At 34.4% G+C, this 55,350-nt stretch overlaps 4 protein-coding genes, 1 long non-coding RNA gene and 1 pseudogene across 7 annotated transcripts; 3 read left to right on the forward strand and 3 right to left on the reverse strand.

Moving 5' to 3' along the window:
- Nucleotides 1-13,057: 13,057 nt before the first annotated feature.
- LOC133868827 (cysteine-rich receptor-like protein kinase 10) lies at nt 13,058-18,926 on the reverse strand (annotated as a pseudogene).
- Nucleotides 18,927-26,828: 7,902 nt separating this feature from the next.
- On the forward strand, nt 26,829-32,462 carry LOC133869398 (cysteine-rich receptor-like protein kinase 5). 2 transcript variants are annotated; one of them, XM_062306386.1, is made up of 7 exons: nt 26,829-27,754; nt 29,608-29,739; nt 30,382-30,503; nt 30,644-30,851; nt 31,129-31,366; nt 31,452-31,605; nt 31,727-32,462. In XM_062306386.1, the coding sequence occupies exons 1-7, from the start codon at nt 26,911-26,913 to the stop codon at nt 32,057-32,059; spliced, it is 2,031 nt and encodes a 676-aa protein (XP_062162370.1). In that variant the 5' UTR covers nt 26,829-26,910; the 3' UTR covers nt 32,060-32,462. The 2 variants fall into 2 exon arrangements, with proteins under 2 accessions (XP_062162370.1, XP_062162371.1); XM_062306387.1 differs by lacking the exon at nt 26,829-27,754 and adding an exon at nt 27,778-28,993.
- A 1,128-nt stretch (nt 32,463-33,590) lies between these two features.
- LOC133869408 (uncharacterized) lies at nt 33,591-37,663 on the reverse strand. 2 transcript variants are annotated; one of them, XR_009900434.1, is made up of 4 exons: nt 37,346-37,663; nt 36,737-36,869; nt 33,930-35,066; nt 33,591-33,804 (listed from the first exon to the last, which is right to left on the reverse strand). It is a non-coding gene; the product is annotated as an uncharacterized LOC133869408 (long non-coding RNA). The 2 variants fall into 2 exon arrangements; XR_009900433.1 differs by having other exon boundaries at nt 33,591-35,066.
- LOC133869399 (cysteine-rich receptor-like protein kinase 25) lies at nt 33,913-41,384 on the forward strand. The gene is made up of 7 exons (XM_062306388.1): nt 33,913-34,756; nt 35,371-35,502; nt 37,966-38,084; nt 39,093-39,315; nt 39,484-39,721; nt 39,957-40,107; nt 41,016-41,384. Exons 1-7 carry the CDS (start codon nt 33,913-33,915, stop codon nt 41,259-41,261), a joined length of 1,953 nt encoding a protein of 650 aa, XP_062162372.1. The 3' UTR covers nt 41,262-41,384.
- A 3,228-nt stretch (nt 41,385-44,612) lies between these two features.
- On the forward strand, nt 44,613-46,872 carry LOC133869402 (putative cysteine-rich receptor-like protein kinase 9). Its single transcript, XM_062306395.1, has 4 exons — nt 44,613-45,458; nt 46,151-46,288; nt 46,408-46,511; nt 46,672-46,872. The coding sequence occupies exons 1-3, from the start codon at nt 44,642-44,644 to the stop codon at nt 46,476-46,478; spliced, it is 1,026 nt and encodes a 341-aa protein (XP_062162379.1). The 5' UTR covers nt 44,613-44,641; the 3' UTR covers nt 46,479-46,511; nt 46,672-46,872.
- Nucleotides 46,873-47,102: 230 nt separating this feature from the next.
- Nucleotides 47,103-47,995, reverse strand: LOC133868828 (uncharacterized). The gene is made up of 2 exons (XM_062305847.1): nt 47,826-47,995; nt 47,103-47,592 (listed from the first exon to the last, which is right to left on the reverse strand). Exons 1-2 carry the CDS (start codon nt 47,993-47,995, stop codon nt 47,103-47,105), a joined length of 660 nt encoding a protein of 219 aa, XP_062161831.1.
- Between the last annotated feature and the right edge of the window lie 7,355 nt (nt 47,996-55,350).

Raw genomic sequence — 55,350 nt, forward strand, 5'->3', positions numbered from 1 at the left:
ACATTGACATTCGGTTTCACTTTATCAGAGATTATTGGCAATGGTGAGATTTCTTTGCAGAAAGTTGACACCAAAGATAATCCGGCTGATATGTTAATAAAGATTGTTCCAGCAGTCAAGTTCAATCATTGTTTGGACTTGATCAATATTCTACATGTTTAAGCGAGGCGTAAAGGAGAAGACATGACAGATGATTTGTTTTTTTCCGACAAGGTGGAGATACGTTATTAGACTTGATGGTTTTCAAGTCAAGGTGGAGAATTGTTGGGTATGACTTGTCACCCATCAATTAGTCTTGCTATCTAATGGTTGAAGAGTTTGACATCTTAATTGCACATGGGTAGTTGGGAGACTCATGGTTGAGAGTTGGACATCTTAATTGCATATGGGTAGTTGAGAGGCTCATGAGCATTTAAGATGGGTTGGTGGAGCTTACCTATATAAAGGAATGAGAGCTCATTTGTTAATCATCCAGCTACAAGAGAGCTAGAGAATAGTGAGAGAAAGAATATCCAAAGCTCAAGTGAGCCATTTGAGAGAGTGAGAGAATTCTCTTTGTAGAAACACTATTAAGTGTTGTTTTGGGTGTACTTGGGTCTTTGGGTATGAGCCACTATTTGTATCTCCCTTATTTTCATAGTAACAAATCTTGATCTGTCTTCTCCAGTGGACGTAGGCCAAGTTGGTGCCGAACTACTTAAATCCTTGTGTCTATTTTTGGTAGTTTTGTTTCTTGACCTTTACTTCTCAATTTATTTGGTGCCTCTATTATAACAAAATGAACAATACAACCCCCTTCTTGACCAGAACCTTGATCAAGGGTATCATTAGCAAATACACCTTGATCTACAGAGATTTTCGGTACTAGACTATTTACAGGAATACTCTTACTAATTACTGCAGTCAAATTACCTCTCCCCCGCCCTCTACCCTTGGTTGATTTTCTAGTCATTTCCTCAAGCCCCTATAAATCTCACCACCAGAAGTAAAAATAAACCAACCAAATCAAGAAGGATTGGAAAGGTGTAATGGCCCGCTTTTGCAAAAAGCGTAAGTGAAAATTTTTCGATTTCTACGTGACATTACTAACTCATCAAAGTTATAAATTAGCAGTGAAATATAATTTTTCTTTAACAATGACACGTCAGAGCTGACTGAATAACCTTAATATAAAAATAATAACATTTTGTTCTAATATAATAATTACATTCCAAAATAATACAATATGTGCCACATGCGGCACTTAATAAATATATAACTACTGTTTTCTCCAAATAATGATTATATGCTAAAAGTCTCATCCCGAAGCTGCTTCCTTTATTCCTGCAAAAACTCGCATGTGATTGTGGTTAACACCACAATCTCATGCTGTGGTCGAGTGAGTTAACGGTCATCAACCACAGTGATACATTGATTTATTAAACCATATACAATGCAATCAAATGATGACAGTTATATCCACATACATTTAATCTTATTCATTTTTCTACTTTAACTCTTTATTTACTTAAGTCATATACTTGCATTTATTCTTGCTAAAGCCTTATACTTAGCTAAGGGGTTCTCTATGAGCCTTGTGGTCCTTAAACTGTAAAGCTTGTTGGTTCTTAGGGCCTTGTGCCTCAACTGTGAGCCTTGTGCTTGCCAGTCTACCACGGGGCCTTGTGCTCCCACTGTGTGCCTTGTGCCAGCCAGCTTATTATCATTATTCCTTCAACCTTTGGTTTATCCGTCGGTCTTATCAGTGTATTGATGCCTTGATACCTAAACTTTCGGTTTACCCGTTGGTCTAGTCAATTGCTTGACGCCTTGGTATGTAAATCTCAGTTCATCCATTGGTCTCCTCAATTCACTGACGTCTTGGTATCTAAACCTCCAGTCTTTTTATTAACCTATTCATAACTCATAATATGATCATGCAAACAACATCATATACATAATTTCAACCAGAGCATGTTAAACATATCAAATGCCAAATCATATGCAAACAATTAAATAAAATAGTAATCACTAGTCATTAAAGACTAAACCACACATATCATCCTCAGTGAGTAAGAAATACTTACAGTAATTCTTTTGGCTTCAGGAAAGCGTTCACAGATATAATCACTACAATATATACATACATAATACAAGCAAATAGTGAATTAGTATAATTCACTAAAAATACATTTTAATCCTAACTTCATTTTTGACTTTTAAACCTTAATATAATCTCCTAATTATCTCCACATTTACAATTTGTCCAATTACATTTTATTACTAATCTTTTATGCATAATTTATTACGGCATTGATAAAAATCCTTAAGCATAATATTTCTTTTTCCATTTTTGATCTTTAATCAATATAATGTTATTTGAACATTATAACGTCATATAAAATTGTTTAATTATAAATAATAACCAAAATACTTATTTTATAAAAATAGATAAAATAGTTAAAACTCATGATTTTTACAATAGAGTATTGCAACCCAAAATAACTTAACCTTAAATCAAATAATATCAAGGCAAGTATTGTTTCAGTTATTTTAACTGAAACAGTGAGATGCCAAAATATATTTAAGTCTATATTTGACTTATTTTTATATCAAATAAACTTAATAAATACGTTAATATAATTAACGAGTTTTATACTTTAAACACAAGTGTAATAAAATAACTTCGTGCTTATTTCTTATTTTAACCTTATAAAAATTGAGCAAAGTAATGGCATTAATATAATAAATGCTTAGAATACCTAAAAGTATTTGGGCAGCATAATGGCGCATTTTATAAAATAATGTATTTTAACTTGGGCATCATAACTGCATATTTTTATATTTCAATACTCCGCTTGAAATACCCTGTTTAAAGCGCATCATAAAAACGTTAGATTACTTAACAAATAACTCATAAAATCACAATATTAACACAAAACTTTAATTAAAAACCAAATATCCTTTTTCTTTTTCTTTTCTTCTTTTTCTTTTATTTTTCTTCTTCTTCCTCTTCTTCTGCAGGTAGAGCCGAGAGAGAGATAGAGAAATAGAGAGGGAGAGAAAGAGAGAAAAAAAAATCAGTGAGAGATTACCTTCTAATCTTCTTTCCTTTCTTTTGTTCTGTGCTAGACCCAAACCAAGAGAGAGACGATCAAAGATTTAGAGAGAGAGAACTGAATTTGAGAGAGATTGGGTGAGAAATTGAGAGAGTTGAGATGTGTGATCAAAGGAGGGGTTGAGTTCCTTATATAGTGAAATAGACGGCCCAGATCACTCCAAAATGATCGTATCCAACGGCTAGGACGAAAATTCAGGTAGATTTGGTATTAAAAATCGAATCTCAGGTGATTCGATGCATGAATCCGTTTTCTGCAGAAAGTCGATCGATCGATTTCTAAGTCGATCGATCTACTTTTTATACTATAAAATAATCAATCGATCTATTATACTTACCCAAATTTTCATCCGTTTCAGCACCTATATAACTAAATCGCTCAATCGATTATTTAATCGATCGATCGATTTCGGCTTCTAATAAGGGTTCGATTCCTTAATAGTACGATCGATTTTAAGACATTAAACAATCACTCAATCGATTTAGACTTAGTTTAATTCTAATCCATTTTAACTCTTATACATATATTTCTAATAAATATTTAATCTCTTAAATATTTATACCACAAATATTCATATGTATGTTATTCTTATTATTATGCCTTAAATCATATTTTAAGATATTTTATTCGATATCTTAAAATAAGGGGTATTACAAAAGGAAAAGAAACTTGCTTTGATGATTTCTCCGATCTCCAGCCATCAACGCGCTGTCACATGCCGTCCAAGCTTTGAATTTTCTTTTTCCCGCTCAAATCACAAAAGGGGAGCTGACGTGGTGAGAGCTCTCTTAGCACTTAAACCCGAAAACTCCTGATGGATGACCAATAACCCAAAGAAATGAAAAATTCGGATACATTTCTCACAAAATCTCCTCTTTAATTATACTTGTTATCATAATCACTATACAAAAATCTAACAATCTACCTAGGAACAGGGGCAAAATTAGGGGGGCCGGTAGGGGCCATCCCCCCCCCCCCCCCCCCCCCCCCCCCCCCCCAATTCCAAAAAAAGAAAAAAAAAAATTAGCCTACTAGCCTCTAATAACAAATTTTTTTAGCCTTTGACCTCTGCCCATTAAAGCTTCTGGCTCCATCCCTACTTAAGTACCTATCTTCTATTTTCTTCCCGTCTCTATTTTACTACTCAAGATTCTTTTATATATCTCTTGGAATGATACTATTATAAGGAAAAGTAACAAATTAGTTCTTAGGTTTCCGAAAAGAAAAATCACATCATCAGTTGTTATCATTTTAAAAACACTAATTCCATTAGTTTTTCCGTCAATTTGTTGACAAAGTATTTACCACGTCAATCATTTGCTAAGTCATTGCAGCCACGTAATAATGTGGGCATATCAAATGCACAATCTATGTAAAATTTCAAATTATATATCATCGAAAAAAAAAAGAGAGGTGGATTGGGTCTCTTCTCATTCGCATAAGTAGAGGGAGGAGGCAGAGACAGAGGGAGGGAGGGCCGGTATGGGCCTTGGCTCTATCCATTCTCTTACAAAATTTCTTTACGTGCCATAAATCCAACGCTAAATGGGAGCCATGCACACCACACCACTTTATTTTACATTTTTTTTTTAATCTAAAAAATTGTTGAGATGTTTCATAATAAGATTCTAATTTGGCTTTTTTATATTCTCCTCCCTCTAACAGTCTAACATGTGGACAAGTAAACAACCAGCAATTTAAAAATAAAATATTAATATGAATAACTAATAAAACGCACATGACATAATTATCATCGACCAATCTCTTTATTGTTAGATCAGGGATTGGAATTGAAACATCCAGATCACATCCACAATGTTATCATATTGGAAAATGTTAGATTTACAACACCAATACAACAATTGCACAACAACCCCTCACATGAGGGTGAGGGCCAGTGTGCGGGACCCACCTTCATCTGAGGGGTTGTTGTGCAGTTGTTGTAATGGTGTAGTGTAAGAATCAAATCCCTATCATATTTGAGTTCAGATTAATAAAGATGAAATTTAAAAGTTAGAAATATCATAGTTAGTAAATCATCATCTGGATCGGAGTTGTCTCACTTTAATCAAATATGAGGTTACGGCTTCGAGTTTCAATTTTTAGGTCTATCAAAAGATAACATGTGAAAAAAGAAGAAGAAACGTTTTAATAAATGACTGAATTGAAAATTGTAATCTATTAAGGAAAAAATTATTTTATATCTTTCATTTCATTTATATTTTGTTAAGATTATATGTATACTAATTTTTTTTTTATATATTAATTAATTTAATCTTCAATCTTAATCTATTTTTCAATCCTCTTTGAGCCTCTTCCATAAAAATTCATGGTTCTATCCTTGGGTAGAGGCCCCACAATCTACCGAACTCACAAAAAGAGTGAAGAGCTTCCTGGCAGAAGAGGCAGGTGGAGACCAGTAGACCGCAACATGCACCAACCTTTGCACATGGGCGGAGGTCCACCCCGCATTCTTTTAATTAGATATAATTAAAATTTGGAAAATAAAAGAAGTCCACAAAGCCTTCTCAAATTACTACCCAATTAACTATGTTTCATCTAAACTTTTGATTGCAACAATGTCTCCTCAAACTATAAAAAATTGTCAATGCCCCCCTTACCTCATATGACAAAAATACTCTTAATAAAATAAAAGTTAAATTTTTTTTTGTTTGAGAAAATTACACTATTGGTCCATGTAGTTGGCCTAATCACTCCCTATAGTATAAAAATTAATTAATTCAGAGGTCCATATGGTAGGCTATAATAAAAATTTACTCCCTGAAGTCAATTTCCGTACACTAAGTTGACAAAAATTGTTACACTGCCATGTCAGCCCAATAAAAATGCAACCCGTGTCACTCTTTAACAAAAAAAATATAAATATATATACTAAAAATAATAATTTTTTTTTAAAAAAAAAAAAGAAAAAGAAAAAGAGGAAGGGGTGGCTGTTGGCCACCCCATGGGTTGGGGGTAGCTCGTAGGCTATCCACAAAGGGGCGGCCGACTAGGCAGCCACCCCTTCCTCTTTTTCTTTTTTTAAAATAATTTTTTTTAGTCTTATATATTTATATTTTTATTAAAGTGACACGTGTCGCATTTTTATTGGCCTAACGTAGCAGCATTACAGTTTTTGTTAAGTTTATGGAGGGAAATTGACTTCAGAGAGTAAATTGTTATTATTGCATACACACGGACCTCTGAGTTAATTTTTATACCACAGGGACCAATGATGCAATTTTCTTTTTTAAAAAAAAAAAAAAATGCAAATTAATTATTAATTATTAATTTTTTAAAAAAGTTAAAATCCATTGCGGGAACATGGGGTGCCTGAATCAGGAATTAGTTTAACCACCCCCTTTGGCTACCCACAATGGCTATGGAGGTGGTTTAGCCACCCCCAGATATGGCCAGAGAGGGTGGCCGCCTCAATGGCCTTAGGTGTAATACGATCACTCATATTTGGCCTCGGTCATTTTTCATTTGGTAAAGAAAATGGCTCGATCATTATTATTTTTTTTTTAAGTGAAACTTAATACATAAAATATTTAATTTAAAGATAATTTTTTTTATATTTTTATAAGAAAAGAAGTTTTTATATTTACATTACATCGTAACTAAAAAATAAAAAACATCTTCTAGAAAGTTTTATCTAATGAGCCCAATCATGGAAGAAAAAAGAAAGTACAAGAGAAAGCGATGAAAGAAAAGGTCAAAAAGAAAATGATGGATATGAAATGATGAAAAGCATTAAGACAAAAGCATCTGGAAGAAAAAGTAAGAGAAAAACGATGGGTTAAGGTATGCAATAATAAATTACTATTTGTCCAAAAATTTTAAACTTATAAGAATAAATAAATTTAGCCATTTAACTAATATTTCAACACAAACAAATCATAAAAGAAAAAGTAAGAAAAAACATGGAAGGAAAAGTATAATAGAAAGTGATACATATGAAATGGTGAAAAGCAATTCGTTTGGTAAATCTTTTTAGGACAATTATTTTATTTTTTAATTAAAAAAAAAAGGAAAAAAATTTCACATTTATGTTACGTCACTGTAAAAAAAAAAGAAAAAAAGAATCTTCTAAATTTTTTTAACCAAATGTGCCTAATCATAGAAGAAAACGTAAGATAGAAAATGATGAGAGAAAAAGAAGTAAAAAAGAAAAGAGAAAAGTATACATACTCGATTATACTATCTAGGGATGTAAACGAAGCAAAGCTACCCGTGAGCTCGCTCGGGCTCGGCTCAATAAGGCTCGGCTCGTGCGCGACTCAGTTATTAAATGAGCTACTCGTGGACATGAAAATATACTCGATTATTAAATGATACATACCCGTATAAAACCCGGCTCGCTCGGTTAAAGTTCGCGAACATACTCTTAAAAAGGCTCGGCTCGCTTATTAGCTCGACTCGTATATATTTATTAATATACATATTTATTAATAAATATATATCACTTATTAATTAACAATAATTAATTATTGTTATACAATATATAATTATTAGTTATATTTATAAGTATCTATATAATATATAATTTAATTATAAAAAAATAATTAAATTGATTATATCTTATATGATCTAAGAGACTAAGACTCCAAGTCTAATAATTAAATATCTGTTGATTTTTGAATTAACAATAAATTGTTAATCATATAATTTAATGAAAATCTTGATACTTAATCTATTATTCAAATAATCATATCTTAGACAATGACAATGTAATTGGTATAACCCCATATCAATTGATTAGCATTAAAATCAACAATGTGTTTCTTATAATCACAAATTAAGTATAATTATTAAAATTCATATCATTAGATTATATGATCATATGTATTATCACTAGAATTTATATGAAATGCATATGATCTAACATTTATATGATATTAAATTTTTAGTGATATAGCACATTATATCTTTATTATATAATGTAACAATCGTATAAACAATACTTATTTTGTATTATTATATGATTAAGTGTGATATAAGTTCTAACAGTTTACTATGATGTAACAACAATAAATGATGTGATCAAACAATTCATTTGATTCAATTTAAGGATGATCTGACCATTTATATGATATTAAATCTCATCTCATATGGCACAATGTATTATATAATAATCATATAAAAAATACTTATTTTGTATCATTTTATAATTAAGTGTTATCTAAGTTCTATCAATTTTAGTTGTATCATGTCATATAAATGTTATTATTAGCTACTAATAAAGTTAGGATAAGTAATTAAGTATGATTCATAATTTTCATATCATATCATAAATAATCTCATATTATATGATATGAATCATAATTCATAACTATATATAATTAAAAATTAAGATATAACAATAAATTATATAACTACTTAAGTCATGACTCATAAGTATACAATTCACACCAAGTAACTAATATAAATTATAATGATTAAGTATCTTGTTACTTAGATAATTTTGATATATACTTGATACTTCTAACTTAAGTATAAAATAATAATTAAGTATGATTAAATTATTATTATTATTATTATTATTATTATAGTTTAAATATAATAAATAATTTGTAAACTTTTACTCTTGAGTCTATGAATTAATGAATAATGATTAAATGTAATTTGTGTAAATATCAATTATGGATTTATGATTAACATTTAACAGATTATTTAATTAAGTATAAATGTATAATTATATCAATATGTAACTTATAAGTTAGAATTAATTATTTTTAAATATAAATAATAATTTTTTAAATTTTTAAGGGAAAAGTACACATAACCTCCTCAAACTATCACATCATTGTCAATGTACCTCTCAAACTACCAATTATGTCAATGTCCCCATTAAACTACAAAAAAATGTCAATATTCCCCTAAAAAATAATTTTTGTTTGTTTATTTATTTATTTATTTTTTAAAATAATTTTTCAGTTTTTTTTTTTTGGTTTTTTTTTTTTAAAAAAAAAAATTTTCTTTTTTCGTTTTTTTAATTTAATAAAAAACTGGTTTTTATTTTATTTTTTTTTCTTTCTTTCAAAAACATGTTTTTATAATTTTCAGTTATTTTTTTATTTTTTATTTAAAAAAAATCGTTATTTTTTGTTGTTTTAATTTTTTTCGTTATTTAATTTATTTTTTTAAAAAAAACATTAAGTTTTTCCAAGCCAATTTGTCTGAAACTTTCTGACAAAGCTATTTGAAAATCCCCCCAAATCCCCCCACCCCCATTTTTCCCTCCTCTGCGCACCATGTCCTTGTACGTGCACAGTGCACAATATTGCTTTGAGCCTTTTTTTTTTCTTTTTTTTGACCCTTTCCTCTATTATTTTTTTATTTTATTTTATTTTTTTGTTTTTGAAATTTTTTACCCTTTGAAGTCTGAAAAAGCAAGACACAATATACACTAGTTGTCTAAGTTTGTAGAGTGGTATGATGACTCTTGACTTTTCAACAAACTTCTGACGCTACATGCTGTGTTTAGGAGAAAAAAAAAAAATTGTTTACAAGTTTACAACAAGTCAACAACCACTAATACACTCATACTGTCATACGAAATGAAGGCTTGCTTCAATACTAAAACAGTGAGTTAGCTTAGCTGTTCTCCATATGGACCATCACATTCAGCTGCTTTATCCATACCAGGTGTCCAGCTTCTACTCTCCACACTAGTCTTCTCACGCACGTCGCACACACTGTCCAAGGATTGAACACACTGTCCAAGGGTTGAACACTTCACGTCTTCACCTGTCCAGCAGCTTCCTTTTGTTCTTTCTTTCTTCCTCCTTACGCCTAATGCCTTCTCTTTTCTAAGTTGTCTCCCTCAGCAGCTTTCTTCTGTTCTTTCTTTCTTCCTCCTTACACCTAATGCCTTCTCTTTTCTAAGTTGTCTCCCTCGATCTCCTCTCCTCTCTGTCTCGCATATGCCCAACTTTCCCTTTTCTTCCTCTCTTCGTCTCACAAACGCTCGAGAGTGAAGAATCAAGAGGGAGCTACCGAACGGAAAATGCAGATCGAGGCTAAGAGGCCGTGTTGCAGAGAAGAAGAAAATAAGAAGAAGATGGTGAAATAAGGAGAAGAGGTTGAGAGGCTGTTTTACTCGCGAGCCGGGCGAGCCGAGTGCCCGATAAGACACTCGGCTCGTCAAAAAACCAAGCTCGAGCTCGAGCCTGGACATTATTTTACTCTTGGCGAGTCGAGCCAAGCTCCATATCTAATACCTGTCACGAGCTCGAGCCGAGCTCGAGCTCATAAATTTTCTCAACGAGCCGAGCTTGGACAACCACTACTCGCCCGAGCTCGGCTCGTATACATGCCTAATACTATCACCTAATTGTTTTTTTTTCTTTTTCTTTTTTTTGTAAGTATCACCTAATTGTTAATGTGTCCTCTAAATTACTAAACAATGTTAACCTCTCCTAATGACAAAAATACCATTCATTAAATTATAAATTTTTTTAAAAATTATATAAAAAAAAAAGTAAAAAAAAAATACTTTTAAAATTAAAATTAAAATTTATTTTTTTCTTTGAGATTTTGTTTTATATAATTTTCAGTTTGGACCGCTACTCCTTGGATTTTCATTTTTTCTCGTTTTTTATTTTTTATTACTATTATTTTTTTTAATTTTTTTAAAAGATTTTTTTTTTCGAATTTGTAAAAATATATTTGTCTTATTGAAACTTTTTAAAGATTATTTTTGTTTTTTTGTTGAATTTAAGGATGATATTAATTTTTTTTTTTTTTTTGGATAATTAATTTATGAAGAGTAGTTTGAGAAGAATGTGTATCTTTTTCAAAAGAGAAATGCTAGGGGTACTTAAACTTTTACAAAGAGATCTTTACATACTGACGTGGCACATACTTAAAGACGAAAATGCCCTTGTAACAAAATCCATTATTTCAAGACCACTCGTGGCCGGACGACTGACCGGACGGAAGACCCCCTTGATCCGTGGCCGGACGACTCGCCGGACCGAAGACCACCTTGTTCCGTAGCCAGACGTCTCGCCGGACTGCCGGTTCGGAGTTTCCGGCATGCTCCGTGATTTCTCCATCACGGCCAATGGCGCTGGGTGTCATCCAGCCACTCTGGATCCCGGCCAGACCGGCGGGATCCGGCCCATCCTCGGTTGGATCTCGGCCGGGATCTGGATATTCGTCGACCAAAAGCGTGGTCGGGGTTTCGGCTTGCTCCGTGATTTCTCCAATCACGACCAGTGGCGCTGGGCGTCATCCAGCCACACCCGGATCCCGGCCAGACTGCCGGGATCCGGCCCATCCCCGGCCAGAACGGCCGGATCTCGGCCGGGATCTGGCTCTTCGCCGACCAAGAGCGTGGTCGGGGTCGTGGTCGAGCCCTAGATTGTCTAGGATGCTGTGTTTTTTTCGGTGGGTCTGTGATGCTGGGTTTCCGGTGGTCGGGGTCGGAGACGTGGTGGCCGGCGTGCTGAATTTCCGGCGGTCTAATGGTTTCCGAGGGTGGGTTGAACAGGAGATGAAGGGGTATTTTTGTCTATGTGTATTAAAATTTGTTTTAACTTGATTTAATTATTAATCTGATGTGGAGCCTCAAGAGAGGCTCCACGTCAGTTTGTAAGCTTCCTTTTGTAAAAGTTTAAGTACACCTAGCATTTCTCTTTTCAAAATAAAATTATGGATGTGAAACGATGAAAAGCCGATTGAGATGGGTAGGTAGGCTCGTTTATTTTAAAACGAGTCAAGTCAGCGCATACATAGAGTCTGAAGTCTTCCATTGGGAGGACGTACTCCAAGGGCCGGTGAGAATGGTTTATGACAGAATATTTCGTTCTTACACCAAACTACACGTTCACAATGTCATTCAACGCGTTAATCAATTAGGCGAGCCTTTTTGAGTGAGGGTTAGAAGACTTGGACTATCGATGAGGGTAGTCTGAGTCTCCCTTGGACTTAAGAAACTAGAGCTTTAAAGGTTAGTCTCTCTCAAGCACAATATGCCGACTTATCTATCGTCTGCGCGCTGTTTATGCATTTTTGCAAGGGAGAAACATAAGAATTTTCTAGCTAGGATAACTCCTAAAATGTTGTAATGTTCCTCAAACCTAATTATCACTCATTTCATACTAATTGGCATAAGAATTTTAAATAACTTCTTATATTAGCCGGTTAAAAAATAACAAAAGGAAATCCACTGCCTTAATGTATCTCTAATATATTAATCTAATAAAGCATGGAAGACATTCTCTTTATACGTCTAATTTTCAAATTCATCATTAGATTTATGTGATCTAATGTAGATCTCACAAATTTAATAATAGATTTAAAACTTGATTGTATAGATATAACTTGGAGATAGAAAAGAAAAAATAAATATAATTTCTCTTAGAAAAAAATAAAAACTAGAAAGGAATAAGTCCACACGCTTTGCTTTTCCAATTCTGTACGCTTCAAATTAAATGACTTTTCCCATGCCTCGTTTTCTACAGATTCCTTTCATTGACTGGCGTCAACAATTATTGCCCTGTACCTGTACATACGCGTCCAGATTCCTTTTATCTGGTTATTGACATGCATTTTCTAAGAAAAATAAGAAAATTTGAGAAGTTTATAAACTAAACCTCTTCCAATATACCTCAGCTGTTGAGAAAAAAAATTACGTGCATGCCTAGCTTCTTTCAATGTCTCCATATATGATCCTTGTAATTGCTTATAATGGTCTTATTGATGAATTAATCATTCGTTACGAAGATTTTGATTGTCACAATGAGGATTCAAATGATGATAGTATTCTCATAGGGAATTATAAGGAAGATAATGTTATATTTCGCTTAAAATATAACAAAATAGTTTGTATGCATCTAGATCTCTATGATCTCTCACTCCTTCTCAAAGAGTCGTGTAAGAGGACAGATCGTGTGAGTCTCATATTAGCCAATATCAATGAATTGTGTGAGATATCAAACAAACCAAGCTCATGGAGAATGCATTGGGGCGTATTTTCCCCATTACTTTTCTTTCTTGTCTCTGGTTCATTACAAGTTAATTAAAGAACGGTCAAATGGAACGTAGTGTTTGAGTTTCATGACAAATAAAAAAGATACCTAATTTTTAAGAAACCCTTGCTACTGACACTGTCGATGCTTCATTGGCAAACAATGGCATTGACTAATTGCTTGTAGATTGAACTGACTCCTGCTCCTTTATGGCATGTTTGGCTCTATTCCTCTGTGACGGAAAAACGCTGGCTTTTGAGGCGATGATAGAGTAATAGTGTCACTGCTGAGCATGAGATTTATTGATGCCATTGTGGGTCTGTCGGCTGGATTTTCCTGAACACATAGCAAGCCAATATGGATACAGCGGATGACTTCATTTATTGAGTAAGAATATCTCAAACTCGGATCCAACAACTTCAAGGATGTTCCATTGCTCCAATTTTTCCAAGCCTGCATTGATTGGTCAATATTCTTTTAGTGTCACCCTTCTGTACGTACGTATATCATAAATATCCCATGGGGTGTTACAAATACGGTGTGCTTCTATACAAAATAATAGAAAAATAGTCATCTTAAAAAGGTAACTCATAATATTTTAGTAATTTGTTAGTCCGATTTACAGTTAGTCGTATTTTAGAAATGTAAGTGAAAATGATGTAATTTGAGGAGATAAACTATAATACCCAAAAATAGGAAATATCATAATATGTTTTTCATACTCACATAGGTCAACAGGCCTGTAGCGGTGTTTGGTTGATAGAAAGAAGAGATATTGTTGCCACTTAAAATCTCTAGTATTAAGACACCAAAATTATATACATTGGACTTCACAAAAAACTGTCCATGTAGTGCATATTCTGGAGACATATAACCGCTGTAAACCAGTATTATCAACTAATTAGAATGAAACCTTAGAATTAGAATTATATCTATCAATGACAACATGTTAATTTCTTCGATTAGAAGGTTAGAATGACATTTATTTTCCCTTCTTTCCTATGATTAGATTTTTAGTATGAACAAATTATTAAGATCGCTAATCATTAATAACATTTTTCTTAGATTTTAGTCACGGATATATGGATACTATATAGTCCAGTACTTACTATGTCCCAACAATTGTACTAGTATTTCCTTCAGTTTGATCAACTCCAAAAATTCTTGCCACACCAAAATCTGAAATTTTTGGATTCATGCATGTCCTCATCTAGTAGTATGTTGCTAGCTTTAAGATTACGATGTATAACTCTAAGTTGAGAATCTTTACGAAGATAAAGGATCCCTCGAGCAATTCCTTCAATAATCTTGTGTCTTTTTGACCAATCTAATACTCTTTGCTTTTCAGAGTCTGCACATTCATCAAAATTCAAGTTACAATAAATGAACCAAAATTAGATGGTTGAAGATCAGATGATAAAAGTTGACTAAAAATTGAGTTACAAACAGGATCCAAGCATTTCATATGATAAACAAGCTAGGAAATGGACATATGCTTAGAAATGACTGACCAAATAGAAAATAGTTAAGGCTTTTGTTGGGCACAAATTCATAGACGAGTATTTTTTTCCTCTCCTTCCCAGCAAAATCCCAATAACCTCACAAGGTTTCGATGTTCAAACTTGGCTGCCAAAAAAACCTCATTCTTAAATTCCGCATAATCTGGAATTTGTTTTGAATTCATCGACAGCCTTTTCACAGCTATTTTTTGTCCATTGGGTAATGTACCCTAAGAATATATTTGAACTAGTAGTTAGAAAAGTTTACATGTATGTATACGAATTTGAAGCTTCTGAATTTTGAATTTTTCAGATTTTGCATGCATTAAATTCGTTACACTTATATGATTACCATTCTCTTGAAAAAAATAATAATAAAGGGAAACACGCAAAATGGCTTAAAACTCTTCGTACTAAACAAAAATGATAAATCGCTCCCTTCCTCCTTAAACGGTCAGAGTGATACATCGGCACCGATGATAATACATGTATCCCTTATAATACAAAATATAAAAATAAAAAGAAAAAAATAAAAATCTAAGCTATAAGATAGAAAAGAAATTTGGTAAAGTTCACGTACCCTTCGCAAACTAACACTCAATTGACAATGTCTCTCCAAACTTACAAAAATTGTTAATGTTCCCCCAATGACAAAATTACCCTTAGTAAAATAATTTTTTTTTTTTTTCCAAAAAAAAAAACAAAAAAATTAAAAAAGTAAATACATAAAAACTAAGGGTGGCCAAATTTAAAATTAAACAGAAAAATTAAAAAGATTTTCATTTTTTATTTATAAAAAATAATTTAAAAAAAACAAAAAAATTAAAAAAGTAAATACATAAAAACTAAGGGTGGCCAAATTTAAAATTAAACAGAAAAATTAAAAAGATTTTCATTTTTTATTTATAAAAAATAATTTTTTATTATTATTATTTTTTATAAAGAAAAATCGTTTTTTTTATAAAGAAAAAAAATCTAAAAAATTTTGTATTTTTTTTAAAAAAAAAAGATTTTTTTTTTTTTTTTTCTTTTTACTGGCTTTGGGGGGACATTGACAATGTTTTGATAGTTTTGAGTATAATTGTCCCATTTTGAAAGTTTTTTTTGGGGGGGGGAGATGGGAAGATAATGTCAATTGGATGGTAGTTTGAGGGGACTATGTAGACTTTTTCCAAAGAAATTTAAGGGGCTACGAGGATAGTTCGGCCACCTCATTTGACCAATCTAGTGGTGGTCCGATCGACCACGCACTTGAATTTATTTTTTTCCTTTATCTTTTATTCTATATATATATATATTGTTTCTTTTTACTTTTTATTATAAGGGAACCTTTATTCTTGGTGTTGATATAGCACCCTAACATACAGTTTTCATAAAAAACTTTTGTTTATTATAAGGAGTTTTAGAGTAATGGTAATTTTAAAATTCATATCATTCTTGAAAGGACACAAGAGTGACTTCTAAAATTACTTGAAGTTTTGAGCAACTTTTTAAACTTTGAAGAGCTAATTGCAAATCGGTGCAACATGTACTGATTTTATATATATTTTTTTAAAATAATAATAAAAACAATAGTAAACAATAAATGCTAATTACATACCTTGTAAACCGGCCTCACCAAATCCACCTCCTCCCAGCTTGTTGTCATCTGAGAATTTGTGTGTGGCAGCTTCTATTGTGGCCAAATCAAATTTCAAGGATTCTATGGTTGTAATTCCGCCGGCTGCTATGCACACAAATGGTGTAAAACATTGATTGAAATCTTCGATCGCACATGTGGAAAGCATATCAACAATTTTTATATTTTTTGTGTTGTGTGGGTGCTTGGATTACATGTGGGAATAGAAATTAAATGTTTAATTTCTAAAATGAGAGAATAGAAAGGAAAAAAAAAAAAAAAAAAAAAAAAAAAACCAAATTTATTTACAATTTATATAGCATGTCAGAAATACAAAGCAAGAACATGAGAAAACTAAAACATTACTGTAAAAACCCCAAACTTTCTTCTCATTCTATTTTTTTCTTTCTTTTAATCTTTTATTATTAAAAAATAAAAAAAAAAGAAAAAGGAAAAGTACACATACCCTTTTTAAACTACTATTCTATTGTCAATGTGCGGCCTCTTAAACTATTAATTATGTTAATGTCCTCCCCTAAATTACCGATTCCCATTTTTTCTAACTAAAGGTGAACGGCCGGCATTGCAAGCAAATAGAGCCCGCGCTCATTTGAGTCATTGCGAGCCAGAAAGTGTACTGGCAGTTTAAGTCGTTAAAGGGCCGCTTAATTGCTACTTATAAAAAAAAAGTTGGTTTATAATTAATATTGTGGCATTTGATTTTATGGAGCATTGTTATTCAAATATTTGGTTAATTTGTTATCATGTGACGTTTTTAGCGATATTGGCTTCATTTGGAGAACAAGATATATGTGTTGTTAGGATATTGTTGTTATTAGCTGTTTTGTTGTGTTACGTTATTTTTAATTATAGACATGTTGATCGAGGAGTATCAGAGTACCTTTACAGTTTGGCATTATATAAAAATATAAAATTCAATCAAATATTTGTTTACCATTTTCAGCCTGTACGGCATTGTACTTCTTTCTTGCTCTTCGTCTTAGCAAGTAGTAAATCATAGCGCATAGCACCAGAGAGACAGCAATTGAGGCACTGATGGTAATGGCGATAATTTTTATTGAAGCACTTTTTCCTGCAGAAACAACAACAAAATTTCGTGAACATGCTAAAGCAGTGCTAGTTCAAAACTATGTACGTTTCAAAGATCTATATTAGACAGTATTGACTCCTGGCCTTTCATTTGCCCCCTCAGAAGCTATTGGGCCAGACAATGTTCCATCACATATTATGAAGTTGAAAGTACCTAAAGGCCAAGTACATAGAACTTTAAATAACTCGAAGGGTGAAGTACACTATCCACCTGGGTTTCCGGATGAATTCGATCGGTTGCTGAGATCATTACATCAGGTTCATCTAATTTTGAATGCGTGCCCAAAACCACTAACATGGCAGAGGATTGTAAGAGTAGTTCTTTATCATGGTTTATTGTACCTATTATCATCTACTGTCTCAAAATCTTAGACCGTGATGGGCATATGGAGAATATAATCTATTTCATCATTCTTTGTCTACTAAAGAGAAAAGAAAATAATGTTTTCACTCAGATTTTCATCAGCTATCCTGTCCTGATTTATCTTACGAAGCATGCCATTGTATTTGCTATTATCATGGTCTGAAAGTAGCCATTAAGCTTTGACTTTACTTTGGGTCTCGTGACCTGACCTGGAGCTAGAGGAGGAAGAAGCATTGGTGTTTGTGTTGGTGACGGTGACGGCGACGGTGTGGGGACGGATTGTATCTGGTAAAACTGGTACGTTTCGTACCTAAGATTACAACTTGGATACAGAACTCTACCCCCTTGCTTTCCATCACAACACATCGGTAGGTTTGCCATGGCTCTCCGAAGACACATATTGCAATCAGAGCTGGAAATGTCAGGGGTGCACTGGACAAGGCTGTACAGAGTTTGCAATTCTGTAAAACTGGCTTCTTTAACGCAAACTTTTTATCACCGGATGAAGCATTTGCAGCCCGAGGCACCGAGTCATTCAACGTGGCTTCCACCAGCTTCCGGAAGCGATCTGGCTCTGTTATATCCCTCACATTCCACAGATATTTGCTGGGCTCTTCTTCCACGGTGGAAAAGATCGACCGATTTGAGTAGCGTAGCATGCATTCATCATACCATACCATGGCCTCTTTTCCTACAGGGCAGTACTGCTGAACAATCTCTCTGGTTGCAGTTGCCACGCAGTCTTGGCAGGCATTCGTGGTGAGGTCACCACGGCAGAGGAAGAGGCCGTAAATTGTTGTCGCGGGGCTTTGGCCGGCAGTGGCGTTGTAGAAACCACTTTCACTCGTGGCATTGGAGGAAAGGGAAGAGAGGAGGTGGTTCAGGTTAAACTGGTAGGTGCTGTTAGGGGTGAAAGTCATGGTCGTTCCATTCGAGCAGAAATGGTAGCAGTAATTTGGGACTTGTGCACTGGTGAGGCTAAGGAAGCTGAGCAAGGAAAGACTTTGCAATGTGATCATCACGAACAATATGATCATCAATTGCTTGAGACCCTGCCTCCGAATGATTAGAAACAGAATGGGGAATATCAACAATACAACCCCCTTCTTGACCAGAAACTTGATCAAGGGTATCATTAGCAAATACACCTTGATCTACAGAGATTTCCGGTACCAGACTATTTACAGGGATACGCTTACCAATTACTGCAGTTAGATTACCTCTCCCCCGCCCTCTACCCCAGGTTGATTTTCTCGCCATTTCCTCAAACCCCTCTAAATCTCACTAGCAGAAGCAAAAATGAACCAACCAAATCAAGAAGGATTGGAAAGGAAAAGAAACCTGCTTCGATGATTTCTCCGATCTCCAGCCATCAACCCTCGCAAGCACGCGCTGTCACGCGCCATCCAAGCTTCGAATTTTCTTTTTCCCGCTTAAATCACAAAAGGGGGGCTGATGTGGCGAGAGCTCTAGCTCTCAGCACTTAAACCCGAAAACTCCTTATGGATGACCAATAATCCAAAGAAATGAAAAATTCGGATACATTTCTCACAAAATCTCCTCTCTAATTAGACTTGTTATCATAATCACTACATAAAATCTAACGATCTACCTAAGAACATGGCCGGAACTAGCGGGGCCGGTGGCGGTAGGGGCCATGGCTCCCCCTTAATTCCTAAAAAGAAAAAAAAAATAGGTAAAAAGCAATTATAAGGGGAAAAAAAAAATTAGCTTACGAACTTTCTACCAACAAATTTTTTTAGCTCCCATCCCTTAGTCCCTGCCTATTAGAACTTTTGACTACATCCCTGCCTATGTACCTGTCTTCTATTTTCTTCCTTTCTCTATTTTACTACTCAAGATTCTTTTATATTTCTCTTGGAATGATATTATTATAAGGAAAAGTAACAAATTAGTTCTTAGGTTTCCGAAAAGAAAAATCACATCATCAGTTGTTATCATTTTAAAGACACTAATTCCATTTGTTTTTCCGTCAATTTGTTGACAAAGTATTCACCACATGGATCAGTTGCTAAGTCACATGTAGGCTAGGCTTGCAGCCACGTAACAATGTGGGCATATCAAATGCACAATCTATGTAAAATTTCAAATTATATATCATCGAAAAAAAAAGAAGGGAGAGGTGGATTCACTAGATTTGGTCTCTTCTCAATCACATAATTAAGTAGAGGGAGGGAGGGAGGGAGGCCGGTATGGGCCTTGGCTCTATCCATTCTCTTTAAAAATTTCTTTTCAATAAATCCCACGCTAAATGGGAGCCATGCACACCACACCACTTTATTTTACATTTTTTTTTTTTAATCTAAAAAATTGTTGAGATGTTTCATAATAAGATTCTAATTTGGCTTTTTTATATTCTCCTCCCTCTAATAGTCTAACATGTGGACAAGTAAACAACCAGCAATTTAAAAATAAAATATTAATATGAATAACTAATAAAACGCACATGACATAATTATCATCGACCAATCTCTTCATTGTTAGAAGGGATTGGAATTGAAACATCCTGATCACATCCACAGCGTTATCATATTTGAGTTCAGATTGATAAAGATGAAACTTTAAAGTTAGAAATATCATAGTTAGTAAATCATCTTCTGGAGTTGTCTAACTTTAACCAAATATGAGGCTACGTACAGCTTCGAGTTTCAATTTTTACGTCTATCAAAAGATAACATGTGAAAAAAGAAGAAGAAACAATTTTAAAAACTTTGGGTTTCATTTAATAGATGACTGAATTGAAAATTGTAATATATTAAGAAAAAATTATTTTATATCTTTCATTTTATTTATATTTTGTTAAGATTATATTTATACTAATTTTATTTTTTATATATTAATTTAATCTTCAACCTTAATATATTTTTCAATCATATTTGAGCCTCTTCCATAAAAATTCTTGGTTCTATCCGTGGGTAGAGGCCACAGAATCTACCGAACTCGCAAAAGGAGTGAAGGGCTTCCTGGTAGAAGAGGAGGGTGGAGGCCACAACCTCGCCCCATTCGCTAGAGGGGTGGGTGGAGACCAGTAGACCACAACATGCACCAACCTTTGCACATGGGTGGAGGTCCACCCTGCTTTCTTTTAATTAGATATAATTAAAATTTGGAAAAACAAAAAAGTCCACAAATTTAAAGCCTCTTCAAATTACTATCCAATTAACTATGTTTTATCCAAACTTTAGATTGCAACAACGTCTCCACAAACTATAAAAAATTGTCAATGCCCCTCTCAAATGACAAAAATATTCTTAATAAAATAAAAGTTAATGTTTTTCTTATTTGAAAAAATTACATCATTGGTCCCTATGGTTGGCCTAATCACTCCTTATAGTATAAAAATTAATTAACTCAGAGGTCCCAATGGTAAGTGATAATGAAAATTTACTCCCTGGAGTCAATTTCCTTACACTAATTAAGTTGACAAAAATTGTTATGTTGCCATGTTAGCCCAATAAAAATGTGACCCGTGTCACTCTTTAATAAAAGAAAATATAAATATATAAACTAAAAATAATATTATTTTTTTAAAAAAAAAAAAGAAAAAGAAAAGAAAAGAAAAGGAAGGGGTGGCTTGCAGGCTACTCCCAAAGGGGCGGCCAACAAGCAGCCACCCCTTCCTCATTTTCTTTTTATCAAAATATTTTTTTTTTTTTAGTCTTATATATTTATATTTTTATTAAAGTGACATGTGTCGCGTTTTTATTGGGCTAATGTGGCAACATAACGGTTTCTGTTAAGTTTATAGAGGAAAATTGACTTCAGAGAGTAAATTGTTATTATTGCATACACACAGGCTTCTGAGTTAATTTTTATACCACAGGAGTACCAATAGTGCAATTTTTTTTTAAAAAAAAGAAAAAACTATAAATTATTTTTTTTTTATTTTTTTTAAAAAGTCAAAATCCATTGCTGGAACATGGGTGCCCGAATTAGAGGTTTTGACCACCCCCTTTGGCTACCCACAATGGCTATGGGGGTGGTTTAGCCATTCCTAGATATGGCCAGAGGGGGTGGCCGCTCCAATGGCCTTAAGTGTGATACAACCACTCCCGTTTGGCCTTGGTCATTTTTCATTTGGTCAATTAAGAAAATGGCTCGTTCATTATTATTTTTTTTTAGTGAGACTTAATACATATAATATTTAATTTAAAGATAATTTTTATTATATTTTAATAAGAAAAAAAGTTTTTATATTTACATTACATCATAACTAAAAAAATTAAAAACATCTTCTAGAAAGTTTTATCCATTGAGCCCACGGAAGAAAAAAAAAAAAAAAAAGTAAAAGAGAAAACGATGAAAGAAAAGGTCAAAAAGAAAATGATGGATGTGAAATGATGAAAAGCATTAAGACAAAAGCATCATGGAAGAAAAAGTAAGAGAAAAACGATGGGTTAAGGAATGCCATATTAAATTATTATTTGTCCAAAAATTTTAAACTTATAAGAATAAATAAATTTAGTCATTTAATTAATATTACAACGCAAACAAATTATAAAGAAAAAACATGAAAGGAAAAGTATAATAGAAAGTGATACATATGAAATGGTGAAAAGTAATTCGTTTGGTAAATCTTTTAAGGACAATTATTTTATTTTTTAACAAAAAAAAAAAAAAGAAAGAAAGAAAAAGATTACACATTTATGTTACGGCAATGTTAAAAAAAAAAAAAAAAACAAAAACAAAAAATGTCTTACAAAATGTGCCTAATCATAGAAGAAAACTTAAGAGAGAAAATGATGAAAGAAAAAGAAGTAAAAAAGAAGGGATAATTACACTTAACCCCCCTGATTTATCCACGGTGTGGCGATTTACCCTTTAATGTACCAAAATTGGTATATGACCCTCCCGAACTTGCCAACGTGTGACAAAATCAACATTATGTTCAATGGTTTGTCCGTTTGGACGGAAAGTCGATCACGTGCAAGTCACGTGACCGTTTAATACGAATTGCCTCCCCAAAATACCCCCGCCTCATCCAGTGCCTGCCTGCCTTAGACATTAGACAGTTCGTGCGTGAGGTCCCCACTTCCATTTAGCACTTTTGAGGTCCCCACTTCCACTTAGCACTGCTACTTTCGAAGGTTCTACACGAAGACTGACCCACCCACACCTAGTCACCGAAATCCACACCGAATTCTAAGGATTCTGAACCTCTCAATTCTAAAAGGCGTTTTATAATCGTTGTTAAAAAAAGGTTAGTGCTTTTTAATGGAGAAAGTTTTTTTGTGTAGGCGATTTGAGGTTTTTGTTAATCTAGGGTTTCGGATTTGGGGGTTTTTGTTAATTTCAGGTTGTCGGCTTTAGGGTTTTTGTTAATGTTGTTTGTTTAGTCTCATTTTTAATGTAGAAATTGACTGCGATTTGGATATAAAAAAATGTTAGGGTTTGTCGGGATTTGGGGGTTTCGGTCCATGTGTTTTATAATCATTCATGGTGATTGGAAGAAGTTTACTTTGCACGTGGTCCCGATTTGTATCCTTTTTGGCTTTGTTTGTGGTCTGCCGAAAACCTGACTGGTTTGTTAAAGTGCATTGGATTTGGTTTATTAAAGTGCATTGGGTTTGATTTGTTAATTTTATATGCATTGGGTCAATGTGGTTTGTTTTGTTTACTACTTTATATGCAGTGGGTCCCGATTGCAATTGATGTTGGAGCATTATTGGGTCCTTATTTAATGTCTTTGCATTGGTTAATGTCTGTGTACCTATCAAAAAAAAAAAATTGGTTCATATGTCTATGCATTGGGCCCTCATGCTTTTGAGTTGTTCTTTGCATATTAGTTGCAGTGCCTTATTATAGTGGTCCCCTTATCCCATGTATAATATATTTGTTTGTTTGCATGTGTAGAATGAAGCTGGTCTTTGAGATAAATTATGGGGGTAGATTTGATAGAAAATATGAATATATTTATGTGGGGGGTCAAGTGGATGTCCATCCCGATAACGTTGATCATGATAATGTGTCATTTATCCTGATAGAGTCTATTGTGGGACAATATGAGTATAGTCCAGATGATTTGATTTACTTTAGGGACCCTACCAAAGATCTAGTAGATGATCTACAACTAGTATCCTCGGATTATGATGTACCTTATATGGTTGCCAAACATGTGGATACTCCTATTGTAGTCCTTTATATTGTTTCTTTCCAAAATGATGGAGGTGGGGATTGGGAAGATTGGGAAAATAATGAAAAGAGTGATGATGGAGGTAGGATTGATTTAAATGATCAATAGTGGAATGATAAAATCAGTGGTGATGACGATGTTTTTGAAGAAGATTATCTGGTGGATAGTGCTGGCCCCTCAACAATGCCAGAAACTGATGAAGTTATGGAGGGTAATGTGTTTGGTGATGATGGTACTGAGGTTGAGGGTAGGGGTGAGAGTGGGGGTACTTTGGGTGATGGTGATGGCTAGAGTGGGCAATCTGGTATAAAAATGTCATCATTTGAAGATGTTGAGGTGGATGAAAATGACTCTGAGATTGGTAGAAGTGATATCCTATTGTCACCACCTGTCAGTGATGAAGAGGATGGTGGGATTTCAACTCACCCTGATGTGGAGTTCCATGAAGTTGACATGGTCAATCCAAACCTGAAGCTTAGAATGAAGTTCGCTAACATTCAACTATTTAGAGAAGCTGTTAAGCAATACAATGTGAGAAGGGGAAATGACATAAACCACAAGCTCGGTTTATCTGCAAAACGATAACAAAAAAAAAAAAAATAATAATAATAAAAAAAAAACAAATAGAAACAAAGGTTATTTCTGGCTTATGTTATTTGAAAATTAATCGTCATAGGTTATTTATGCACTTTTCCATATCATTTCAAAACTCATTAATCTTCATAAAATTATCAAAGGATAATACATGCTCCAAAAAAAAAAAAATACAATAGTTTCCATAAATAAATCCTGTAAAAATGTACATTGTATCTCTTAGCACAGTAACATTTTCAACTAAAAATTTGAAACGTTACTGCCAAATAAAAATCAACCCAATCCATTTTTTATTTTTTATATAAGTACAGTAAAAGGTAGAATTGAACTAAGCAGCATTGCTCTTCTTAAAAATTGCTGTAGATTTTCAGTTAACAGATATGCGACATACCCAGCTGAAAATATACACTTAAAAGTCTAAACCTTAAATTACCTTGTAATTCTGGCATTTTAGAAACCTTCTACTAAATTTTTTTTTGGTGTAGGAGGTTAACATACAAGTCGGATGCTCGCAATAACAGATTGGCTTTACTGCAAAAGTTGCCCCACTCCTTGTCGACTCCGACTCCGTAGAAGCAGTGCCTAATAGTTGCATCTTCGGGAAATGGTGCGAAACTGGTCAGAAATGTCGAAAATCGGAAACCCTAGTTCCAAGTTCTTATAGAGCCGTTGGTAAAGGAGATGAGAAAAATGTGCGAAAACTGGTCCCTCTCATTTCGAAAAGTCTAACATGCATGGGGGTATAAAGGCTAGATGAGGCGGGGGTATTTTGGGGAGGCAATTTGTCTTAAACGGTCGCGTGACTTGCATGTGATCGACTTTTCGTCCAAACGGATAGACGACTGGACGGAAGGTCGATTTGTCACATGTTGGCAAGTTCGGGAGGGTCATGTACCAATTTTGGTACATTGGGGAATAAATTGACACACCATGAATAAATCATGGGGGTTAAAGTGTAATTATCCCAAAAAGAAAAGAGAAAAGTATACATACTTCATTATACTATTTCCTTATCTTTTTTTTTCAAGTATCACTTAAATGTTAATGTGTCTCTCAAACTACTAAGCAATGCTAATGTCTCCCAATGACAAAAATATCATTTATTAAATTATAAATTTTTTAAAAAAATTATATAAAAAAAATTATTTTTCAAATTAATATTAAAATTTATTTTTTTCTTTGAGATTTTGTTTTATATAATTTTCAGTTTAGGCCGCCACCCTTTGAATTTTCATTTTTCTCGTTTTTTTATTTTTTATTATAATTTTTTATTTTTATTTTTTGAATTTATAAGAATATATTTGTTTTATTAAAACTTTTTAAATGTTATTTTTATCTTTTTGTTGACTTTAAAGATGATATTTTTTTTTTTTTAAATAGTTTACTAGAGATAGTTAGAGAAGAATGTGTATTTTTTTAAAAATAAAATTATGGATGTGAAGTGATGAAAAGCGGATTGAGATGGGTAGGTAGGCTCGTTTATTTTAAAACGAGTCAAGTCAGCGCATACATAGAGTCTGAAGTTCTCTCATTGGGAGGACGGACTCCAAGGGCCGGTGAGAATTGTTAATTTATGACAGAATATTTCATTCTTACACCAAACTACACGTTCAGAAAGTCATTCAACGCGTTAATTAAATAGGTGAGCCTTTTTGAGTGAGGGTTAGAAGACTTGGACTATCGATGAGGGTAGTCTGAGTCTCTCCCTTAGACTTAAGAAACTAGAGCTTTAAAGGTTAGGCTCTCTCAAGTCGATCTCAAGCACAATATGCAGACTTATCTATCGTCTGCTGTTAATTTATGCATTTTTGCAAGGGAGAAACATAAGAATTTTCTAGCTAGGATAACTCCTAACATGTTTTAATGTTCTTCAAAACTAATTATCACTCATTTCATACTAATTGGCATAATGTGTATTAAATAACTTCTCATATTAACCAGTTAAAAAATAGCAGACGGAAATCCACTGCCTTAATGTATCTCAAATATACTAATCTAACAAAGCATGGAACACATTCTCTCTATACGTCTCATTTTCAAATTTGTCATTAGATCTATGTGAGTTAATATGAATCTCATAAATTTAATAATAGATTTAAAATTTGATTGTATAGATATAACTCGGAGATAGAAGAGAAAAAATAAATATAATGTCTCTTAGAAAAAGAAAAAGAAAAAAAAAAGAAAAAAGAAAAAGAAAAGAAAAGAAGAGAGAACTAAGAAAGGATTAAGTCCACACGCTCTGCTTTTCCAATTCTGTACGCTTCAAATTAAATAACTTTTCCCATGCCTCGTTTTCTACAGATTCCTTTCATTGACTGGCGTCAACAATTATTGCCCTGTACCTGTACATACGCGCCAGATTCCTTTTATCTGGTTATTGACAAAGCATTTTCTAAGAAAAATAAGAAAATTTGAGAAGTCTATAAACTAAACCTCTTCAATTCCAATACATATACCTGTTGGCAAAAAAAATTAGGTGCATGCCTTCTTTCAATGTCTCCATATATGATCCTTGTAATTCTTTCCTTGCTCAGCTTCCTTAGCCTTACCAGTGCACAAGTCCCAAATTACCGCTACGATTTCTGCTCGAATGGAACGGCCATGACTTTCACCCCTAACAGCACCTACCAGTTTAACCTGAACCACCTCCTCTCTTCCCTTTCCTCCAATGCCACGCGTGAAAGTGGTTTCTACAACGCCACTGCCGGCCAAAGCCCCGCGACAACAATTTACGGCCTCTTCCTCTGCCGTGGTGACCTCACCACGAATGCTTGCCAAGACTGCGTGGCAACTGCAACCACAGAGATTGTTCAGCAGTACTGCCCTCTAGGAAAAGTGGCCATGATATGGTATGATGAATGCATGCTACGCTACTCAAACCGGTCGATCTTTTCCACCATGGAAGAGGAGCCCAGCAAATATCTGTGGAATATGAGGGATATAACAGAGCCAAATCGCTTCCGGAAGCTGGTCGAAGCCACGTTGAATGACTCGGTGCCTCGGGCTGCAAATGCTTCATCCGGTGATAAAAAGTTTGCCGTTAAAGAAGCCAGTTTTACAGAATTGCAAACTCTGTACAGCCTTGTCCAGTGCACCCCTGACATATCCAGCTCTGATTGCAATACGTGTCTTCGGAGAGCCATGGCAAACCTACCGATGTGTTGCGATGGAAAGCAAGGGGGTAGAGTTCTGTATCCAAGTTGTAATCTTAGGTACGAAACGTACCAGTTTTACCAGATACAATCCGTCCCCACACCGTCACCGGCACCGTCACCAACACAAACACCAATGCTTCTTCCTCCTCCAGCTCCAGGTCATGAGGTCACCAGACCCAAAGGTAAAGTCAAAGCTTAATGGCTACTTTCATCATGATAATAGCAAATACAATGGCATGCTTGGTAAGATAAATCAGGTCAGGATAGCTGATGAAAATCTGAGTGAAAACATTATTTTCTTTTCTCTTTAGTAGACAAAGAATGATGAAATGGATTATATTCTCCTTGTGCTCATCACGGTCTAAGATTTTGAGACAGTAGATGATAATAGGTACAATAAACAATGATAATGAGGTGGCTTGAGTCGCTTGACTTCCTTTCGTTGACTGGCGTCAAAAATGCTTGCCCTGTAAACACTCGTGTCCAGGTTCCATTGATCTCGTTAATGACAGACATTTTCCAAGAAAAATAAGAAGATTGGAAAAGATACTCTTGATAATAAATAAAAAAATTGGCCATGCCTTCTTTCAATACCTCCATGATCCTAGTAATTCTTTCCTTGCTTAGCTTCCTTAGCCTCACCAGTGCACAAGTCCCACATTACCGCTACCATTTCTGCTCAAATGAAAGCACTTTCACCGCCAACAGCCCCTACCAGTTTAACCTGAACTACCTGCTCTCTTCCCTTTCCTCCAATGCCACGAGTGAAATTGGTTTCTACAACGCCACTGCCGGCCAAAGCCCTGCAACCACAGTTTACGGCCTCTTCCTTTGCCGTGGTGACCTCACCACCAATGCCTGCCAAGACTGTGTGGCAACTGCAACCAGAGAGATTGTTCAGCAGAACTGTCTCGTAGGAAAAGTTGCCGTGATATGGTATGACGAATGCATGCTACGCTACTCAAACCGGTCATTCTTTTCCACCATGGAGGAAGAGCCCAGCTAATTACTGTGGAATTTGAGGAATATAACAGATCAAGACCGCTTCCATAACCTGGTGGAAGCCACGTTGAATGACTCGGTGCCTCAGGCTGCAAATGCTCCATCCGGTGTTAAAAAGTTTGCTACCAAAGAAGTCAGTTTTACAGAATCCAATACACTATACAGCCTTGTCCAGTGCACCCCTGACATATCCAGCTCTGATTGCAATATGTGTCTTCGAGGAGCCATGACAAACCTACCTAAGTGTTGTGATGTAAAGCAAACGAGTAGAGGGGGTAGAGTTCTGTATCCAAGTTGTAATCTTCGGTACGAAACTTACCCGTTTTACCAGATACAATCCGAATCCGTCCCCACACCGTCATTGACACCAACACCAATGCTTCTTCCTCCAGCACCAGGTTGGGTCACGAGACAAAAAGGTAAAGTAAAATCTTAATGGCTACTTTCTTACCATGATAATAGCAAATACAATGGCATGCTCCGTAGGATAGATCAGGACAGGATAGCTGATGAAAATCAAAGTGCAAACTTTCTTTTCTTTTCTCTTTAGTAGATAAAAAAAATGATGAAATAGATTATATTCTCCTTATGCTCACAGTCTGAGATTTTGAGACAGTACAGGATAATAGGTACAATAAACCATGATAAGGAGGTAGCCTTACAATCCTTTGCCATGTCAGTGGTTTTGGGCACGCATTCCATATGGTAGAATATTGGAGTGAAAATCACCTAGCCAAAAGAAAAACAGGAGAAAAATTAGATCAACCTAACGTATTGATCTCAGCAAGTGGAAACAATTTTGACTATTTATGGTTTGGGGAAAGTTTATTCGCTAACCTGTGATTTAGAAAATGATGTTTACCCATACAAGTTCCATCCCGAAACCCAGGTGGATAGTTTACTTCACCCTTCCAGTTATTTAATTATATTTAAGTTCTATGTACTTGGCCTTTAGGTACTCTCAACTTCATAATATGTGATGGAATTTGTTCACAATTTTTATTGTGCGTCTGTGTGTGTGGGGTTTCTGCAGGAAAAAGTGCTTCAATAAAAACTATCACCATCGTTGCCTCAATTGCTGTCTCTCTTGTGCTATGCACTATGATCTACTACTTGCTAAGACGAAGAGCAAGAAAGAAGTACAATGCTCTACGGGCAGAAAATGGTAAAGAAATATTTGATTGAATTTTATATAATGCCAAACCATAAACAGGTATGGTAACGACTGTAACTATGATATTCCTCAGCATGTCTATAATTAAAAATAACTTAACACAACAAAACAAAACAGCTAATAACAACAATATCCAACAGCACATATATCTTGTTCTCCAAATAAAACCATCACATAACATCAAATTAACCAAAATGTCTGAATAACAAAACCTCATAAAATCAAATACCACAATATTAATTACAAACCAACTTATTTTAATTTCCTCGTGAATGTTTACTTTATGATTCTCAACTTCTGAATTCTCTAACTAGAAAGATCCTGACCATTGTATTATTTGAAATATATTAAAGAGATTTGATGTGTCATCTTAGCCACTAGAAAAAGTTAATCTAGTGGGATAATAAGATGCAATTATTGTGCAGCTAGAGTGAGAGGACACGTAAGCCCTGCACATGCTTGATAGCTAGGTGTCTGGACTGCCTAGCTAGCAAGTGCGTGGTTCACCTGACCTCTCACATTAACTGCATGTACTACAGCTAATTGCAACTTATTTCGGTGCCATTTCATGGATTCTTATATTTTATCATCACTTAATTTGTGGTTTCTCATATTTACTGTTTTGTTGTGCAGCTACTAATGGTATTACTACTATAGAGTTATTGCAATTTGATCTTGCTACAATTGAAGCTGCCACCAACCACTTCTCAGATGATAACAAGCTAGGTGAAGGTGGATTTGGTGCGGTTTACAAGGTGAATTATTGGTTTTTTTTTCCCTAATGCAAAATCTAGTAATGCAAAATCTGACAATGCTTAAGCTTTAGTTGTTGGGATTATAGGAATTGTAAGTAGTAAACTGTTCTAACAACTTCTTAAAGTACATACATTGTCAGGGGATACTTTCTAATGGAGAAGTAGCAGTAAAGAGGTTATCAAAAAGGTCTGGACAAGGAGCAGGAGAATTTAAAAATGAGGTTGTAGTGGTTGCCAAACTTCAACATAGAAATCTTGTAAGCTTATTGGGATTTTGCTTGGAAAGAGAGGAAAAGATACTTGTCTACGAATTTGTGCAAAACAAAAGTCTCGACTACTTTCTATATGGTTTGTCTGATTGTCTCTTATAGCCATATGCCTAATTTTCTTGTATGTCATATGAAATTAGATCTTGAGTTTTCATTCAAGAACGGCTCAGTTAACAATTCGATTAACTATTATAAAATTCATTAAGTGTTGTAGAACTTACAAGAGTAGAACATATTAATTTTTTTTTTTTTGTATAAATATTAATTTTTTTTCTTTATTAATTGAATTAATTTGATACATAATGGACTTTAGTTCATTATTCTAACCTGAATATTGAATTTTGGTGAATATATAGACCTTGAAAGACAAAGACAATTGGATTGGCCAATACGTTACAAAATTATTAAAGGGGTTGCTCGAGGGATTACTTATCTTCATGAAGATTCTCGGCTTAGAATTATACATCGTGATCTTAAAGCTAGTAATATTTTGTTAGATGGGGATATGAATCCAAAAGTTTCAGACTTTGGTATGGCAAAGATTTTTGAAATTGATCAATCTCGAGGAAACACTTTCAAGATTGCTGGCACATTGTAAGTAATGTTGTTGTTTATGTACTACAAGTTAGAATGCTTGTCTTGTGGCTGACATTTCTGTATAAATGATGTTGGATTGCAGTGGTTACATGGCTCCAGAGTATGCCAGGCATGGACTATTCTCTGTAAAGTCGGATGTATATAGTTTTGGTGTACTTATTCTTGAGATTATAAGTGGAAAGAAGATAAGTTCTTTCAATCAATCAGATGGTACTGCTAGACACCTTTTGAGCTATGTGAGTAGTATGAGCCAAAATGTTCTAATTTTATTTTCCTATGTTGATACAAACATCATCACATTTGTGAGTGGAGAAGACAAATTATATTTTTGTAATATTGCTTAACCAATTGATGCAGGCATGGAAACTTTGGAGGGATGGAACACCCTTGGATTTGTTAGATCCAACATTGGGAGAATCTTACTCGAGAGATGAAGTCATTAAATGTCTCCATATTGGCTTACTAAGTGTACAGAATGATCCGGTTGATAGGCCAACAATAGAAACCATAGGTCTCATGCTAAACAGTTACTCGGTTCCTCTACCGCCACCTCAACAACCTGCATATTTCTCTAGCAGTGTAGCAGAGCCAAACGTGCAGTCAAATGAGACTGATTCAGATCAATGTAAAATCAAATCACTGCCCTGTTCTGTCGATGAAGCATCTATTACTCAAGTATACCCTCGGTAGCTTTACAGTGGCTGATGCCTGACAGCGAAAATTAAATACAAATAAAACGGGGTGCTTTGGTACTGTTGCTCTATGCTTAGAAGAACTTGATGTCTATTCTTAATTAGTTCTGTCTCTCAAGTATTTGAGTTATAAAGTGGTGTCTTTAATTGCAAGTTGTTTTATATTTGGGGGACTTTTGAGTCTGTAAGAATTTAGAAATTAGAAGGCTATGAGTTGTTTTGCAATAGGAGTCGGTTTGATGTAAGACGAGATTTAAACATTTTCAAGAGAAATAGAAACGAACATATTGAGAAAGCGTCGTTTGAAGAGATTTTTGTTCGGTTTCAGACAGTAAAAATACAGAAGGAAAGAATTTGTAACACTCTCAGATGATTGACAACAAAATTCGGTTTTTTTTTTTTTTTTTTAGATTAGTATTTTTACCGTTTATTTGAATTTACCATTTTTAGCTTATGTTGTTGCTTTTAAGATTTTGTATTATTTTTCTTCTTAGGTGAGTTAGTTTCTTATTAGGTTTATACCCACGTTACAAGATTAGCCATAATTGCGGAATTACCTATATTTAGTTTTATTTATTTCTTTTGTAATTCTGTATTCTCTGTTTTAAAAGGGCAATAAATGTAATGACAAGAACAGCTCTGATAATGAATTATTGAGACAATATAGAAATTTCTGTGTTTTTATTTCTAAGATATGCCTAGCTTGTGTCAAGTGGTATTTACAAACCAAATGATTAAATTCTAAGAATTTTTTTTTTCTTAAAAAAATAGAGAGGTATTTTGAAAATTTTAATCGGATTTAACGAAAAAATTCTAACGGACAGTTAAAATTGAAAAAAATTGAAAGATAGATATCATAAATTGACATTTTTTAAAGTTTGAGTATATTTTTTCAAAAGTGATGAAAGATCAAGGGTTATAAGTGAAGTTCTCTCAAAATAATAATAATAATAAGGGGTGCACAAATTTACACTAACTTGAATTTTCCAGCTTTTAATGCATGGGAAGGAATCACAAAGGTGAGAAGGGGGTAATGCTCCAAGTCTTCTTTATGTCTCTTAAAATTGATGTGACTTTTAAAATTACAATTGAATTTGTTATAAATCTAATATTAAATTTTGATACAATAGTAATTTTAAAAGTCACACCAATTTAAAATAAAAAGACAAAAAAAGACGAGATGATTGGAGAGAGAGAGAGAGTCTAATCTGATACTAAATCAAGAGAGGAGAGCTAGGATGACAGCTGAGGAGTCACCCTCTGATATTAAAGCATCCATGGCCATACTGCGGTCCTATGGTTGTTGGTTTATAAGTTACGACAGAAAGAAATTTAGACCAAACTTCACGTTCACGAAGTCATTCAACGTGTTAAGGCGAACTTTCTTGGGTGAGTCGTGAGTGTTAGAAGACTTGCATTATCTTTTCTTCTCCTCCACCTTTACGATATTATGTTTTTGGTCAGGCTTAACTATAACATCGATCCTTCATGGTCTGTCTTCATTTTGGAAAAATTGACAATTATAAAAATTAGAATAATAATACTCTTTATATTCATTTATCACATCACTAAAAAACAAAAAAAAAAAAACCAAAAAATAAAAGTCCATCCGTGTTAGGCGAACTTAAAATGACTTTTCGTCCTTTTCCCCATGCCTTGTTGACCTTCTCTCTGGCAGGGGCATAGAAGGGATAATGAAGTGGCTTGACTTCCTTTCGTTGACTGGCGTCAACAATGCTTGCCCTGTAAACACTCGTGTCCAGGTTCCATTGATCTCGTTAATGACAGACATTTTCCAAGAAAAATAAGAAAATTGGAAAAGAAACTCTTGCTAATAAAAAAAAATTGGCCATGCCTTCTTTCAATACCTCCATGATCCCAGTAATTCTTTCCTTGCTTAGCTTCCTTAGCCTCACCAGTGCACAAGTCCCACATTACCGCTACCATTTCTGCTCAAATGAAAGCACTTTCACCCCCAACAGCACCTACCAGTTTAACCTGAACTACCTGCTCTCTTCCCTTTCCTCCAATGCCACGCGTGAAAGTGGTTTCTACAACGCCATTGCCGGCCAAAGCCCCGCAACCACAATTTACGGCCTCTTCCTCTGCCGTGGTGACCTCACCACCAATGCCTGCCAAGACTGTGTGGCAACTGCAACCAGAGAGATTGTTCAGCCGTACTGTCCCGTAGGAAAAGTGGCCGTGATATGGTATGACGAATGCATGCTACGCTACTCAAACCGGTCATTCTTTTCCACCATGGAGGAAGAGCCCAGCTATTTACTGTGGAATTTGAGGAATATAACAGAGCAAGACCGCTTCAATAAGCTGGTGGAAGCCACGTTGAATGACTCGGTGCCCCAGGCCGCAAATGATCCATCTGGTGTTAAAAAGTTTGCTACCAAAGAAGTCAGTTTTACAGAATCCAATACACTATACAGCCTTGTCCAGTGCACCCCTGACATATCCAGCTCTGATTGCAATATGTGTCTTCGAGGAGCCATGACAAACCTACCGAAGTGTTGTGATGTAAAGCAAGTGAGTAGAGGGGGTAGAGTTCTGTATCCAAGTTGTAATCTTCGGTACGAAACTTACCCGTTTTACCAGATACAATCCGAATCCGCCCCCACACCGTCACTGACACCAACACCAATGCTTCTTCCTCCAGCACCAGGTTGGGTCACGAGACAAAAAGGTAAAGTAAAAACTTAATGGCTACTTTCATACCATGATAATAGCAAATACAATGGCATGCTCCGTAGGATAAATCAGGGACAGGATAGCTGATGAAAATCAAAGTGAAAACTTTCTTTTCTTTTCTCTTTAGTAGAAAAAAAAATGATGAAATAGATTATATTCTCCTTATGCTCACGGTCTGAGATTTTGAGACAGTAGAGGATAATAGGTACAATAAACCATGATAAGGAGGTAGCCTTACAATCCTTCGCCATGTCAGTGGTTTTGGGTACGCATTCCATACGGTAGAATATTGGAGTGAAAATCACCTAGCCAAAAGAAAAACAGGAGAAAAATTAGATCAACCTGATGTATTGATCTCAGCAAGTGGAAACAATTTTGACTATTTATGGTTTGGGGAAAGTTTATTCGCTAACCTGTGATTTAGAAAATGATGTTTACCCAAACAAGATCCATCCGGAAACCCAGGTGTATAGTTTACTTCACCCTTCCAGTTATTTAATTATATTTAAGTTCTATGTACTTGGCCTTTAGGTACTCTCAACTTCATAATATGTGATGGAATTTGTTCACAATTTTTATTGTGCGTCTGTGTGTGTGGGGTTTCTGCAGGAAAAAGTTCTTCAATAAAAACTATCACCATCGTTGCCTCAATTGCTGTCTCTCTTGTGCTATGCACTATGATCTACTACTTGCTAAGACGAAGAGCAAGAAAGAAGTACAATGCTCTACCGGCTGAAAATGGTAAAGAAATATTTGATTGAATTTTATATAATGCCAAACCATAAACAGGTATGGTAACGACTGTAACTATGATATTCCTCAGCATGTCTATAATTAAAAATAACTTAACACAACAAAACAAAACAGCTAATAACAACAATATCCAACAGCACATATATCTTTGTTCTCCAAATAAAACCATCACATAACATCAAATTAACCAAAATGTCTGAATAAAAAAACCTCATAAAATCAAATACCACAATATTAATTACAAACCAACTTTTTTTAATTTCCTCGTGAATGTTTACTTTATGATTCTCAACTTCTGAATTCTCTAACTAGAAAGATCCTGACCATTGTATTATTTGAAATATATTAAAGAGATTTGATGTGTCATCTTTTTTTTTTTTTTGATAAGTATTTGATGTGTCATCTTAGCCACTAGAAAAAGTTAATCTAGCTGTGAGATTGAGTATTTTAGGACTAACCTATTTTTTCTTTCATCTCCAAAAACAATTCATTATAACAACTTAGAAGCAGGAAATACAACAAGAAGTAAAATAATACAGTACTTACATGAACAACAAAATATCATATCAGGTAACCAAATATGCTTTTCAACCATAAACATAACAAGGTAATAAAATTCCCTTTTAACTTTATTCATTATCAATCATGGAAATATTTCTGCATATAGGTTACAATCAATAAACTTATTCATCATTGCCAACATCATAAAACATCAACTTCAGGCCTTGGCATATTCTCATGGTCTTTTTTTGAATTAGGAATCCCAATGTAAAGGATTTTCTATCCTCATAAGTATTTTTGTTGGTTTTGTGTATATTTTTGGGTTGTATGATGATGGATGAATGAATGTTCAGAAAATTATAGATGGAATGTTTTTGATGTTTATGGAAATATACCGAGTAAAGTTATATTGAAAAGATATGAACAGTTTGAGATGCTCAATCTCCAAGATTACAACCAATTCCACAAATATTCTTAGCTACTTTCTCACTGCCGATTGCAAAGAATATTATAGAGCCCATTCTGTTGCAACGGCCATCAAGATGGATCAGCTAATCTACTACAGCCAAAACGCAAACAACAACAAATAAAACGCAAAAAATAAAGGGAATACAAAACGCAATCCCATAACACATTAAACGCAGAAATTAAAGATAGTTGAAGACAGCTGGCTTCTCAATTCTTCCACTCCTACACGCGTATCTTGGAAAACGCGCTTTACCTGAATTTCGCCTGAATTCCTGCCATTGAGTAACACACCCATGCCCACGGTCCATCACTCACGTTTCAAGACTTTGTCTCTCTTGACTGGTCTTCCTCCGTAGCCAAACATTCAGCCTTCCTCCGTCAAAGTCCTTAACACCCAATTTCATTTTCAAACTATCAATTTGGATATTTGACATCTCTTCGAAACTTAATTTCACCTCAATCCAAAACCCTAGTTTCCCATTTTTATCAAATTTATCATATCCAACCTAAATTAAATATTCAAGCAAGCAATTTAATCCTCTAATAACACAATGGAACTATCAATTTGAAACAATTAACTCCAAGAACCGAAATCCTTTCTTTTCATGCATAAACAACCCTAATATTAAAATTTCTCAAATTTATCATCACCCAACACAATGTGGATGATCTAACACATGATTCTGACATCTATTAGCATAAACGAACCATCAACTCCGATAAATTAAAGCCGAATCATCAAAAGCCTAACATTTGACCTTTTAGAACCCTAAGTTCAAAGACTTTCAAATTTCACAACAAACTAATACATATTTCCTTAAATTGACACCACAAAATGAAAGAATAGATCAGTTTTTTGTACCTCCACATAATCAATTGAAGAAAAACATGCAATTTGGATCTTGTTGGATCACGGGTCGCCACTGGTTTGGTCAGAAATTTAAGTTTTTGGGTCGAAAGACGATGGCTTCAAGGCTAGAGAAGGCGGACCAAGGTCTTGGATTGAATCGGGCAAAGATCCAAACAATTTTGCGAGATTTGGCCAAGGAAAGTTCAAATCTCGCTCCTCTTTGGCGGCAACGGGGAGGGAGAGGGGCAACAACAGCTCATTCCCCGCCCCTCTCTCTCTCTTTCCCTCCCTCTCTTTCCTTCTTTGCCAGGAATACGCAGGGGTTTTCACATGGGCTCACAGTGCTGCGTCCCACGTTTTCTTTTTCTAAAATAAACAAAAACTTTGTGACAATTGCAATGTTGTCCCTCCATTTCTCTTAATCTCAAATGTAGCCCTTATTATCTTTAATTATCAATCAATTCATGAATAAAATATGAGAAGAAAGTTTAGAGGTTTTTTGGGGGAGTTTGATAGAAAAGTACAAAGAGAAGAAAGTTTGGGGTTTTTACAGTAATGTTTTAGTTTTCTCATGCCTGCAAATTGTTCTTGTGGTGTACTCCTTACGTTTATACCATTCCTATGCATGGCAGCCAGCACAATTACAACCATAGAATCCTTGAAATTTGATTTGGCTACAATAGAAGCTGCCACACACAAATTCTCAGATGACAACAAGCTGGGTGGAGGTGGATTTGGTGAGGTTTACCAGGTATGGAATTAGTATTTATTGTTTATCGTGGTTTTATTTTCTTCATAAAAAATCAATATGTGCGCTTGCACCGATCAGCTCTCTAGAGTTTAAATAGCTAGTGGCTTAAAACTCCTTATAATAAGTAAAATTGACAAATCACTCTCTAACCCGAACTTTGGTTTGAAATTTTTGACGGAAACCGTCACAGTGCTACATCAACACCAATAATAATGTGATAAGTGTCTCCTCAAACTACCATTCAATACCAAAAATAGGAAAAAAGTATACATATCCCTCTCTAACTACCATCTAATTGTCAATGTTACCCTTAAACTATCAAAAGAATGTTAATATCCCCTCATGGCCTACAAAAAAACAAAAAATGACCATAAGAAGTTGTCAATAAGACAAGAATATCTTTCTAAATTTGAAAAATAAAACTAAAAATAATGAAAAAAAATAAATAAAATAAATAAATAAAAATGAAAAAATAAATTAATTAATTGTTTTAAAAAATAAATTTAGTGCACGGTTGGACCACCCCTATATTGGCCAAATGGGGTGGCCGAACTACCTCAATCACCTCTTGAATTTCTTTTTTCATATATATATATATATATATATATATATATATATATATATATATATATATATTCTTTTTATAGTTTGTATTATATTGGACATATGTTGTATTATTATTAGTGCTATCGTATCACTCTGACCGTTTAAGTTAAAATTTCAAACCGAAGTTTGGGGTAGGCCAGGAGCGGTCTATTATTTTTGCTTGCCACAATTTAACTTTTAAGCCACTTTGAAATCCCTAAATAGCTAATTGCAAATCGATGTAACCACATAGATTGGTTTTTGCATTTTTCGCTTTATCATTATTTTTTCAAGAGAATATATAGTACTCATGTAAGTATAATGAATTTAATGCATGCAAAATCTCAAAAATTCAAAATTCAGAAGCTTCAAATTTATATATAAAGTAAACTGTTCTAACTCCGGGTTGAAATATCTTCTTAGGGTATGTTACCCAACGGACAAAAAATAGCTGTGAAGAGGCTCAGGCTCTCAATGAATTCAAAACAAATTCCAGACTCGATGGAATTTAAGAATGAGGTTATTTTGGCAGCCAAACTTCAACATCGAAACCTCGTGAGATTATTGGGATTTTGCTTGGAAGCAGAGGAAAAGATACTCGTCTATGAATTTGTGCCCAACAAAAGCCTTGATTATTTTCTATTTGGTCAGTCCTTTCTAAACATATGTCCATTTCCTTGTTTATCATATGAAATGCTTGGATCCTATTTGCAGCTCAATTTTTAGTCAACTTTTATCATCTCTTCTCTATCTTCAACCATCTAATTCCGATTAATTTATTCTAAGTGGATATTGGATTTTGATGAATGTGTAGACTCTGAAAAGCAACGACTATTAGATTGGTCAAAACGACACAAGATTATTGAAGGAATTGCTCGAGGAATCCTTTATCTCCATGAAGATTCACAGCTTAGAGTTATACATCGTGATCTAAAAGCTAGCAACATACTTTTAGACGAGAACATGAATCCAAAAATTTCAGATTTTGGCGTGGCAAAGATTTTTGGAGTTGATCAAACCGAAGGAAATACTAGTACAATTGTTGGGACGTAGTAAGTGCTGACTATATAATATCTATATTTATGTGACTAAAATCTAAGAAAAATGTTATTTATGATTAATGATTTTATTAATTTGTTCATACTAAAAATCTAATCCTAGGAAAAGAAGGAAAAATAAATGTTATTCTAACATGAAGAAATTAACATCTTGTCATGATGGATATAATTCTAAGGTTTCATAGTTGTTTAGTGACATCGTTGATCAGTTGATAATGTTGGGTTGCAGTGGTTACATTTCTCCAGAATATGCATTACATGGCCAATTCTCTGTGAAGTCCGATGTATACAGTTTTGGTGTCCTAATACTAGAGATTTTAAGTGGCAACAACATCTCTTCTTTCTATCAATCAGACACTGCTACAGACCTGTTGACCCATGTGAGTATGAAAAACGTACATATTATGAATTTTTTTTTTTTTTTTTTTTTTTTTTTTTTTTTTTTTTTTGAGTATTACAGTTTATCTTCTCAAAGTAGAACATCATTTTCACTTACATCTCTAAAATACAATTAACTGCAAATAGGACTTACAACTACCAAAATAGTTTGAGTTGCCAAATTTGGATGGAAAATGTTTGTGTCTAATGCATTTTTGGATGACTAATTTCCTATTATTTTGTATAGAAACACAGCGTATTCGTAACACCCTCTGGGATATTTATAATATTTACAATATCTACGTGATGCTAATGCTACCCTCTTTACTGAAAACTAGTTGCTTAGCCACCCCCATCTGAACATTTAGGTAGTCGTGCGGCAACTCCCATTTGTTTTGATGGTGCTATGAGTGGCTACGCAAGTACTCCTTTACTTTCGTTATTTATTTATTTATTTTTTAAAAAATATCCTCGTTATAAGACAAAACATGTGTACAGTAGTAACGCAAAAACAACTTTTGCATTCGTGAATGCTAGTCACGTGTGACGTTTGCCATCTGAACTAACAAAGTATTGCTAGAAGTTACTCTTTTGTTATTTTTGTATCCCTCGAAGAATGATGTAACTTTTAAAATCACAATTAAGCTTGTTATTGATTACTATTGAATTTTGATCAATTGTTGATTTTAAAAGCCACATCAGTTTTGGAGGGACACAAGAATCACTCTTAGTTAATTCAAGAATTACTCCAACTAACATCTAATCTGACACAAATAGTTTAAAAGTACATATAATACAACCTAGATAATAGTTCTAGAGTATAATTTACCATCCTTTTCTTTTGTAACATCACCTCCAAGTGCAACATACAGAAGGGTGACACTAAAAGAATATTGATCAATCGATGCAGGCTTGGAAACATTGGAGCAGTGGAACATCCTTGAAGTTCTTGGATCCAAGTTTGAGAGATTCTTACTTAACAAATGAAGTCATCCGCTGTATCCATATTGGCTTGCTATGTGTTCAGGAAAATCCAGCCGACAGACCCACAATGGCATCAATAAATCTCATGCTCAACAGTGAGACTATTACTTTGTCATCACCTCAAAAGCCAGCGTTTTTCCGTCACGGAGGAACAGAGCCAAACATGCCATAAAGGAGCAGGAGTCAGCTCAAGCTACAAGCAATTAGTCAATGCCATTGTTTGCCAATGAAGCATCGAAAATGTCAGTAGCCAGGGATTCTTAAAAATTAGGTATCCCTTTTATTTGTCATGAAACTCGAACACTACGTTCCATTTAACCGTTCTTTTATTAACTTGTCATGAAATAGAGTTACCAGAGACAAGAAAGAAAAATAATGGGGAAAATACGCCCCAATGCATTTTTCACGATCGAGCTTGGTTGTTTGATATCTCACACGTACAATTCATTGATATTGGCCAATTATGAGAATCACAGGATCTGTCCTCGTACACAACTCTTTGAGAAGGAGTGAGAGATCAGAGAGATCTAGATGCACACAAACTATTTTGTTATATTTTAAGCAAGATGTGCATATATACATGTATATTTTGTCTTCCACTTATACATATGGTTTAAGCACTATTTTAATTCTCTTAATTATTTTCTGTAGAGAGAGAGAGAGAGAGAGAGAGAGAGATGCTTGATCATTTAAAAATACTTTTAGTGACAAATTAGTAAATTAACTCAGAACAATTAGATCCAAATAATAGGGGGAATGGAGATTTTATAGTTTAGGAGATGATTGCATAAGGAAGCTAGAGAATATATATATATAGCAAATAATATAGTGTTTTCATCTTTTTTAATTCCCGTGTTTCACGATTACGTGTCATTCTCTTATTAGATGGTGGCACAAAGAATGTGGTTTGTGCGACGTCCTATATATAAAAGTTATTATTTCCTCTCCAACGGAACCTGCTCCTTATGTTGGGATATTCACATATAATAAAATCACAAATCAAATAGTAATAGCTAGCCCAAGTCATGAATGATCGATTGATATAATATTTCTCAGGCTCAAATTTATTTGTTAAGCTTCTAGGTTAATCTAGTGTCCCAACAAGTGTATTAAAGTTTCAGTTAAACAACTTTTCAAGCGTAGGTGTAGTCCATCCATGACTTTACTACTCTATTCCTTATTTTTTTCAACTCCACCTTATTCCTCTTTTAATGCGGACATAGAAAACAAAGGTTTTTTTTTGGTTCGGCCATCAAAATCATTTTGAACAAAAATAAAAAAAATAAAAAAAAAATAAAAAATGATAAGCATGATATATATTTTCAATAGTTTTGTAATTTTCTAAATTAAAAAGAAAAATATCCTTAAAAGGACATAAATTTCCTACAAACTGGTTTGTAGGAAATTTCCTACAACTCACGTATAAAAATAACATGTGTCCTTTAAGCATGTGAGAAGCATATATTATTAAAATAACATGTGCTTCTCACATGTGTCAAGATATACAAAAAACATGTGGGTTGTAAGAAATTTCCTACAAACCGATTTGTAGGAAATTTTTCCGTTTGTTATATTCTAAAAGGAAGCCGCTGTTAAGAATTATTATGAGAAAAAATAAATTCTCTGAAAATATTATTTGTATTTTCCTTTATTTATTTATATGAATTGAAGATACAGTTTTTTCAATAGAAGAACAAGGAAACAGCATTAAATGTCCATATACTGAACCTCCCAAAGGAAGAGCAACATGTACAATATTGCATGAGATTTTACAAAAAAAACACTGCAACAGCTCGATCATCAAAATGGGCATGCATATATATGGATGGCTTCCTTCAATGTTATAATTGATCCTTGTGTTTTACCACTTAATTTATATATCAATAAGCTCCTTAAATTTTCAGAAGTAGTGATAAATTTGATTCACAGATTATCGTCTTTATTAAAATAATCATTCCATCTATCTATCACTAGAAAAAGATAATAAAATTTTGCGCAGTGTACAAGAAGGCACTTAAGAGTTACAAAACGTTCTAAATTTATCATAAATATGTATTAGCATATTTTTTTTATTAAAAAAGAAAAAATCACAATGCGAGAATTTTTGAGTTTGAGCTATGAATTGATTCTAGTAACAATATTTTCGACGATTTCTCCCTTTCCCCTTTCTGATATTGAATAGAAAAGAAAGAAAAGAAAAGAAAAGAAAAAAAAAACAATATTGTCAACGCTCCCCCTAGCCTCTCCCCTTGTTTAGCCCTCCCCTTTGTATTAATGGATAGGAAAAAAAAAAATCAACGAAAATCTTCAGCTTGCTTCCTTAAAATTAATGCGACATCGAATATTATTTTATAAGATCCTTTACTAAATTAGTTCCGAATCTTGGAATAAAATTCTCCAAGAAATGATTTGTGTAGGAAAAGCATATATTGAGTACCACACCGGAGCTAGATAGAGTTCAGTCATTTTATTTCTGTATGATATTGTTGACTGCCACCGCACTGTGATAATGCGGTTAAGAATACCTACAAATTAAGACAAACTAAACATGGGTGATTTATCGAAAAAAGTTGAAGGAAACACTTTAATGTTTAAGTCAGTAAAATAAATTTTGAGTGGGTAAGTAGCATGAGGATTAGAAGGGAATAGAGTGCCTATACCTAATAGTACTAGGTTTTGTGGCTTTCTTTATAGGATTATTATAAGTTACGCAAGTAAATCTGATAGTCTAAATTATTCTTGTATACTTTCTTATCATGCATGGCTGTTGGTACTTAGGGAAACCATCGATTTAATTTGTTGGACTCTTCGGGAGTACTGTCGGCCAATCGGCTCCTTTAGGGGCTGTGCATCCGCGGCTGACGTTTCATCATTCAATGAAACTTGGAGGGGTTCCATATTGATGCAATGCTTGGTGTTTCCTAAGCAGGCGGACCTATATATATGAGCCTGAGGACTAGTTATTCCTCTCACCGTTGATTGCCTTCAATTCTCCTTATTATACGCAAGCTATCTATAATACTTGACGTGGAGCGCTAATTGCAAATCGCATGACCAGTTAAGCAGGGGGTGTGTCAAATCTTGGACGGTTGACTAGCCATAACGAAAGAATCAAAGTGGAGGTAAACTGATCCGGACTAATCAGACGGTGATTGTAATGTAAAGAAAAACACGTAACTTTCCCATTTACTCTATTCCTTATTTTTTTCAACTATCCGGCAACTGGAATCTTTTCCACCTTATTCCTCTTTTAATGCGGACATAGAAAAAAAAAAATACAAAATTGGTCCGGCCATCAAAATCATTTTAAAGAGAGAAAAAAAATTATAAGCATGATATTAACAATAGTTTTGTTTTCCTAAATTAAAACTGAAAAAATATTCTTCAACAGCAGTTTGCTATACTCTACGTATCACAAAAAGAAAAAGAAAAAGTTAATTGGTTATATTCTTAAAGGAAATTTAAGAAACAGCTTTTTAATATAAGAGCAAGCTAGGAAACAGGATTAATGTTCATATATATATTGAACCTCCCAAAGAAGAGCAACATTGCATGAGATTTTACAGACCACATTGCAAGAGATTGATTATCAAAATGGGCATGCCTTCCTTCGATGTCTCCATGACTCTTGTGGTTTTGACCTTGCTCTGCCTGAGCAGAGAAGCTACCGCAACTGAGTATATATACCATTTCTGTTCAGACAAAACCACTTTCACTCCCAACAGCACCTTCCAGTCCAATCTAGATCATCTCCTCTCTTCCCTTTCCTCCAACGCCGGACATGAAGATGGTTTCTACAACACCACCGTAGGACAAAACGCTTCCGACACTGTCTACGGCCTCTTCCTCTGCCGTGGCGATCTCACTTTCCAAGACTGCCAAAAGTGCGTGGGCACTGCCGCCCAGGATCTGATTCAGCAGTACTGCCGCTTAGGAAAAGAGGCCGTGATCTGGTACGAGGAGTGCATGTTACACTACTCAGACCAATATTTCTTCTCCAAGATGAACACACAGCCTGGTGTTCACGTTCCGAGTAAACACAATATTTCTGATCCAGATCACTTTAACCAATTACTAATGGCAACGACGAAAGGCTTGGTAAGCCAGGTTGCAAATGCGGGAATTGGTGCCAAAAAGTTCGCAACAAAAGAAGCAAAGTTTACCGGGTCTCAAATACTTTACACCCTCGAGGAGTGCACGCCTGACATATCTAGCTCTGATTGCAATAAGTGTATACAGAAAGGGATAACCTTAATGCAGCAATGTTGCAGTGGAATACAAGGGGCAAGGGTTTTTTTTCCTAGCTGTAGAATTAGGTACGAAATCTACCAGTTTTACCAGATGCCAGCAATTCTTCCTCCGCCTCCAGGTTCGTCAAAGGGAATTCGTTTTAATTAGTAGCTCTTTCTCACGTACAACTGAATCATAATTTCACTCATGTTTGTTATACATGCACTGTCTTAGCATGTCAATTTTGATCATTTTATTGATTATGCACATTTTTGTGTACATTTTCTGTTACAACTTTTTCTCTGTATCGTTAATATTATATGAAAATTGCATATACAAGAGACGTATAAAAGATCGATACGTAATAGTAGTACATGATCATATACAGTACTGTGAAGATACCTAATTAGTATGTGTAATGCATCACTAAAATAAAGATCAGGATATCTGAATTTTTTTATTTTTTTTTGACAAAATATCTTGAATCAAGCTGTCAAATAACGGTAACATTAATCTAGAAATTAATTGTACAAAGCGAAGGTCAAAACAATGATGCAAGAAAAGTTCATAAACAATTTTGAGTTTGAATTTAGTAAAACATGAATCTAGAAATTAAGATCGAGGAGAAGCATCATCATGTGGAGAAGAAATATTGGTCTGAGTAGTGTAACCCATTAGCTTAAGGTTTTGACACAACTAGTTAATTAAGATTGTCCATTATCTAGTTTCAATCGCAAAATTATCGTTATTATTATTTGGAAATTAAAGCATCATTAATTATAGATCATGCATCCTTTATCTTATCAATGAAAGCGAATATTGTTTATGCAGGGAAAAGATCAAACTTATTGCTCGCAATTATTCCAATTGTTGCTCTGATTTCTGTCTCTGCGGTGCTCTTCATTATAATCTACTACTTCCTTTGTAGGAGAGCCAAAAAAGAGTACAATGCTATGCATAAAGAAAATGGTACACAATAAATAATTTGATCTCATACATTTTTAATTATATCTCCTTGTACGTACGTACGTGTTACACATGTAATTATTTACCTCTATTGTTTTGTTCTACTGGTACTACAACTGTAGGGTCCGTCCAATTTGATTTTGCTACAATTGAATTGCTACCACCGCCAAGTTCTCAGAAGATAACAAGCTAGCTAGTTGCAGGTGGATTTGGTGAGGTTTATAACGTAAAAGGATAAGTTTAGCGTTTTTTTTTTTTTTTTTTTTGCGAGGATTCTATTCGATCATCTAAGTTTAGCTGATTTAACTGAAGGTTATGAATATGATGCTGGGTTTTCATGAATTCTAAGGTGGGAATTGTACTAATTATTCAAAATACATTCTCAGGGGTACACTCCCTAATGCACAGGAAGTAGCTGTGAAAAGTCTATCAAAAAAGTCTTGGACAAGGTAAAGGATCGAGAATTTAAAAACGAGAAATCTTGTAAGGCTATTACCTATTGGGTTGAAAGAACATTTCCAAGAAAAATCTTGTAAGAACATTTCCAAGGCTTTATATTTGGTTCTTAATAAATAAAGTTTAGTAAATATTCTTGTAACAAAGCATTATTATTTGTTTTTTGAACAAATATATTCTTATTCAAATTTCAAAAGATCCAAATTAAGATAAAATATGGGTAGAAAGTTCCTTACATATAATGCCATAGATACTGGGAGGAATGACTTTCAACCATAATAAATTTATGCCATGAGTGGCAACTTCTCAAGCTAGACCATGAGCTACTGAATTGGTGTCCCTCTTAACATGTAGTACAACATTATGTGAACGCAACAAACACAATTCTTGTTTGATACTCTCCACGAAAAGGCCAATTAAACCTGCTCAAATTGGGTCTCTCCGAATTGATCTCTTGAATAATTTGCAAAGCATCTCCTTCTAAAATAATATCAAAAAAACCGATATCCTTGCTAAAAATCACAGCATGTAAAGCCGCCACTACTTCTACAACTATGGGTTCCAAAACAATTCTTTGGATGGTGCTCCTGGTTGCCAAGATAAAACCTTTACTATCTCGTGTCACAAAACCAATGCCTCTGCGTCCATGTTTTTTGTTTACAGCCGCATCCCAGTTTACTTTGACCTTATCTAGGGGTGGCGGTTGCCAAAAGGTTGGAGGTGTGGCATTAATAAGGACTTGCTCGTTTTGCTCAAGTGCATTGAATCGCTTGAAGTCTTCAATCTTGATCAAAGCCTCCTTGAAAACCTGGTTAGAATGTGTAAATTCTCCTTCGTGCACTATAGAGTTCCTACGAAACCATATCCACCGTGCAACCTCTATCAAGAGTTCAAGCTATTCCAGACTGCAACGCCCCATCATTTCTTCAAACCATTGGGTAAAATTTACTCCTATGTTGCACCCCTTTTGGAATTTCATGGGTCCACAGCCCCATACATCTTGAGCCGAAGGACAGGACCACAATATATGCAACACTAATTTTGTTTCCCTCTCACAAATAGGACATAACATATCATGGACTACCTGTTTGCGAAATAAGGTCTCCTTGGTGGGGAGAATGTCATGGCAACCTTTCTACAAAAATATCTTCCAGTATTGGGTACTTTGAACTGCCATAATGCCTTCCATATTGCATCATTCTTGCTTGAGGATGAACCCTCCCCTTTGCTAATCGTCTGGAGCTCCTTTTCCATGTAGTAGACACTACAAACCGAGAAAATACCATTTGAGGTGCATCTCTATACCAAAAGGTATTTGGGTTGCAGTGGGCACAAAGATATATTTTATATGACCCAAGCCTCCTCCTCTTGAAAAACCTCAGCAAGCATTGAAAGATTTCACTCCTTCGTGTCTGGGTGTATGAGCTCATGTACTTTCTTGTCATCCCTTGAGGTCCTCCAAGGAGACTATACAGAGAAAAAAAGTGGAGTTGGAAAGCCATCTATCCCCTCAGACTTTAGTGTTGCTACTAGTACCAACTCTCCACACTAGCCCATTTTGGAGCACAGGTTGGCCTACTAAAATGCTTCTCCAACATAAAGAAGGTCGTCTTACCATTGATGCCTCCAGGATAGAGGCATTGGGATAATATTTTGCTTGAATAATGCTAGCTGCTAGAGAGTTTTCACCTTGCCTTTTGAATTGCTCTTGAGAGAGTTTTTTTGTGCTCCATTTTCATCTTCTTCGTACTCAATCTTACAGTAAAAGGGTTGTTCATTTGATCTTTGCGTAATAACTAATTCTAATGACATAATATTGTCTGCTTTTAACTCACTCAACCATGTAATTTCAAAGAAATTATTTAATGAGTTTATTATGATTAAGTAAAAATAAGTTGGGTCAGTGTGGTAAAATAATATAAGATAGTTTTATTTTATTTTATGAGCTTGTATGACTTGTAAATGGTAGCCCAAGAGAGAATAAAAGTTTTGTTTGGCCCAAACATAAATTACCATTGTAGCCCACTCCACTCTTACATTCACTTAAGCTAGAGGGGCATTTTTATCATTCCAACTAAAACACAAGCCACTTGTGGTCCATCCTTTCTTTTCTCCATTTCGCATGCCCAAAACACTCATTCTCTCAACTCCCACATCTTCTCTCTTCCTCTTCATATGGAGTAAGGTTTGGGCATGGGTCTTGTTCCAAATTGAAGTTTCCATCATTTTTGAGCTTTGGGTAACGTTTATCATTGTTAGAACTACCAATCTACCAATTATGTTGAGGTAACTTATTAATTTCTAATTTTTTTCTAAGTTAAGCCAATTTTTAGGTGTTAGACTAAATTCCTAAAATTAGCTTGAGCCTTTTGTGTATAGTGAATTCCTATTCATTATTTAAGCCATGGGTTATTGAATTAAAGGATTAAAACTTCAATTTTGTTAATTGTTGAATTATGGGCACAAACCCTAAATTTCATAGTTTGAGTTAAATTTTGGAATTTTAGGTGTTTAAACATTAGGTTATTAAGGGTGGGTTAAATGCATTTAGACTGTTAATTAATACTCTATGGGTTCCATGGATAATGAGTATTTATGGGGTTAGGCCCTAATGCTAATAAGTAGTATAAATTAAAGATTTTTAATTGTAAACCTTTTTTTTTTTTTTTTTTGAGGAAAGATCATATCTGATCATATTATAGAATCAAAAAGGATTACATAAGCTCTTCATGAACTAGAGGCTGTAAGAAAGGTGGGCACACCTCCTTCCAGACCACTTCATGATGAATCTCCAAAGCATGCTTAGCCAAACAATGAGCCACTAAATTGGCTTCCCTCCTTGTAAAGTTCACCAACCATTCTGAGTGCTGCATTAACTTTTCCTGCATACCACCCACCAAATTTCCACAAGACCTCCAGCATTCTTCATGGGAATTAATAGCATTTACCACATTTAGGGAGTCCCCCTCGAAAACAGCTTTGTGCACACCAAGATCCCCACAGAACATAAATGCACGCCAAGCTGCCATAGCCTCAGCCACTTCAGGGTCGCGAATGAAAGGCATAGTAGTAACCAAAGCTGCATAGAATTCCCCTGTACCAGCACGAGCTATTATCCCCACTCCCATCCGCTTACCTGTATGATCCAGTGAAGCATCCCAATTGAACTTAATGCTACCCATTGGAGGTTTACTCCATCGGATAACACCTGGATTCGGTGCTACACTGGCCTTCAATATTTGGCCTTTAGCTTTCACAAATTCCTCCCGCGAAGACAAAGCTTGTTGCACTAGGATAGCTGGTGGTGTAAAAAAACCATCAAACACGAAGGAATTTCTCCGCAGCCAAATGAGCCTCGCCACCATCATTACATGAATAAAATCGTGATCATCCAACTTTTCCTGGAGTACTCGTAAGGAAATCATGCCATCATCTTCTGCCACATATTAGTGTTCTATATGTTGGTTTAATTAGATAATGGGTAGTAAAATAAACCCTAGAAATTGCATGAGTTGCCGTGGTGTTAGGTTCTTGAGATAAACCAAGAATCTATGTGGTATTTAGAATTAGGAGTGTTTCAATTTAGTCTTAATGTGTTATTGCATTGGGAAATGCAATGGTGCATTGCAAGGCTTACCGTTACAAATTCTCCTTCAAACGGATAAGATGAGTATTTAACTCACTGTGAAAAGATATTAAGTTGTGTGATTTTAAATTAGATTGCAAGAATGTTATAAATGTTTAATTTTGAGCCAATATAATGTTGTTGTGTTATGTGATTTGAGATTGCTTTTGATACTTTAAAATATGATGAGATATATTTTTATGATGAATTATGAGCTTTAAAGTATGTTTTATGAAATTGAGAATTGCGATATGTTTTGTGACTTTTGAGATGAGTTAAGGATTGCATTATATGTTTTATGAATTATGAAAGTTGTTGTTGAACTTCATGTTTGCAAATAGTATGAAAAATATATGACGTTAAATGATGCGTGAGTATGTGAAAGCATGGACATTGTGATTATATGACACGAATGCATAGAGCATGTTGTGAAACAAAAACGAGAACATGAAACGCTAAACTAAGTTCGTTTGGGTGAGAGTCCCATCGACATCAAGCAATAAGACCGTTTGGGTAAGAGTCCCATCGGCACTACGAGACAAAGACCATTTGGGTGAGAGTCTCATCGGCATCATGAAACTAAGACCATTTGGGTGAGAGTCCCAGCAACATCATGTGTAGATTGGTTGGCTTGAAGTCTCTTCAACATCAAACAACAAGAAAGTTTGGGTGAGAGTCTCATCGGCACTATGGTACAATGAAAATGTATGAAAGCATGCATAACACGATGATGGTGTTTGAAATGATTTAGTGTGGATTTTCATGCTAGGTGTATCAATATGCATATGAGTCTGAATGAGATAGAGCGTATGTATACCGTTTCGACTAGTTTGCATATAATGATTTATGTGGTTTTTTGCTTAGATGTACTTATATGAATATGAGTATAACTGAGACATATGATGTACAAACATGTATAGTATAGATGAGTTTATATGTGTATGCTTCTAAGCGGGAGACTAGAATATATTCATATATTCACAGCTAAGTATTATGATTTTACGTATTTATAAGATGCTAGTGTTTACCTCATCAGTTACGAAACTTTTTAAAAGAGATATATTTATTATCTATAAGGTAGCTGGTATTGTAAACGCACATATGGTAGAAAGAAAGAAAAGTCGGCTCTATGCGAACACCTAGTGGTTTATATACTCACTAAGACCGTGGACTCATTATTCCGCCTATGTGAACGTGGTTACCACTACGATCACATAGACTATGCTATCGATGCAGGTGTTGAGGAATTAGATGAAGGCCCTGTGGCCTTGTACTTGGGCAACCGTGATTGGGAGTAGATTATGTTGTAGCTTAATGTCGACCTATAGCTTTAGTCTATTCATGTATTAGCAATTTTGTTAGTATTTAATTACAATGGTATATTTATGGCGTCGCGTAGTAGGTGACTCCTTTTGTATAGCCATACTTTTGTTATGTAAATGATACAATGATCAAGCCTTAATCATATAGAGGTATTATTTGGCTCTGTGTTGCGTATAGTTTTCATATTTAATGTTTAGTAATTTCCGCTGCAATGTGTAATCTTTGATGAGTCATCACACTGTGAGTTGTCTAGTGTCGATGTTTGGTTCATGACGTGTGGTCATGCCACTGCGATGATCCGTTTTTCAAAAAAAAAAAAAAAAAAAGGTTGGATCAACACAAACTAGACTTCCCACGAGGTTATCCATACTTGTACTACTTTCGCAGAAGCATACTTAACTGTGGAGTTTTGATAGGTTCATGACCATCACGGCTTTAAAAGACATTGTGTTAAGAAGGTTACGGATATAAATATAAGGACATCCTCATTCTTATACCCAAACGATGTGGGATGTCACAATCGCCCCCTCTTAGGATCCAGCATCATTGCTGGCGACCCTCATAGGATCATTCCATTTTTAGCGTCTTAACGAGTGCCCGCTGGCGACCCTCATGAGCTTGTGCACGCTCCCCCCATCTCAAGCTGGACAATGACTCTGATACCATTTATAACAACCCACCTCAACGACACAATATTGTCTGCTTTTAGCTCCCTCAAACTAGATTTCCCAAGATGTCATTTATCTTGATACTATTATCGCAGAAGCAAGCTTAACTACGAAGTTTTGATAGGTTCATGACCATCACGATTTTAAAAGATGTTGTGAATACATATAAGCACATCCTCATTCTCATACCCAGGCGATATGAGACGTTACACTTTGTATTTAGAAATATATACTTAACGAATGAATTAGACGCTATATCTAATATTGGGAGGTTGCGTGTCAAGAGACATAATGACACCGAGTTGAATACTCCGGGGGCAAGAAATCAACCTTTAAGGACAATGCTCATGCGTAATTTTATAGCATTGTGAGATCTTTCAATTCCTTGCTATATTTTGATTGCATTTTATTTATCTTATTGTTAATATTTTTTTTTTCTTTTACGGATTAATGTTATTTAGTGTCAACAAGAATTTTTGTGCCCTCAAAATTATTTTACAACACAAGAAGTAGGGGTGAAAAAGCTATAAAAAAAGGTATGGACAATGTGAAGGATAATTTAAAAACGGGATTGAATTTGTTGCCAAGCTTCAACATAAAAATCTTGTAAGGCTATTGAGATTTTGCTTGAAAAGAGAATAAAAGATGTTTGTTTATGAATTTGTGCCTAACAAAAGCCTTGACTACTTTCTATATAGTCTGTCCCTTCTTGATTATATGCCATAGAAATGCTGGATTTATAAGTTTTTACTTCAAAGATGATTTATCCATTCAACGAGTGTTCAGTTTGTAGTTTGCTTAACTACTAATAGGGAAAACTTCACTTATAACCCCTGATTTTTTACTACTTTTGAAAAAATGTATCTAAACTTTAAAAAGTGTCAATTTAAGGTATGCATCTTTCATTTTTTATTTTTTCAATTTCAACTATCCGTTAGAATTTTCTGTTAAATCCTATCAAATTCCCAAAATACCTTTGTACTAATTATAATTTTTTTGAAAGATTCAGGCATGGGTATTTTTGCAAACTCCATTAAATTCTAACAAATACCTAAATCCTAGCAAATTTTTTTACCAAGAAAAGGAGGGGTATTTTTTGAAATTTTGACAAGATTTAACGTAAAATTCTAACGGATGGTTGAAATTGAAAAAAATTAAAAGATTGATACCCTAAATTAACACTTTTTAAAGTTTTGGTATATTTTTTCAAAAGTTATAATAGATCAGGAGTTATAAGTGAAGTTCTACCTTACTAATAAATTCAAAGTGTTGAACTTATAAGAGATAAATAGATTGAATTTCCTTTCTATACTAGTCTTTAGTTTTTCTTTTTCGAAGTTAATTAAAGGAATTAGTTGAATACTTATATTTTTGCTTTAGTCTACTAATATAATTTGAATATTTAATTTTGATGAATTTGTAGACCCTCAAGACGTTACAAAATTATTAAAGGAATTGCTAGGGGATTCTTCATCTTCACGACAATTCTCCATTAAGAATTATACATGGTAATTTTAAAACCAATAATGTTTTGTTGATCGTGTAATGAACTGGTCATATTCTCAATTGAGAATTATTTTCCATCTTCCTTAAGTTGCTCGGTTTAAGAATAGGGTCGACAACGATTCGATGTAACAAATTGTTGATAATATATATTGCATATAAGAACATTCCGAACAAACATCCTATATCTTGCTCATTCCTTAAATTGAGGAAATTTTTTTAAAATAAAAATCATAAAAAATGGCGTTGTACTGGTTTGCCCTGCAGAATCGATGCAATATTAGAGAGAAAATTGGTGTTTAATCGAACAGAGAATGCCAAAAAGAAAGAAGAGATCAAACGAAATAATTTATGGGTCTCCAATAGAAATCTGCCCAGCACAATCGATGCAAAATTTGAGAGAAAATTGGTGTTTAATCGAAATAGAGAATGCCAAAAGAAAAGAAGAGATCAATCAAAATAATCTATGGTCTTTGTGACAAACTCATTATTAGCAAACAAATTTCGAAATATGCAAATACCCATCTCTAATCCGGTTCTAAAGCAAGAGAATTTTCAAAAAAGAACAAATGGGTAATGAGCAAAGGAAGAAGAAATATCTTGATTTGCTCTTTTGCTTAGGTTCTGCAACCAACACAAACCAATTGAGGGTGAGAAGTGAAGAAATATGCGAGTGAGAGAGAGACTTGAAGGAAAGAGAGGGAATGCGTTGATGAAGAGGGGAAGAAAGAAGAATGAAATACGAGGAAAATTTCACTTACCATATTTTATTTTTCATCACTTTTGCAATCATGTTTTTAAATTTTAAAAAGTGTCAATTTAAGGATACCATTTTTCAGAAGTTTGTAATGTCAACCCACCCATCAAAATTCACCGTTAAATCTTAAAGGAGGAAGTGAAATCTCCAAAATACCCCCATCCAAATTCAATGTATTTTTGTAATTTTATAAATATCTTAGGGGTATTTTGGATACTTTACTCATCAACTGTTTGATTTAACAGTGAATTTTGACGGAATGGTTGCATTGCACATTTTTCAAAGATGGTAACCCCAAATTGATAATTTTTAAAGTTTAAGAAAGAGTATGATTGCAAAAGTGATGAAAGATTAGTGGTAATTATAAATAAAGTTTTTCCTAAATTAAATGAATTGAATAAAATATAAAAAAAGAAATAAGTAATATTTTAATGGTATATGAAAAGATTAAGAGAAGTTATTGGAGAGAGTATTGAAAAGACACTCCCTCTACTTTTTTTTTTTTTTGCAGAACCCTCCACTTTCTTAGTGCTATAAGTTAGTTTCTTTCTTTTATTTTCGTTTTTTTCTTCTATAATATATTTAAAGAAAAAAAAAACTATAATATATACATAATATAGTACTTGACGTGGCTAATTGCAAATCGCATGACCGGCCAGTTAAGCAGGGGGTGTGTCAAATTTTAGACCGTTGACTAGCCATAAGGAAAGAATCAAAGTGGAGGTACGCTGAT

Source organism: Alnus glutinosa, chromosome 5 (genome assembly GCF_958979055.1).
Source record: "Alnus glutinosa chromosome 5, dhAlnGlut1.1, whole genome shotgun sequence".
Lineage (NCBI taxonomy): Eukaryota > Viridiplantae > Streptophyta > Magnoliopsida > Fagales > Betulaceae > Alnus > Alnus glutinosa.

Coding starts and splice junctions, on each gene's coding strand:
- LOC133869402 (XM_062306395.1), top strand. CDS start 44,642: ATGAGATTTTACAGACCACATTGCAAGAGATTGATTATCAAAATGGGC. Junction 45,459..46,150: donor AATTCTTCCTCCGCCTCCAG/GTTCGTCAAAGG, acceptor TTGTTTATGCAG/GGAAAAGATCAAACTTATTG. Junction 46,289..46,407: donor TGCTATGCATAAAGAAAATG/GTACACAATAAA, acceptor CTACAACTGTAG/GGTCCGTCCAATTTGATTTT.
- LOC133869398 (XM_062306386.1), top strand. CDS start 26,911: ATGTCTCCATATATGATCCTTGTAATTCTTTCCTTGCTCAGCTTCCTT. Junction 29,740..30,381: donor TGCTCTACGGGCAGAAAATG/GTAAAGAAATAT, acceptor TTTGTTGTGCAG/CTACTAATGGTATTACTACT. Junction 31,606..31,726: donor CTAGACACCTTTTGAGCTAT/GTGAGTAGTATG, acceptor CAATTGATGCAG/GCATGGAAACTTTGGAGGGA.
- LOC133868828 (XM_062305847.1), bottom strand. CDS start 47,995: ATGGAAAAGGAGCTCCAGACGATTAGCAAAGGGGAGGGTTCATCCTCA. Junction 47,593..47,825: donor AGACCTTATTTCGCAAACAG/GTAGTCCATGAT, acceptor ATGGTTTCGTAG/GAACTCTATAGTGCACGAAG.
- LOC133869399 (XM_062306388.1), top strand. CDS start 33,913: ATGCCTTCTTTCAATACCTCCATGATCCCAGTAATTCTTTCCTTGCTT. Junction 34,757..35,370: donor TTGGGTCACGAGACAAAAAG/GTAAAGTAAAAA, acceptor GGGTTTCTGCAG/GAAAAAGTTCTTCAATAAAA. Junction 38,085..39,092: donor GATTTGGTGAGGTTTACCAG/GTATGGAATTAG, acceptor ATATCTTCTTAG/GGTATGTTACCCAACGGACA.